The sequence below is a fragment of the Falco punctatus genome (genome assembly GCF_963210335.1).
Source record: "Falco punctatus genome assembly, chromosome: 3".
Classification (NCBI taxonomy): domain Eukaryota; kingdom Metazoa; phylum Chordata; class Aves; order Falconiformes; family Falconidae; genus Falco; species Falco punctatus.
In genome coordinates this window covers 604,789-675,320 of record NC_137582.1, presented here as the reverse complement: position 1 = coordinate 675,320, position 70,532 = coordinate 604,789, and the positions used below count along the sequence as shown (strand labels likewise).

The 70,532-nt window shown below is 53.0% G+C and overlaps 1 protein-coding gene across 1 annotated transcript; it reads left to right on the top strand.

Moving 5' to 3' along the window:
- Positions 1 to 45,543: 45,543 nt before the first annotated feature.
- Positions 45,544 to 67,773, top strand: LOC308060222 (uncharacterized protein; the record flags this gene model as incomplete). Its single annotated transcript, XM_080378689.1, has 3 exons — positions 45,544 to 47,518; positions 64,748 to 67,038; positions 67,767 to 67,773. The coding sequence occupies exons 2-3, from the start codon at positions 65,147 to 65,149 to the stop codon at positions 67,771 to 67,773; spliced, it is 1,899 nt and encodes a 632-aa protein (XP_080234815.1). The 5' UTR covers positions 45,544 to 47,518; positions 64,748 to 65,146.
- Between the last annotated feature and the right edge of the window lie 2,759 nt (positions 67,774 to 70,532).

Genomic DNA, 70,532 nt, shown 5'->3' with positions numbered 1-70,532 from the left:
AATTAAATACACCACCAGGCAACATCACTAATTGGCAAATGAAACAAAAGATTACTCTAAGGAAGAACGCCTGTTTGAGAATGGAGAATGAAAACACTGCAGCAGAAAAAAACAAAAAGAGTTTTTCATCTGGGGAGAGCTCAAAATTGATTAAAATGCCAATGAAAGGGTAAGCTAAGGAAATAATCTCTAATTCTTATTTGTAGTGCTATGTAAGTGTCTTAGGGTTTCTAATACTGTAGTAGTTGAAGTAGTTTCCCCAGGGGTGAAAGCCCTAGTGAGTAGTCCACTGCTTCTCAAAAAGCGAAGAAAATTTCTTTTTAGAAAACACGAAGCTCACGATGGAGGTTCAATTTTATTGCCTGCTCTAAAAAAAGAAAAGGGGACAAAAAAAGAAAACACCCCCCCCCCAAATTCCTGTGATTTACATGTTAATACTGAGGCAAAATGCATCTTCAAAACCAGAAAGAGAAGCAGACTGGAAAAAGCAGTTACTTTTGTAGGAAATGGCCACCTAGAAAAGACAAGTAGGAACTTGGGGTTTGCTACTACTCCCTTTTCTAGGTGGTTTTAGTGATCTCCGTGCAGTTGGTGTTTTCATTAAGTTAATATGCCCTTTGTCAGGAGAAGATGGTATTACCAAACCAGTCTCAAAAGTCTAAAGAAGGCACACGTATTTTGATGTAAACCTAAGCAGGAGTTTTTTCCTGTCTGTCCTTCAAGGAATCTCTGCTCTAGATGCTTTCTGTACCGTGGCTATTTGGATATAGTCCAGCTTAACCTGGATCTAGCTCAGATTCCCTGTGTCCCCCTCACTCCTAGGGGCAGGTTTTTTAAGCACTTGGGTATCTTCCATGATCTTTGCAGTCAAGTCTGTGGTTTTATCATAGATATTTGTCGTCTCAGTTGTTTCTGGACATCATCTTAAGTATGTCTGTTTCACAGAAATACTTTTTGCAAACCTACTCGCTCGGTGATTTTTTTCTTTCTTTCCGTGTAATGCACTAAAGTTGCCCTGAATGCCAAAGGTGCAAAGGAAAGTAAAAGACAGCCTTCAAAGCAGAAGGCTCATCAGCAGATGAGCTCTTCCAGTGGCACTCATGGTCAAGTACCGGATGATAGCACTTCCAGTGAAACGTCTCAGGATGAAGGAAGGTATGCATATAAGGAATGTTGAAAATAAAACTTACTGATAAAAACTGACCTGAGAGCTGGAGGCAAGTTTGGGGTTTTTGTTGTATTTGGGGTTTTTTGGCAAATCTGATGCAGATGAAGATTCTTATTCTTTCGTGTGACCACACTACCTGATGCGCTTTGTGTTGACAAACACTTCTTTTTTGTTTAGAGTGCCTTGAGCATGCTGGCCAAGTCAACAACGAGGTCACGTGCACAAATTCTGATTAATTACATGAGTGTGTGCACAGGCATAGAAGTATTACATGTGTTTAAAAAGGGCGAGGAGAGACTTACAGAAAAGCAAAATCCCTCTTTCACTGCAGGTATCTCAGGATTTTTTGCCCTGCTCCCCGCTCCACCTTTTCTCTTGCAGCTGTGTACCCTCCTGACTTCTTGCCCACCCTGAACTTACCTGTGTGGGTTGTGGCAAAGTGAGAAAGAGAAGTTGTTGACACTGTTCAGCACTAGCTAAAAACCTGGTGTGTTGTCACCGCTGTTTTGGTCAGAAATCTAACACACAGCGCTGTGTGGGCTGCTGTGAAGAAAATAAACTGCATCCCAGCCAGACGCAGGACACCAGAGAATCCAAAATTACAGTTCTTTGACCTAGTGTTATCGATTTGTTAATAAGTTAAGATTGATTGACTCTATTTGATTGATTAATTGATTTTATAAAATCATTTAATAAAATTAAAATATAGAAGGATAAGAAAAAAAAAAAATATAAGAAACTTATAGCTACACAGTAAAAGTTGTTATGAGATCTTCTGTACGTCCTGTACCAAGGCTAGAAGAAGGGCCTGGAACTATTGTTGAAACATAGGTAATAACTCTAGGGTTGAAAGGTTCCTTTGTATTTAACCAGTCTTCTGTATGCAGAGGTGTATTGAAATGTCAGAATATGAGATTAATGGGAACTGGGGAGAATCGACTGGAAAAGCTTGTAGGTGCCTGCCAAGAAACCGTGAACTTTAGTAAAAGGTAATTCCGGCAGGGGGAGATCGCGACCACCGACTCCTATACCACCTACCCAAATCGTACCCCAGACCCATTTCTGGACCTTTCTAAGCTTTACTGCGCAGAATCGGATATAGGAGGAGAGTATGTAAATGATTTACGGGAAATGTTATGATTATGCATGAATAATTAATGGATATGTATGAATAAGTTCTATATCTGGAATCTGATTTTGGGACCTGGTGTGCGTTGATCGTGAGAGGACTCGCTCACGCACCCGGCCGTCAATAAAGAAGTGTCTGCTTATCTACATCACATTGGTGTCGGTAAGTTCTTCATTCTGAGATTTCGGTAACAGTTTTGGCGACCCAGATGGGACCGCACTGAAGGAGGCCAAAGGAGTCGGGGACCTGATCGGTTCCTGCTGGCACCGAGGATTTCTCGGCATACCCATCAATCCCCAATCCGTAAGGCTCTTCGTGACGTTCCCTGGATTTTTGGTAAGACACTTCTTTTTTTAATTGTAGTAAGTTGGTTGGAGTCCCACTAAAGTAAGTGAGTAAGTGCATTAGAGGAAGTGGGTAGGAGTCCCACTATAATAAGGGTATGGTAAGGAGTGGGATGGAGTCCCACCAATGGGTTGGAGTCCCACTGAGTAAGTCTGCCTGTCAGACGCGGTGAAAGAGCTGCGCAGGGTAGGACTAGGCGTCTGCCCGTAAGACATAAGCGAAAGCTATTGCAGGGTTGGACAAAAGTGTAGACAAGAGAAACTATATGCTGTAGTGTTCTCTAAGGTAGTGCCTCTAACAAGAAGTTAGAAGGGGTTTTTGGTTCTTTGTTGGTTTTGTGAGTTTGTGTATTAAGAAGAAAATTAAGAGGTACAATATTGTGTTATATGTTTGTTTAAAGTAACTGTGGGAAAGTGTGAGTGGCTGTAAGGGTGAGACGTATAATTGAGAACGAAAGCGAGTGTGGAGTGTGGATCCGCGGATCGGAGTGACAGAGTTGAATAATTGTGTATCGTACTGTGAGTAATTACACCATGGCAACTAAGTTAACTCGGTTGTTTAAAAGTAAAAGCATGGGTAATCTTGCTGTAAATGACAAAATCCCGAAAAATTCTTTGTTGGGATGTTTATTGGCACATTGGGGAAATTTACAGGATGATCTGCAAAAGAGCCAGATGATTGAGTATTGTAATAATTTGAGTATCGTAATAATTGGTGGCCTTTGTATATATTGGATGATCAGGAAAAGTGGCCCACGAATGGGACACTGAATTATAACACTATTCTGCAGTTAATGCTGTATTGTAAAAGAGAAGGGAAATGGAGTGAAATGCCATATGTGGATTTGTTTTTTTCCTTAAGACAAAGGATTGGCAGGATGAATGTAAGCTAACTATTAGAGATAATTTGGTAACGGCTATAACTTCTGATAATAAGAAAGTGGAAAAAAATGTTGTTTAAATTGTGAGGTTGGGAGTGGATACAGGAGCGACATTTTTTTTATTAAATACTTGTAAAGGAAAAACTGGAACAAAACCAGCCAATATAAAAGGAGCAACAGGGAAAGAAGAAAACAGGCCATTCCTACAACCCATAGATTTGAAATTTGGAAATAAAATAATTACACATGAATTTTTGTATGTACCAGTATGTCCGGTACCCTTGTTAGGAAGAGATTTGTTATCTAAATTAAATGCACAAATTGTTTTTGATGAAGGAGAATTCTTTTTGAAGATACCAGAGTCAAACACGGGAGAAGTTTTGATAATACAAGAAAAGGTAAAGGAACAAGAAATTCCACCGGAGGTGGATTTGGCAGTGATCCCTACTGTATGGGAGACAGATATTCCTGGTAAATCAAAACTAGCAGAACCTGTTAAAATAGATTTGAAGGAAGGCGCAGGAACAGTGAGAATTAAACAATATCTAATCAAATCAGAAGTGAGACAGGAATTGAAGAAATTGATTGATAAATGTTTGGAGTATAAAATTTTGGAAGAATGTGAATCTGAGTATAATACTCCTATTTTACCAGTCAGAAAACCCTCGGGTGAATATAGACTGGCACAAGACTTGAGAGCAGTAAATCAAATAGTTAAGGATATTTATCCTGTAGTAGCAAACCCTTATACACTGTTAACAGCATTGAGGGAGAATTATCAGTGGTTTAGAGTGCTTGATTTAAAAGATGCTTTCTTTTGTATACCTTTGGAAAAGGAAACCAGAAGACTGTTTGCTTTTGAATGGGAAAATCCTCAAACCGAAAGATGCAGCTGACATGGACTAGATTACCCCAAGGATTTAAAAACAGTCCAGCTATTTTATGAAATCATTTAGCAAAGGAATTTGAAATCTGGAAACAGGACAAACCAAGACCTGGACATTTATTTTTACAATACGTGGATGATATATTGATTGCTACAAAAGAAAGATTTATTTGTATACAGGTGACTATTGACCTTTTGAATTTCCTGGGACTAAATGGGTATAAGGTATCCAGGAAGAAAGCCCAGATAGCCTGCCAGACTGTGATATATCTGGGCTTTGAGATTTCAAAAGGACAACGACAATTAGGAAAAGATCGCAAAGAAGCTATTTGTGGTATACCCGAGCCAAGAAATATTCATGAACTCAGAGCATTTTTGGGAATGACTGGGTGTTGTCGCCTTTGGATCATGAACTATGGGCTAATAGCTAAACCGCTGTACGAGGCCCAGAAGAACTCTCCCTTTGTATGGGGCCCACAACAACAAAAGGCTTTTGTAGAGTTGAAACGTGCCTTAATGTCTGCACCTGCCTTGGGACTGCCAGATCTAACCAAAGATTTCCAGCTGTTTGTACATGAAAGGCAACACCTGGCACTGGGAGTGTTAACCCAGAGGACAGGAAGCTGGAAACGACCAGTCGGATATTTCTCTAAACAACTGGACACAGTGAGTAAAGGGTGGCCAAACTGCCTTCGAGCAGTGACAGCAACAGTGATGCTCATACAAGAAGCTCGGAAATTGACTTTGGGAAGAACAATAACAGTCTATGTCCCACACATGGTGATAACTGTCCTAGAACAGAAGGGGGGGCATTGACTGTCCCCCAGCCGAATGATGAAATACCAGGTAGTATTGACTGAACAAGATGATGTGATTCTAAAGACAACTAACCTGGTAAATCCTGCAGTGTTTTTAAGCTCCGTACAGGAGGAAGGACAACTGGAACATGATTGCTTGGCTGCCATCAAGTATGTTTATTCCAGTCGTGAAGATCTGAAGGATGTGCCATTGGAGAGACCAGACTGGGAATTGTATACTGATGGAAGCAGCTTTACGGAACAAGGAGTCCGATAACGCCGGATATGCGGTAACAACAGAGACTACAGCTATAGAAGCAGGAGCACTGGCGAGTACCACATCAGCCCAAAAGGCAGAACTCATCGCTTTAATTCGAGCCTTAGAGATAAGCAAAGACAAGAGAGTAAATATCTGGACTGATTCAAAATATGCCTTTGGGGTAGTGCATGTCCATGGAGCTTTGTGGAAAGAGAGGGGGTTATTGTCCTCTCAAGGATCAAACATTAAGCATCAAACAGAAATTTTACCATTATTGCAAGCAGTTCAAAAGCCAGATCAAGTAGCAATCATGCACTGTAAGGCACACCAGATTGGGAATGCAAAAATAATAGCTGCGAATAATTTAGCTGATAGAACAGCAGAAAAAAAAAAAAAAAAAAAAAAAAAAAAGAAAGAAAAAGGTAGCAAAGAAACGAGCATTGCAAATGGCAATAATTCCTTCTAAACCAGTAACCCTTCCTAGGGAAAACCCGAGATATTCAGAGGAAGATGACAAATTGGGTCAGGTATTAAATGCTAAGAAAAACTTAGCTGGATGGTGGGTAACTCCTAACGGACAAGTAGTAATTCCACCTCTTTTGATGAGGGAGATCATTCAAATGAGACACCAAGAATGTCACTGGGGGGCAGAAGCCTTAGTAACATCTTTACGAAAGCAAGTAATATCAGTTAAGATGTTTGGAATAGCTAAATGGTAACTGCAAAGTGTGAAGTACGTTTGAAAAATAATCCAGTGATTAAGAAAAAGGTTCAAATGGGTAGACTGAAGTCTGGTACAGAACCTGGAGATTATTGGCAAGTAGATTTTTCAGAGCTACCTAGACAAAATGGGTACTGGTACATCCTGGTAAGAGTTGATACTTTTACAGGATGGCCAGAAGCCCTTCCCTGTCGCACCACACAAGCAAAAGAGGTTGTAAAGTGGTTATTACAAGAAATAATTCCGAGATTTGGAGTTCCTATTGGAATTTCCTCTGACAGAGGTCCACACTTTGTTGATGAAGCAGTCCAAAGTGTTAGTAAAGTCTTGGGTATTGATTGGGATTTACATTCCTCTTGGAGGCCACAATCTAGTGCGAAAGTGGAGAGGATGAATCAAACTTTAAAATGACAAATAAGTAAAATTTGTCAAGAAACCACTCTAAAGTGGCCTCAGGCACTTCCATTGGCGTTATTACGAATCAAGAGTACAGCCAAGGAGTGGAACCTCAGTCAGTCCTTATGAATTACTATATGGAAAACCATATGAGTCTCCAGAACCAAATCCAAACATATATGTGAAAGGAAAACAAGATGTGTATAACTATTTGCTTTCTCTAGGAAAAACTTTGACTGCAATTCGGAGTGCAGTAATTTGGAATAGACCTTTATCCCTGGAAAATTCAGTCTATGATTTCCAACCAGGAGACTATGTTTATGTGAAGACTTGGACCTCCGAACCTTTGCAGGAGTGCTGGAGAGGACCTTTCCAGATACTGCTAACCACTTTTACAGCTATCAAAATTGCAGAATCGGATGCTTGGATACATTATACTCGAGTGAAGAAAGCACCGTGAAGAAAGCATCTACTCCGTGGAAGATTGTGAAACGTGACCCAGAGACTTAAAAATTGACTTTGAAACATGTCTAATTTTGCATATCAGGTTATGATTGGTTTTTGGATTTTTTTTTGGTTGGTAGTGTTGGTGGGATCATGGGATGACTTGGTGGACAGGAACAAAAGACAAATAGAAACAGAACAAGTGATTGACATTCCCAAACAAATGGCCGAGGAAAATTTGTTGGTAGGATTGACTAAAGAATTTGCCAATTTACAAAATGTCATGCAGATCACTGCTTGTTTGCCAATACCGAAGGCAGTAGGTGAATCTATTCCATGGGGAATTTTAACTATGAATTTGACTAACCTGGAACATAAAAATGAAACCAATTATTGTGAACAGAGGCCAGTGACTCAATGGTATGAGCAAGTGAAAGTCATTAGAAAACAGTGGAAAACTCCAGGTAGTCTGGCGGATTGTGAAAAATTGTTAAATCATGTTTTTACCAAAATAGGGAGATTTAAGACTGTGGGATGGTGTTCATATGATGAACAATTTAAAACCAATGTGAGCAGAAGTGTCATGGAATGGAAGTGTAACGAAACTGGCCAAGGTACCCAACTAGTAGAACAATGGGACTCTATATGGTCTATGTCCATATTTTCCCATTTTCAGTATCTGGCAAGAACTTCTTGGTGTTTTACCTGGGATGGAAAAGTTTTTTTCAGTATTACCCTGGGTCAATGATAGGTCAACTACATCGGGAGAGAAGGAAAATAAAATAGTGCCGTGGTGGAAATGTGAAAAAGTGTATGATTGTAGTAATGCAGACTTAGTAATCCAAAGAATTCCTCCGTTGGCCGCTGCTTTGAAATATGGTTGGTTTTGTCGAGGTCTTAAGAACACTCTCAATTTAACCAGCACTTCTACAGTTAGGAAAGGAACTTTGTTTAGTTGTAGAAAATCTACTATTCGAAGTCCAGGACATTTAGTTTGGGCATTAAGTGATGGAACCTGGACAACACACCTACCATTAGATGGTAAGGTGAAACAAATCACTTTAGGCATGCCAACATTGTGTCCAATTTGGAAGAAATCACCATTTAAAGGATCTCTAGAGAATTTAGAACTGAAACGAATAAAGAGATTTGGGATAAATGATGATATTTGGAATGAACCATTTACAGGAGTGAAAACTGGTTGGGCACTTGAATCACTTTTAAATCCTATAGCTTCATATAGAAACAGAGCATGGCTCTATCATTTAACTGGTCAAGTGGAAAAATTAGCAAACGTTACCAAAAAGGGGTTTAAGGAATTGAATATATAATTACAGGCGACCTCCAGAATGACTTTACAAATAGAATGGCATTAGATATGCTCCTACTTAAAGAACATCGAGTATGTGGATATCTCAAGGATAAACTGGACCACTGTTGTATCCACATTTCAAATGTCATTCAGGATGTGGAACATGATCTAGACCTATTAGGAAAAACTGAAAAAGAAACTGAAGCAATTCAAAAGGATATGTCAGAAGATTGGCTTGGGAAAATTTTTAACAAACTGGGATGGAATTTGAGCTCTTGGATACAATCTATAATTAAAACTTTGTTTCTGTTATTAATGTCTTTTTGATGAGCATGCTAGTATATGCATGTTTGAAGAAACAGTTTACCAATAGAATTGCAGTGAATCGTATGATTATGAGAGAAGTACCAACTATTTTATCAAGACATGATCCATCACCAAAATATGTTGAAACAAAAGATATATGAATAATGTGAAAGTATTGAAATAATGATTTTCAACACTTTCAAAGGGGGGAACTGTTATCGATTTGTTAATAAGTTAAGATTGATTGACTTTATTTGATTGATTAATTGATTTTATAAAATCATTTAATAAAATCAAAATATAGAACGATAAGAAAAAAAAAAATTATAAGAAACTTATAGCTACACAGTAAAAGCTGCTATGAGATCTTCTGTACGTCCTGTACCAAGGCTAGAAGAAGGGCCTGGAACTATTGTTGAAACATAGGTAATAACTCTAGGGTTGAAAGGTGCCTTTGTATTTAACCAGTCTTCTGTATGCAGAGGTGTATTGAAATGTCAGAATATGAGATTAATGAAAACCGGGGAGAGTTGACTGGAACAGCTTGTAGGTGCCTGCCAAGAAACTGTGAACTTTAGTAAAAGGTAATTCCGGCAGGGGGAGATCGCGACCACCGACTCCTATACCACCTACCCAAATCGTACCCCAGACCCATTTCTAGACCTTTCTAAGCTTTACTGCGCAGAATCGGATATAGGAGGAGAGTATGTAAATGATTTACGGGAAATGTTATGATTATGCATGAATAATTAATGAATATGTATGTATAAGTTCTATATCTGGAATCTGATTTTGGGACCTGGTGTGCGTTGATCGTGAGAGGACTCGCTCACGCACCCGGCCGTCAATAAAGAAGTGTCTGCTTATCTACATCACATTGGTGTCGATAAGTTCTTCATTCCGAGATTTCGGTAACACTAGGACACCATAGAATCCAAAATTACAGTTCTTTGAGCTGTAGGAGAAGGATTCTCAGTACTGAAGAGAGCTAAACCCCTGGTATTAAACAGGGAATGCACGTAACCGTATAGCTACATGTCTGTAGCTGTAAGATTTCTGTCACTTTGTGTGAAGCTGAGAGAATAGTTATTTCAACTACTTGCTTAATATCTTGCAGAAAAAATAGCCTTCCAATAGACATAATGGTAGACAGTAACTGTTTCAGTCTTCAACTGCATCTAACAAAGTTGTTATCCTAGATTTTAGTTTAATTCATTTCTGCAGTGAAGTTTTCAAAGCAACTGTAGTATTATTCATAATCAATGTAAGCATTTCAGTACTGAAATATATTTCTGTTTTCTAGACCTGCAGCAACAACCGGGAGTGAAAAGAACAAGGTACTGTAAAACTGGTTTCTTGATAAACGGTTTCTATCAGTTTTTAATCACTTAAATGGGAACTGTGTTTATGTCATTGTGATAAAGAACTTAGTCCCAAAATAGGATTGCAATCAAAGTTTGCAATTTATTAAGCAAATAGAGGCAAGCAAACAGTGCTGGGTGCGCCGGGAGTCTCCGCTCCACCAAGATGCGCGCTGTACAAAGTTTATTTTTGGTTTATATTTCCTAAACTAAGACATATTCCTAGCTATTTCTAAGAAAGGGTCGGTTTATGTAAATGGGTCCTTGGAACAGGCATGCACTTCGTGGCGCATGCTCTTTCTATCTCCGAGGGTCATCATAACCCCTGCCTGGCGGTCGGTGGATGAAGTCAGCAGTCTTCCTCGGCTCACCCTTAGGATGACCCTAGATTTTGCGCATGCGCCCTGTAAACTTCTCTTACTTAACACTATGCTGTTAGCAGCTCAGCCTGCATGTCAGGGTGTGTAACCAGATGTCCTTTTTAAGATAGAGAAATTAGGTATGTAGCCAGATGTTCTTTGCAAGATACAGGAACTATATCCATTGATCACTCTGTTTTTCTTAAGCGTGTGTTTATACAAGGGTATGTAAGACAGAAGGTTACATTGCATCCTGCGGTCCTAGCATTGTTCTATATCGACACGAATCAAATGAACACATTTCACCATCCCCCATCTTCTTTTTTATGGTATTGATTCGTGTTTTCGTTTCCAGTCGAGTCAACACTTGTCGAATTGGTATCAATTTTGGATCTTTTTTTGTTTTTATTATCATCAGGGAATGGGTTTTCTCTTTCCCTGGTTCTGGGTGAACAGGTACCGCAGATATTTGTATCCCTTGTATAACCGAGTGTATTAATCTGGTAAAACAAGGTGTTAAACATGGAATGATTAGCAATCCTCCACATATCCCCAATACAATGATCCCAATTTTAGTAAGCCAACCACCGCCTATAAATTCCACACACACACACACACACACACCCCCCCCAATCCTTCTAGATTGATTACATTCCAAGTTTGAACTGTGACACGTGCAATTTTCTTCATTTCTTTTATCAGCTGATTTACGGCTTTTCCTTCATCATCAATCTCTAAACAACAACTACTAAGGTTAAATTTTCTGCAGACGACTCCTTCTTGTGCTAACAAATAATCCAGAGCTAAGTGATTTTGATACAAAGCGGTTCTCATCTTGGTATTTTGTTTTGCAATTAATCCAAGTGCATCTCCGGTTTTATTTACAACTATTTCTACTACAGCTTGTAGCCTAATTACTCTATTAAGCATATATATTGGGGTCCTATAACCCCAGGATCCATCTTCTGCCCACGTAGCTGGATCATAATAGGCAATGATTCTTTCGGGAGGCCATTCATTATATTTCCAATTTCCATTTGTAAGCTTCGTTTATGGCGCCTTTTCCTTAGCTCATCAGCTTCAGCATATACTGGGACCCCTAATTGCTCTCCCCGAACTCTGGGTAACAGGAAAAAACTGGGTCTTATAGTTCCTAATACACAGGATCCTGTCCAATTCTTTGGTAAATATGCATAGGCTAGTTTGCCACAAATCCAGGAACGTCCTTCAGGCATTGGCCAACCGTTTGGTGTGTTTGTTCCATTGGTCCAGTTCTTAAATTGATGATTCATTTCCCGTGGGTTTCCCCATTTATCCCAGCTATTCTGAGTTTCATTCCATAGGTAACCTCCTTCACCCTCCAGGTTACCTACTTGTCTTCATTTGGTTTTTTAGATTTTGCCAACAACTTCTTCCAATTATACTCGTTTGGAGTACCCATTGTTGTTTTCTATTACCCTTTTTCATTGTTTCCCATACTTGGGGATTGCTTATGTTGCTCTCCATAGCCTCCCATGGCCATCGTTCACCTTGATTTGTTCCACCACAAACATAACAATTAGTTCTATTCAATGACTTAGCAATGTTTTCAGCAAGATTTATAAACAGATTTTTAGCAACTGTGGGAATTTCATATTTTACTCCTGTTTCTGTTTCATGATAAAATGAGTTGAATAACAGTCTGTGTTGCACTGACTCTTTTATCCTTTCTTTGATTTTAATATTAATAACTACACCCGGGTCTTCTCCAGGTCCATATATCTTAAGTCCAATTTTGGTTACTTTCTTCTGTTTCCAAATCTCTAAATTTGTAAGAGTTAAATTTACTAGATTGCAGGTACGGGTTGTACAATTACTGTCTGTTTGTACCCTTGTGATTGAAGCTTGTAAATTTCCACGTGGATTATCATATCGCCAGCCTGCAGTATCCCAACATACACAGGACCATCCCCTTCTTCGGCATAGGTGTGCCGCTTGATACCTCGCGGTTTGACTAGGTACATAATCAGGGTTTATTTGACATTGATGTCCGCCGGGGCAGATGTATTTTGGTTGATTACTATAGTACCGTCTCCACTCCAAACTCCCACAATTAGTGTCTAGATCATCATCTATAATATCACATGCATCAAAGATTACTGATACTGATGTGTTCAAATTGGTTATAACCCGACTTGTTCCAATTAATCTACCTACTTCCGAATTTGTCTTAATTTCCACCCAATATTGATAAGGGAGTTCTTTTGGATCATAGCATACGGTCCTGTTACCTTTTCTGCATAGAGCATACTGGGTTTGGTTATGAATGCAGATTCCTATTTTCTGGTCTTTACAGTCATAGACCGTATGATACACCAAGGTTTGGGAACTTACCCGTCCCCTTCTAGTAGTTACTATACATTGATTGCAGTTGTTCGTCGTAGCCTGGGTTAAGGAACTCACCCCAAGCAGGACTAGAAGAGGTCCGGTAAGGGCTATAGCGATCGATGGTCACAGCCCGAAGGGGTTGCAGCCCTTGGCAGACCTTCCAAGCCGCAGCACCAGTTCCCTATCCGGTCTTGCCCTCTTCGTTAATCTTAAGGGATCGTCTCTTTTAAACAGCCAGATGAGATAATTTGTATGCTGCGTCCCAAAAATTTTGCTATATATTGTGGATAGCTTATTACTGTCTCTTATTTCCTAAAAACACTTCTTGATTAAATCAACGACAATAAAACCTTTACCCAGGGTAGGTTATGGAAGGGGGTGGTGGCTTTGTATCGAATACACCGAAACTCTAAGCTGTTATTTAGATAGTGTTCCTGTCCTCCTCCTGGGGAAGTAATATACTTAAAACATTTGGAACACTTAGCCCTTAAAAATAAACAGCACTGTTTACACGATGGACAGGCACTAGTACCGGCTCCTCTCCAGGGGCTTGAGAGGGTACGACTTTTTGTCAATCCTCCTATACATTAATACATTACTGGCTCTTAACTGTTCCCGGTTACTGCTTAATTCTACAGGAGTAATTACAATGAACTTCCCACAGCAACTTAGCTTATGCTCTTTGATGAAGGCTTCGTCAAGTTCTTCTGATGGTTAGTTTAGTTCTTCCTGGTTCAGATGTTATTTTCCACTCCTTCACCAGACCTCTTACTCGCGAAACATGTGGCCATCCTTTCTCAGCAGTTCTTACAGCTGTTTCTGTAGTTAATAAAACAGGAAAAGGTCCTTCCCAGTGAACAGTGAATGCTGTACCACTTATCTAAAGGATGACACACCTATGTTTAGTTAAAAGTCGGGAAATGTCCAAGGACCCTTATTGCCACATGACGGATGCACAGACTGCTAAGTCCTTGGGTGGCTACCTTTAGAAGGGACATTTTGTCTTAGATTCCTGTGGTACATGCGATGTGGCGAAGATGGAGACTTTAAACGTGACCGCTAAGGAATAGAGTCTGCATAGAGACAACTCCTCAAGGACATTGCGCAGGCATGAGATATGTAAATGGAGTCTCAGAATTGTGATGAATATATAAACAATTTCTTGGAAAACTAATGAATAGGTCTGAGTAGCATGTATAAAGGGGGGACTGAAAAGCCCCCTCGGTGTGCATGACTTTGGTGGAGCGATCCCCCATGCACCCAGCGCTGCCGAATAAAGATAACCTCCACCCGCCTGCATCTTGCTGACTGATTCTTCAAATCACCAGAGGGGAGATAGGTTTTCTTCTTCCCATGTTTTTATCAAAACCTCATCTCCCGCTTTCAACTGATGTATTGCAAAACCTAAAGGTGGTGTTTGAGCCATCATCCCAATCTCTCTCAGCTCTTTTAATCTCTTTCCGATGGTAGTGATATATTTTTGGATGCTATGATCCTCAACTACACTGTTCCCTAGAGGCATCCCTTGAGAATAAGGCATGCCATATAACATTTCATATGGCGATAATCCAGTCTCACTGTGTGGTTTAGTTCTTATGTTTAAAAGTGCCAGTGGTAAACATTTCGTCCAGGGCATTTGTGTCTCTATCATTAACTTAGCTAATTGTTGTTTTATTGTTTGATTCATTCTTTCTACTTTCCCCGAGCTTTGTGGGTGCCACGGAATGTGGTATTCCCACTGAATACCTAATGATTGACAAAATAATTTTATTATCTTGGGAGTAAAGTGTGTGCCCTGATCAGAATCAACGTACTGGATTATCCCATATCTAGGTATCAAATGCTCTAATAAAATATTTACCGCTGTTTGTGCCGTAGCTCGTGCTACAGGATAAGCCTCTACGCATTGTGTTAAATGATCTACTATTACCAACAAATATTTTATCCTCCCTACCTTTGGTAATTCAGTGAAATCAACTTGTACTTTCTCAAAAGGTCTGTAAGCTGGTTTTCTTCCCCCCCATGGCTACTTGTCGAAACACTTTCTTATTTATCTTCCGACAAGTTAAGCAACCCTGTGTGATTTGCTTTGCTATTTCAAAAATCCCAATGCAGCCAAATTGTTTAAGGAAATGATCACTTAACGCCTTTGTACCCCAATGTGTTGTGCATGCAAATGTTCCAATATTTGCCTAGCATAGGCTTTTGGCAACATCTCTCGCCCATCGGGCAGTGTCCATTTTCCTTGTTCTAACTTAGCTCCTATTCTCTCCAATTTTGTTTGTTCCTCAGGGGTAAACTTCTTTTCTTCTTCCTCTTGTCTTTCTTCCTCCTGTGCTACGTCCTGAGTCCTCAAGGCTGCTTCCTGGGCTTCTTTATCTGCTAAATTATTTCCTGTGGTTTGGTAATCTAATCCCTTTTGGTGTCCTCTCACAGGTACCACTGCTATCTCCCTTGGTTCTCTTAATGCCCTTAAAATTCTTACTATTAATTCCTGATGTATAAAATTCCTCCCTTGAGTATTAATTAAACCTCTTTCTTCCCAAATTTTTCCAAAAGCGTGGACCACCCTACATGCATATTTAGAATCTGTAAATATAGTCCCACTTTTCCCCTTTTTTAACAATTCCAGGGCCCTACACAGGGCATACAGCTCACAAGCCTGAGCTGACCATGATGGACTCAAAGGTCCTGATTCCACAGGTTCTAGGTCCTTATTAATTCTTGCATATCCTGATTTTATTTTCCCTTCCATACCCGGGAGGAGCCATCTGTAAACAATGCTTCTCCTTTCTCCAATTCAGTATCCCTTAAATCTGGCCTTACCTTCGTCTGGGTTTCAATTACCTCTAAACAGTTGTGTTGTAATTTCTCCGATGGTTCTCCAAACAAAACCTGTGCTGGACTCTGAGCAGAGGTTACCCTCAGTTCTGAGTCAGGGGAGTCAATTAGTATTGCTTCATACTTTAGGATCCGGCTATCTGTTAACCATTTTTCCGCTTTCTGTTGTAAAACACTTCTGACATTGTGTGGAGTATACACCTTTTAAAGGAGCACTACAGGTAATCTTCCTAACTTCCTCTATTAGTAATGCTGTAGCGACCAAAGCTTGGAGACAAGCAGGCCGTCCTCTACTTACCGGATCAAGTAACTTAGAACAATACCCTGCGGGTTTCTTAATTCCTGCCCAGTCTTGAGTAAGGACTCCATATGCTGCCTGGTTTGATGTATTCACAAAAAAAAATAAAAAGGTTTTCCCAGATCTAGGAGGCTCAATACAGGCACTTGCATTAATGCCCTTTTTATTTCCTCAAATTTCTGATCATCTTCTGTGAATCACTGAAGTTGGTTATTCATTTCTCATATAAGAATTTAACCTTTTCGCTGTAGCTTTCAAGCCATGGTCTACAATATCCTAATAATCCCAATATCTGCCAAATTCCCTTTTTAGTTTGTGGGGGTCTTAAGGCTAGGATCCCAGATACCCTGTCAGGATCCAACTTCTTTCTTCCCTTACTCAGCCAATGCCCTAAATATTTCACTTCCTCTTTTACAACCTGTAATTTTGATTGAGACACCTTTGGTCCCTTTTCTCCTAGAAAATCTAACAATTTAATAGTAGTTTCTCGGGTTCCTTCTTCAGTTTCTCCTGCTACTAATAGATCGTCCACATATTGCAATAATTTTACCTCCCTGGGTAATGTAAAATCTGGTAAGATTTTCTCTAAAGTTTGTCCAAATAAATTCGGTGATTCTGTAAACCCCTTTGGTAGTACAGTCCATCTTAATTGTTGTTTTCATCCCGTTTCAGGGTCCTCCCACTCAAAGGCAAAATAATCTCTGGATCTCTCACCCAGGGGGCAGGCCCAAAAGGCATCTTTCAAATCTATTACGCTATACCAAGTATGTCTGGGAGATAGATGGCTCAGTAAAGTATAAGGATTTGCCACTACAGGGAATTTAGTGATTGTTTGCTGATTTACAGCTCTCAGGTCCTGTACCATCCTGTATGACCCATCAGATTTCTTTACAGGGAGGATGGGTGGATTATGAGGTGACGTACATGGTTCTAAAGTTCCTTTTTCCAGAAGTCTGTCAACTACAAGTTTTAATCCCTTTCGACCCTCCATTGGTATAGGGTATTGTTTGACTCTAATGGGACAATGCGGATCTATTATTTGAACTTTTATGGGGCCCATTTCTATCTTTCCAGTTTCCCCCTCCTTATACCATACTGAAGGGTTAATGGCTTCTTCATCCTCTTGTCTTAAAGTGTGAAATTTCATCTGCAATTTGTCCCCTTGACTCTGAATCCTCAAGTTTAGTTTCAAAATCAGATCCCTTCCTAATAAGTTGTACTCCGCCTCAGGGAGCAAAAGTAAACCATTAAGACAGGTTTTTTTTCTCTGTTTCTACTTCTACATCTTTCAAGACAGGTACTTGAAAAGGTTCTCCTTTTGCCCCTACTACTGACATATAACTCTTCCCTTTTGCTATTCCTTTTGGAAGTTTTCTAATAGTGGATTTTTCAGCCCCTGTGTCCACTAAGAATAAAACTTCCTCCTTATGGGGACCGATTAATAATTTTGTCAAGGGCTCTGTTGATGTTGAAGTCCCCAGAAGATATAGCCCCTGACACCTCTATTCTTCTTTGAATACTTTCTCATCCTGTTCCCGCTTCCGACAGTTCTTCCGAACATGTCCCTTCTTATTGCAATAGTAACAGACAGGAATTGTGGATCTTTCTCGGTAAGACTGTCCCCTGGGTGTTTTCTCTATTCCTTTTTCCCTTCTCTCTCCAGACGGGGTCTTATTTCTCTGGCTTTCTCTTACTGCTGCTACAAAGATTTTGGCTTTTGCTTTTTGTTTTTCCTCATCTCTCCTAACATATACTTTCTGTGCTTCCCTAAGTAACTTTTCTAATCCTCTCTCTTGCCAGTCTTCCAACTTTTCTAATTTCCTTCTTATGTCCCCCCAGGATCTAGCCACAAATTGTGTTCTAAGGAGTGTGGTTCCGGCCACTGTACTCGGATCAATTCCAGAATACATTTGTAGGCTTTTCCTTAATCTCTCCAACCATTCTGTTGGAGATTCATCTTTCCCTTGTTGTTCATTAAATGCTTTATTAATGTTTTGCCCTCGGGGAACCGCTTCCCTTATTCCCTGTATGATTAATGCTCTCAAGCCCCTCCTATTCTGTCTTCCTTGGGGTTGTTGATGATCCCAGTGGGGATCCACATTTGGCCATTTGTGGTCTCCCAGGGGTCCTGCCTGATTCTGTCTTTCCCAAATTCTCATTCCCGCTTGCCTAATCATTCCCTTCTCCTCAGCAGTAAATAAGGTCCCTAAAACGGACTGTATTTCTTCCCAAGTATAAGTATTGGGGCCTAGGAACTGGTCCAGTTTTTCAGCTACTCCGAAGGGATCACCTAACAGGGTCCCCATTTCTTTCATCTGTAGTATTTAATGGGACTGCCACAAACCCGATGCCTCCCTGATTGCCTCCGAGGGGTACCTCTCGTAAGGGATGTAGAGAAGCTCCCTCAGATACGGCAGTCCTACTTCTCGTACGTGCAGCCGGGGGTCGATCTAATTCCGGTGCTGTTGGTGGTGGAGGCAGGGGCAACAGTGGTACTGGTGGAGATACCACGGCCACCGGAGGGGGAGCTGCCGCCGGGGGTGGATTGTTAAGATATGGAGGTGGTAGGTTATCTAATGGCTCCCATTTATCATCTTTTTCTCTTTCCTGTTTTTCTTCTTCTGCTTTTAGTGTAAGTATTGAGGCTGGAAAAGGACGTGAAGTCCTGATCCATAATCCTGCATAATCACTTTCCTCCTGACTAAAAGGTTCCTTTGAATTAACATGTATACTTAAGGCCTGGCAAATCCAGTCTTCAAAAGAACCGAAAACAGGCCAAAAGACATGTGGTCTTATAGGCTCCTTTGGCCATTCTACCATACAATACTGGATCATTTTTAATTTACTTTTTCCTTTTATGGGGCCCTTGTTGTTCCAATTTCTAATCATTATTGCTAATGGACTTTCTGGTGGTATGTCTGGCAATTTGCTCCCTTTCTCGTGGTCCCTGGTCTTCGATTTTGTCTGGCCCATCTAGGAATTTTACTGCGGCAATTCCTACAGCCCTTGGTTACCTTAGTAGGAGTGTCTTGCAGGGGGTTTAGGACCCATCACCCACCCACGAATCCTATAGGCATCGCTTTGGTCCTTCACCGGCCAAGTCCCTCGCGGGAGATTGGAACCGCGGTTAGAAGACCTCCACAATGGCTTTGGAACAAAGTTCCGTCTCAGTCACACTCTTACACACACAGGCAACCGAATCCCACCCAAGGGAACGGTATGCACCTTAAATACTTACGACTCTGTCTTTGTTCAGATCTTTGCACGCAGAATTACGGGCAAAATACAGTGCTGCAGCCAGCAAGGGAGCTCATTAAAAAAATCAAATTCTTTGCTTGCCTTTCTTCAGGTTCAGGATGGCGTTAGTCCAGACCTGACTCGAACAGGAGCCACCAAATGGTGGGGCACCCCTCCTTGATCAAGTCAGAATTCAGGAACCAAAGCCATCCCGGATGAGCCCCCAGTTGTAATAAAGAACTTAGTCCCAAAATAGGATTACAATCAAAGTTTGCAATTTATTAAGCAAATAGAGGCAAGCAAACAGTGCTGGGTGCGCCGGGAGCCTCCGCTCCACCAAGATGCGCGCTGTACAAAGTTTATTTTTGGTTTATATTTCCTAAACTAAGACATATTCCTAGCTATTTCTAAGAAAGGGTCGGTTTATGTAAATGGATCCTTGGAACAGGCATGCACTTCGTGGCGCATGCTCTTTCTATCTCCGAGGGTCATCTTAACCCCTGCCTGGCGGTCGGTGGATGAAGTCAGCAGTCTTCCTCGGCTCACCCTTAGGATGACCCTAGATTTTACGCATGCGCCCTGTAAACTTCTCTTACTTAACACTATGCTGTTAGCAGCTCAGCCTGCATGTCAGGGTGTGTAACCAGATGTCCTTTTTAAGATAGAGAAATTAGGTATGTAGCCAGATGTTCTTTGCAAGATCCAGGAACTATATCCATTGATCACTCTGTTTTTCTTAAGCGTGTGGTTATACAAGGGTATGTAAGACAGAAGGTTACATTGCATCCTGCGGTCCTAGCATTGTTCTATATCGACACAAATCAAATGAACACATTTCACACAGGGAAAGTGGCTGTGAAGAGGGAGAGCGATTTAGTGGGGCAGAAGGTTTTAGCCCAGCCGCAGGGTGGGAGCGGGCCAAACCAGGGGAAGTGACACAGGCTCCCCTGCGCCAGGCTGTGGGAAATGAAGGACCCATTACGGTGACGGTCCCGTTTTCAATAACAGAGTTGAAGAATTGCAAAGCAACCGCAGGAAATTACCGAGACGACCCTGAGAAGGCGGCTGGTGTTTTTGAAATAATGATGGTTAAAACACAGGATGATCCAGAGTGTAAGGATATAGGGGCAATACTGCAGGTTTTGTTTGATAGTAGGGAGAAGGAGATGATTTGTCAAGCCGCTAGAATACATGTGGAAGCCGAGGTTAAAACAGGAACTGTGGAGCATCATTTCCCCTCCGTTGGTCCAAACTGGGACCTGCCTGTTAACAGACCCAGGCAGCTTTGGACTCGGTATCAGAAAGGGATTATATTTGGCATTCAAAATGCTGTGGCTAAGGCAATAACCATGTCCGAATGGTACGAGGCTAGGCACGATAGCCAAGAGCCCCCCACAGGACTGCAGAACAGAATGAAGGAGGTAGCCCGCAACTCTACAAGTGCTGACCCTGCATCTTAAGAGGGATGAGATCAATTGGCCCCTCTATTGGTGGGCCAATCCTGGGATGGTATTAGAAGAAAGTTACAGAAGTTACAAGGAAGTGATTGCTCGAGATAGGGGAAAGCTGTTGGATGTTGCTTGGATTGCAGATCGTCATAGAGAGAGTCGAAAGGGAAGAGTAAATTGTTGCTTGTTGGCGGTATCAGAGTAAAATGGTAGGGTGAGGGCAAGGGCCTGAGGATGGGGCAGAGCCCGAGAGGGGGACCCCGGCCCAGCCCTCGGTTGGCTGATAATCAGTGTGCACAGTGCAAAAGGGATGGGCGTTCAGAAGAAGACCGTCTGCTTAAGGATTGGAGCCCCTCTGCCCCCTTGCTCCCAGTAAGCGAGGAATGAGGGGGAGCGGAGGAGTCTCTCCCCAGAGGAGCCTCTCGTTAAAGCGGAGCTGGGAAGCGAAGAAGTTGAGCTTTGGGCAGATCCTGGGGCTACTTCCTCTGTTCAGAAGACTTTAGAGGGGAACTAAGCAGTAAGGATATAAGCATTGCTGGTATGGCAGGGACCCATGAAACTTGGCCATTTTTGAAACCCTTAGCAGTGAAGCTGGGAAAACAGTGGGTTCCTCATCAGTTTTTATATTAGCCAAATTTTCCCAAAGCATTGTTTGGGGAGAGATCTACTCCAAAAAATTGGAAGCAGAAATCTGATTTTAAAACGAGGAAATAGAAATCTTAATTCCAGAAACTGTTTGTGTCGAGAGGCAGCAGCTTTGTTGTTACAGGCTATGCTGCCTTGAAAGGGGAAAGATACGCCCAGAGGTCAGAGATGCTGTGATTCCTATTGTACGAGCCGGAGAGGTTCCTGGAAAACCCCACAGGTCAAAACCTGTGAGGATTGACTTAAAGCCTGGATCATCCCCGCTGAGAAGGAAACAGTATCGCCTGAAGCTGGAAGCTAGGAATGGGTCGGTAGCGATAATTCAGAAATTCTTGAAGTACAACCTGTTGGTGGGGTGTGCGTTGAAATCCAGCACCCCTGTTTTGCCAGTGAAAAAGGCCAAGGGTCAAGATTGCCGATTGGTGCAGGATTTAAGAGCAACAAATCACATACCTCAAGGTATTTATCCTGTAGTAGCACATCCATACAGATATGAAACCACCCTTACAGGGGAACAGGGATGGTGTACAGGTTTTGATGTGAAGGATGCCTTTTTCTGTGTTCCCCGGGGCACTGACAGTCAGAAGCCTTTTGCTTGTGAATGCGCAAACCCAGAAACGGGAAGGAAAATGCAATACACTTAGGCGGTTGTACCACAAGGCTTTCAAAATATCCCGACAATCTTTGGGAATCAGTTGGCAAAGCAGTTTGACATTTGGAGAACAGAAAATGATCAGGGAAGAGTTCTGCGATCATAGGATGATATTGTGGTTGCGGCAGGGACTTGGGAGCTGTGTCTTTCCCTGACGATAAGCCTTCTAAATGTCTTGGGAACTAGTGGATATGGAATTATCGAGGAGTCACTTCCACGTTTGGGGTTTGAAGTGCTGGAAGGCCAGAGACAGTTGGGATCCCAACAGAAGGAGGCTATTCGCTGCCTCGCGGAGCCTCAGGCTCTCAAGGAACTACGAGGATTTCTCGGGGTGGTCGGATGGTGTGGGCTTTGGGGAGGCAATTGTGTTTTATTTGTGAAAGCTCAGTACGAGCTACCGGAAACCTCCTGCCATGGGTCTATTGGCGGGACAGAGGAGGGTAAAGCCACTTTCAAGCGTCTGAAGAAAAGTGAGCTCTGGTGGAGGCCCCCGCGTGGGGATTACCTGATGTGACAAAGACCTGTGCACTTTTTAAGCGTGAGGGAAAAGGTATTGCCTTTGGAGTTCTGGCACATTGTTTAGGGCCTCAGGGGCGGGCTGTAGCTTACTCCTGCAAAGAGCTGGATGAGGTGAGCTCAGGATGGCCTGGATGCCTTAAAGCAGGAGCAGCACCTGTGCTACTGATGCAGGAGGCCCCTAAGTTCACCATGGGGCAGAAGGTGACCGTCCATGTACCACCCATGGTCGTCACGGCACTAGAAGAAAAAGGAGGACATTGGTTGGCCCCTAGCATAATGTTAAGCTATCACGTGTCATGTGGGGAGGGGGTCCTCCCATTTTGGGATGGGGGGTCTGTTTCTGGGCCTCCGTTTCCTTGACAGTGCAGATCTGAGGGCTGCCCTGCTGCTAAGGACTTCCATCGAGGGGGAGCTTCTGCGTGATAACTGAGAATGACCTGCTGGAGGGTCCCCTTGGGGGGATCCTGATGTCCCAGGAGTGCTCTGCGGAGGGTCCTTCTGCTTCCAAGATGTCCCTAATGTCACTAGGGTGTCCCTGGGAGGGTCCTAATGTCCCCGGGAGTGTCCCTGGTGTCCCAGGGATGTCTCCAGGGATGTCCTAGTGTTCTCAGGTGTCCCTATAGGTATTCGGGTGCCCCAGTGTGTCCTGTGGGGGTCCTGGTGTCCCAGGGGGAGTTCCTAATGCCCCTGCAGTTTCCCTGGTTGCAGGTCATGTGTTTCCAGGGGGGTCCTGTATGTCCCAGTGTTGTCGCTGGGGTGGTCCTGGTATCCCCAGGCCGTTCTACATGTCCCAGTGGTGTGTCAGTGGGTCCTTGTGTATCACAATGTGTCCCTGGTGGGGGTCATTAATGTCGCAGCGGTGTCCCTGGAGGCGTCCTGATGTCCCCAGTCCATTCTAGCTGTCCCAGTGGTGTCTGTCAGGGGGTGCATGTGACCTAATATGTCCTTCTGGGAGTCCTTAACGTTCTAGTGGTTAAGGTTCTAGGGATGTCCCTGATGTCCTAATGGTGTCCCGGGGGTGGTGGTGGTGTCCTGGTGTCCCAGCGCGTCCCTGGGGCGTTGTGGGGTGTCCCTGGGGGTGGTCCTGGTGTCCCCAGGGAGGTGAGTGGGTAGTCTGTTATGTCCCGGGGCGGGGTTCCTGGGGAATTCCTAGTGTCACAGGGGTGTCCCTGGAGGGGTCCTGATGTCCTAAAGGCTATTCTAATGATGTCCCAGTGGTGTCTCCCAGTATGTCCTTGTGTTGCAAGGTGTCCCTGTGGGGGTCCTTGATGTCCTTGTGGTGTCACTGGGGCAGTCGTGGTGTCCCTGATGTCCCAGGGATGTCCCCAGGAGTGTCCTTGTGTCCCCAGTATGTCCCTTGTGCGTTTCTGGTCCTGTGAGGGTCCTGGTGTCCTGGGAGGAGTCCTTAATGCCCCTACATTGTCCCTGGGGTAGGGCTGTGTTAAAGGGGGGTCCTTAATGTCCCAGTGCTGTCCCTGGAGGGGTCCTGGTGTCCCCGGGGAAGGTGAGGGGGTGGTCCCTGATGTCCCAGGGGGCGTCCCTGGGAAATTCCTAATGTCACAGTGGTGTCCCTGGAGGGGTCCAGATATTACCAGGCCATTCTATATATCGCCGTGGTGTCTCCCCGTGTGTACTTGTGTCCCAGTGTGTCCCGGTGGGTGTCTTTAATGTCCCAGTGACATCCCTTTGGGAGTCCTGGTGTCCCCCCAGAAGTCCCTAACGTCATAATATTGTCCCTGCCTGTGTCCTGGTGTCTCTAGTGTGTCCCTGGAGAGTTCTTGTTTCCCTGGGGATGTCCTCAGTGACCACAACCTCTCCTGCCTGATCTCTGCCTGCCCTCACCCTCGCTGCACTCTGTGACCGAGACCCGCAGCCGCTGAAAAGCTCACCCTCACCCAGCCCGATGGCCACGGCTGAGAAGAGTGAAGCGCTGCTGCTCCTCCCGCGGGGGATTCACAGCGGGCCTCTCTCAGGGAGTCCCGCAGCAGCTCTCCTGCTCTTGCTTCGTGGTCAACCAGGAGCGAAAGCATGCCCAGATCTAGTCTGAGAAAGCATTTGGCACGTGATAGAGTTTTGCTCTTCCCTGTGGTCAGCCTTTGTGCCGTTTTCCTGGGCAGGGGTCCTGGTCACAGGACTCGGGACCTTTGCTACGGTCCAAGAGCGATTCCAAGGTGAGGAAGAGGTGTACGCGGTTTGAAGACCTGTCTCCCAGCTGGACATTGGTGAGTTATCTCTGCGGGAGCTCGCGTTCCTCACAGAGGTTATTCCTGGTGAGAAGGCAACGGCCGCCCTCCGCTTTCCCGCGCCCTGTTTGGGACTGGGGTGCATGCTCTCTGCCCTTCAGAAAGGGCGCAGAGAAATGAGGACTTCGGAATTTCTCTGGAGAGAATTCCCTCCAAAGTTAGGCGGACAGCTTGAGCTCCTCCCAAGGTAACCACTCCCCAAGAGCCGTTTCCTTAAACGACCTTTTCTCTGGCATTTTGTTTCTAATTTTACATAGAAATTCAGCCCGCTCTGCCAGTGACGATGTTCCTCCTCCTTGCCGAGGATGTCAAGATCGAGCCGCTGAACTACAGGTGGCTGTCACGAGCCACTTCCTTCCCATGGCACGTGGTGCAGAGCTGTGTGCAAGAGACCATACTCTTGCACTCTTTCCAACTGAGGAACAGGCAGCGCCTCGCCTTCGCCTTCAAGGACATTGGCGTTCTGTCCTTCACCGACAACGTCCTGTGCATGCGATTCTATTGCGACTGCGTCACAGGGCTGGAGAGCAAGGCCAGCTGGATGGCGCCGCTCAACGCTGCGAGTTGCTCAGGCTTTGAGGGTGATGCAGTGACTTTGGGAAGCCTCTTGAAGGGTGAGCAACCCGATGGTCGTTGGGCAGCCTGCACGTGGCAGGCCAGTCCGACACCTTTCCACGTGCTCGCCCACGCTGAGTTCTCCATTGGAAAAGAAGTTTTATTCTGAGCTTCTGAGTTCTTGCCCTACAGAAAGACTGGCAGCGTTACTGCACAGTCTCAGTGTTTGCCGTGCAGCTTCTCCAGAGCAGAGCAAGGGCTCATGCTCACGGCGGAAGATTTGGAGGAGGGGTTTGGAGAAGTGGCTTCCTTTTGGAGCAGGAGACAGGTCTGCTTCCTTTGGGAGCCAAGAGCAAAGTGCCTTGGAAACCTTCTAGCAGCTCTGTGTCACTTTACAGAGGCTGTGGATGCCCGGTGCAGCTGTCAGGTGGAGCAACCAGCACTCGGGGGATGCAGGCTGCTCCTGCGCACGCCTTCCCCAGGTGAGTGCGTTTCCTCTGCAGCCCTCGACTGACCGAGCGGGCGGATTCCCAGCTCCTGATCAGGAGTGCGCCTTGCCGGGGCTTGGCATTGCACGTTGAGTCTGGGAGGGGGCCTGACCTGAAGGGGCTGTTTTCTGGTTAACTTACGATGAGCTGGGGTTACGCGTGTGTTCTCCTGGAGTGGCCGGGCAGCGTCACTGCGTTTCTCATGCCCAGCCGGCCCGTCACTCCCATCAGAGAGAGCCAGCTGCACACAGGGAGGGCTTTAAGCTACGCCGTCTGGTGTCGGGGGGAGATTGCTAATAAAACCCATGCGTGGCTGCATGGCCACAAGGAAAAGAGGTGCCATGCCTCACACGAGAGTCGTGAGGATTAGTGCTGGGAAGCTGCAAGAGGGTAGGGGTCACCCTTCTTCAAGCCTGTGTCATCATTTACTGCCCAGGTTTCGCTTTACGGTGGTCAGCAGAGCAGTGGCCAAGGCTTTGTCCGCCTGGGCCAAGAAGGCTGCAGCAAAGTCCAGGCTCAGACAAGGTATGGGGACAGGTCTCTGCTGCCCAGCTGAGGCCCTGCCCCGCGCTGGGTGACCACAGCTCCGTCAAAAGGCACTCCCCGGGGGGCTGCTCTGCTGAGTTTCCTCCTTTGCCAGGTGCAGAGGCGCATCCTGGCAAGCTGCTGCAGAGACGGAGGAAGCTTTCCCTTCCTGCACTGCCAAGTCAGGGGCCAGGCACAAGACAGAAAGACTTGGGCAAGAAGACTTCTGAGAGGTGAGACCCTGGTGGGCAGGGATGCAAGGGATCCTGCACCCGTGGAGGAGAGACATCCCCTCCGGACACTCCAGCTGCAGGGACGCGGCAAGGTCCCTGACACGTGCCGCATGGCTCTTATGTGCTTGTTTCCCCTGTTGTGGGCCCCTCACTGGGGAAGGTGGTGGATGCTGAGTGCACCCCACGTCCCTGTGGTTCCCTTAGGCAAGAGCTGAGGTGCAGTCCTCCCCCGTCCATCTGAGGGGGCTCAGGGAAGGCTCCCCGCTGCCAGCAGAAATGGCCCCACTTCGCGTGCTGCTTCTGCCAGCCTGGGGAGCTTTGGTACCAGGCGAAAGTGGGAGAGCAAACTGCCCCGTGCTCATGCCGACTGCTCCTGGTGCCTCTTGGCAGTGCGCTCCCCCCACGTCCAGGCAGCTCCCCCAGGATGAAGGAGGCAGGCAGGCAGGAGCCGGCTTCTCCAGCCAAACCCACCTCTACACTCCCATCCTCAGACGACTGCCAGAAAGCGCTGCAGGTGCGTGCCTTGCTGTAGCTACCGTGCTGCTGGGGACTCGGCAAAAGCCTCTTTGTGCAGAGCCAGCCTGAAAGGACCCCTGGACGTGCGCTCCTTGTCAGCTGTCTGTCACCTCCTTCAGATCTTCCTTGCCCCCTGCATTGTCACAAAACACTTTCTCCTGGCCCAGGGGCTATGGGAGATGCCCAAGTCCTTTCTCGGCTGTTCACAGTGGAGGGCTTTGGTCGCAGCTGTGTTTGCCAGGAGCCTAGAATGACCCCAGAGCCCCCGATCTGTTAGGGGCAAAGCCCTGCCAACCGACCAGCTGAGGCAAGGGGTGGCAACACGGGTCAGACCCGAAGGACACCCGTTCCAGGCGCTGAGACTAATCCTGCCTTCTGCTGCCTTGCCATCCCCTCCAGGAGGTCTGGCAGCTGCCTGCAGAGTGGGAGCAAGTGAGGCCCAAGTGGCAAGAGCAGCTCGAGCAAGCAAAGGCAGAGTGGGCGGCGTGGGGAGCCTGGTCTGTGGGGAAGGACCGACAGCAACCCCAGGTACGGGCAGCGACTGACACCGCTGAGAGCAGCAGCGACCCTCTCCTTCGGGGCACCCAGGGCGGCAGGTCTCCAGAGCGGGGGAGCAGGACAGACATCCGGCTGCAGGGCAGGGGTTTGCCTGCTCATGCTCGTGAGGGAGAGAGTGGCAGCAGGATGCAAGCGACAAAATCGGCCGTGATAAGAGGCACGCAGTGCTGGGTCTCCCAGCTGCCAGGTCCTGCTGCAGGCTCCTTTCAAGAGGTCCTCTGGGAAACAGCACCTGTGGTTGCCGTCTGCTTTGCTGAGAGCGTCTGCTCCTTGGCAGGCACTCGGCACTGGAGGCACTTGGACTCCCCACCCTCCAGCCCAGCCCAGGAGAAAGGCAGTCAAGGAGAGGTGGAGAAAGGCTCCAACCCCTCTCCCAGCCGAGCAGAAGAGAGCAGCAACCTCTAGGCCTGGGGGAAACCTGCATTAGGGAGGAAATAGGCATTTCCTCCTCCCCTTAAGCTTTGAGTGGTGTTCTGTAGAAGGAAGAGAGTTGCCTTATTGCCCCAGGATGGGGTAGGGGAGCCCGGAGGCAGCGGTGCCTGAGCCTGGGACAGGGTTCTCCAGCCTGGAGGCCAAAGCTGTTGGTGGGACTCTTCCCTCCAGCCTCCCGCCTGGTCTCTGCAGGGGGCAGGGGACCCGTGCTGGGGCAGCAAACACTGCTGTGAAGCCTAAAGATGTCCCCAGGAGCTGCTCCCAGCTCTGCCTGGGAGCTGCTGCTGTCAGATTCACCCACTAGCAAGCAATTCCTGGTCCGGGAGTGACAACTGCAGGGAGGAGAACAAGTCTGGGTGCCTAATATCAAGGTCTCCAACATCAGCTGAGCAGCGTTTATTTTAGTGGGTTTTTTTGTTCTCCCCAGCAGTTTCCATTGTGCCCCAAAGCCACTTTCTGTCAGAAAAGGTGCAGGCATGTGCATGAGACACAGGTGTTTCTCTGTGTTGTAACTGGGAACAAAGGCAGCTTTTCTTTTCGTTCCAGCTCGAAAGGGAGCACAGACCGTCAGCCCCAGGGAGGCAGCCCTGCTCCCTCGTCCTGGCTGTGGGTGTGAGCCCTTGCCCGCTCCACCTCTGGAGGAAAGGCACTGAAGAAGAGCAGCCTGGGAGGGACCTCCCAGAGCCGGCTGGGGAGAGGGCTGGTCACCCCGCGGCCCATGGCGACTGCGGGGAGCAGCTCAGCGTGGCCAGTGGCCTCTGGGCACAGGCCTGCGGGCCTCCCCTGCGTTGCTGTAGGCGGGCACCGGAGCGTCCCCAGGCCTGGGCGCCCTGTGTGGGAGCCATGCCTGGGGACAAGGCCCCGGGCGGTGGCACCCAGAGCTGCTGCACGCACACAGGACTGAGCTCTGCAGAGGCTGCTGGCACCGGGGGGATGGGGCAGGTTCGGCCTCGGGCCTGCTGGGGCCTCTGTGAGGGGCAAGCAGGGCTGCCCCACACCGGGCACAGCCGGTTCCAGCCAGCCCCAGCCAGTCCCCGCCAGGCTCCACAGCATTGCCAGGGCTTTGTGATGCAGGCGGCGCACTGTGCCCAGAGGTCATTGTGATGCGGGTCCCCACAGTGACCCCGTGGGTATTTAAGGAGCCAGAGCCCTGGGGTGCCCACTCCCAGGAGAGCCACTCCCTCAGGAGGCAGCATCTCCCCTGGGTGACCATGGCCGGTCGTCGGCAGGCGCTGCCGAAGATTCCCACGGATGAGGAGGCAAACGCCCACCCCCGGCCCATCAGCAGGCTGCCGGGCCTGCAGACCCGGCACCAGCTGAGGGACGGGGCAGGACGGGGTGCCAGGGCCAGCCTTGCCGCCACTGTGGGGGCCGCTGTGCCAAGGCAGCCGCCTCCCTTCCTTGACGACTCCTCCCGCCCGCCGATGGGCCACAGGCGGCCGCTGGCAGTGCCGCAGGACAGCCAGGGACAGGCTTTGTCCCCCCATGGGAACAGGCTGCCACCGCTCCCCTGCCCACAGAGCTCGCAGGCCGCTGGGAGCCAACGCGCACAGGTAGGGAGCCCGAGGGAGCCCGGGACAAACGTCTTCCCGAGTCCAGGAGCTGCCGACAGGCAGGCGGGAGCTGCAGGAGGGGACGGGAGGGCCCGGTCACATAGCAAGCTGAGCCCCCCAAGCCGTGCCTGCAGGCAGCCCGGGCATGCTGGGGATGCTCCCAGGAGTCACTGTGGGCCATGGCCGGAGCAGTGCGCTCCCCAGCCAGCTCTGGGAGCCCAGCGGCAACTCCCTGTGGGGCCGAGTGCTGCCCTGGGGGCTGGCAGGGGAGCCGGCACAGGGGCTTTTCCAGCTGGGACACGGGGGCACGGGCGAAGGGCCACAGTCACGCAGCCTCTCTCCTCGCCTTCTCTTGCAGACGGACAGCCCAGCATGCAGGGTGGCAGTGCCCTCCGTCAGGGTGAGGCGCGAGGAGACAGCCCGTCTGCCAGCAAGGCAGGCAGCAGCACCACAGAAGGTGCACGCAGCTCGGGCACCAGGAGCTGCCAGCACTGGCTGCAAGCTCCCGCCTCTGCCAGCAGCAGCCTCTGCAGCTTCTGCCCAGGGCAGGGGAAAGGCCAGCAGCACTGCAACCAGCAGACACCGACAGCTTGTCCCATCTACTCGGGGCATCCCTGGTGAGCAGGGGAAAGCCACCAGTGTGCAGAGCAGGAGGCATGCCCCACACAGCCCTGCAGCCAATGCCACAGCTGGGAAGGAGACAAAGAGGTACCTTTTGAGTAAGGACCCGGACAAGGTTTTCACTGGGAGCCACCGACCCAGCCAGCAGGCAGCGGCACAGTGGCACTGGGAACACAGGCTGGGTGCGGCGAAGATGGCAAGATCAGAGGAGGCCCGGGTGGCCCACAGTGGCAAGGCCCCTGCAGGTCAGCACGTGCCTGATGCTCATGCACGTAAAAGCACTGGTGCTGCTGGCAGGGTTTCTGTGCCAGCTTCCCTGGGCAGGAGAGATGTGGCTTCAGGGCAGCAGGGACAAGTGGAAGAGCGCGATCTGAAAACACAGGTGACGCTCACCAAAACCAAGTGCAAAGGCAAATCGCTGCGGGAGCACCACAAGGCTCTTCAGGAGCATGTGGCCATCCCATCAGTGAAGACGGAGGATCAGAAAGCCCAGCACAGCAGGACAGGCAGTCATGCAAGCGCAGCGGCTCGTGTCCCCAAGAAGAACTGGGCAAGGGCAGCAAGGCCACGGAACAGCCCAGGGTCCCTGCCAAAGGAAAAATACTGGAGTGAAGACAATGAGCTGCCCCAAGAAGAGGGCATCATCATTCACAGCATCTGGGTCAACCCCTCATTCCTGGAGCTCTTCCAGGACCCCCACGCTGTTCCCCAGGATGGGCCCTGCTGGCTGAGCAGTGTAGGCAGAGGGGCAGCAGCAGACACAGCTAGAGACCTGCAGAGCATGTCCCCTATCCCAGAGGAACCCATGGATGCTGAGCCAGCAGCTGTTTCCCTGGCAACCGCTCCTGAGGAAGAGGGGCACTGTGCACCTCTAACTCTCATAGGAAAAGAGGTGGCAAAGGCACAGGAATCTCCTCTCCTCAGTGAGCAGCCCACAGCAGCCCAGGCAGAGAGCCAGGCAGCTGCCCCACACAGCCCCGCAGCCTGCGCCGCACCTCTGCAGGACACAGACCAGTGTAAAATGAGTGGGGTCCTGAACGAGGCTGTGGCTGCGATCCAGGGACTCGGTCAGCAACTGGCAGAACACTGGGACCCAGCACAAACCATGCATGTGGTGATGGCACCAAGACCACCTTCAGCAACTCAGGACAGCGAGTCTTCCTTGCCTGGAAAGCCTCCAGGAGAGCCCAGCACAGCCTCTCTCGTGCAAGAGGAATGTGAGGATGGAGAACACATGGCCTCTGCCATGTCTGGAGACCATCAAGGAGAGCCCAGCACAGCCTCTCTCGTGCAAGAGGAATGTGAGGATGGAGAACACATGGCCTCTGCCATGTCTGGAGACCATCAAGGAGAGCCCAGCACAGCCTCTCTCGTGCAAGAGGAATGTGAGGATGGAGAACACATGGCCTCTGCCGTGTCTGGAGACCATCAAGGAGAGCCCAGCACAGCCTCTCTCGTGCAAGAGGAATGTGAGGATGGAGAGCACATGGCCTCTGCCATGTCTGGAGACCATCAAGGAGAGCCCAGCACAGCCATTTTCTCCCCAGCAGCGCACGAGGAAGATCTGGCTTCATTGCTGCCTCAGATCTCTCTGGATGATGCTGCCGCACCCCACCTTGACCGAGCAGGGGAAGATGAAACAGATTCCACGTGGTCTCCCTTGTCCTGGGACTCTTGGCACCAGGTGAGCCAGGGGCGCGTGACCAGCACTGAGCACCACGAGCTACTGCAGGCAGGTGCAGTGTCCAGGCCATGTGCAGCAGGGAGATGGCTGGTGCTGTCCGTGTCAGCCCGCTGACATCCCCTCCATCCCCTGCCTGTGCTCTTGCTCTCCACGTGCAAGTGGCCTCCCAGCACAGAGGTGATACACAGCCCTCCTCTGGCTGCAGGGACCATAAACCTAACCAACCCGACACACGGCACTGCGTAGTCTACCACTAAAGCATGTTCCTAAGCCCCTGTGTTTCCCCCGGTAGCCAATAACGGATGCTTAGATCTCCTTTGGCTGTTCATGTTTTTATAGGATGCGCCAGGGTTCATGTCTGAGGAGGACAATTGGGAAGATGACGATGATAAAGAGCTGTCCCAACATAAGAACATCATCAACCACAGCATCTGGGTCAACCCCTCATTCCTGGAGTTCTTCCAGGACCCCCACGCTGTTCCCCAGGATGGACCCTGCTGGCTGAGCAGTGTAGGCAGAGGGGCAGCAGAAGACACAGCTAGAGACCTGCAGAGCATGTCCCCTGTCCCAGAGGAACCCATGGATGCTGAGCCAGCAGCTGTTTCACTGGCAACCGCTCCTGAGGAAGAGGGGCACTGTGCACCTCTAACTCTCATAGGAAAAGAGGTGGCAAAGGCACAGGAATCTCCTCTCCTCAGTGAGCAGCCCACAGCAGCCCAGGCAGAGAGCCAGGCGGCTGCTCCACACAGCCCCGCAGCCTGCGCCGCACCTCTGCAGGACACAGACCAGTGGGACGTGAGTGAGATCCTGCACAAGGCTGTGACTGCGACTCAGGGACCCAACAGGCAGCTGGTAGAACAGCGGGACCCACCACAAACCATGCATGTGGTGACTGCAGCAACAACACCTGCAGCGTCTCAGGACAGTGAGTCTTCCTTGCCTGGAGAGCATCAGAGAGAGCCCAACTCAGCCACTCTAGTGCCAGAAGAATGTGAGGATGGGGAACACACGGCTTCTGCCATGTCTGGAGACCATCAAGGAGAGCCCAGCACAGCCATTTTCTCCCCAGCAGCGCACGAGGAAGATCTGGCTTCATTGCTGCCTCAGATCTCTCTGGATGATGCTGCCGCACCCCACCTTGACCGAGCAGGGGAAGATGAAACAGATTCCACGTGGTCTCCCTTGTCCTGGGACTCTTGGCACCAGGTGAGCCAGGGGCGCGTGACCAGCACTGAGCACCACGAGCTACTGCAGGCAGGTGCAGTGTCCAGGCCATGTGCAGCAGGGAGATGGCTGGTGCTGTCCGTGTCAGCCCGCTGACATCCCCTCCATCCCCTGCCTGTGCTCTTGCTCTCCACGTGCAAGTGGCCTCCCAGCACAGAGGTGATACACAGCCCTCCTCTGGCTGCAGGGACCATAAACCTAACCAACCCGACACACGGCACTGCGTAGTCTACCACTAAAGCGTGTCCCTAAGCCCCTGTGTTTCCCCCGGTAGCCAATAACGGATGCTTACATCTCCTTTGGCTGTTAATGTTTTTATAGGATGTGCCAGGGCACTCAGCCCTAGAGGAGGACAAGCGGGAAGACGACAGTGGCAAAGAGCTGTGCCAAGGGGAAGACATCGCCACCCACAGCATTATGGCCAGCCCCTCATTCCTGGAGCTGTTCCAGGACCCCCGTGGTGGTTTCCAGGAGGGGCAGCCAGCCCCTGAGCAGAGCGATAACACGTGGCCCTGCTCCAAGGCCAGGGATGAGCCCGAGGATGAGCCAGGTACATCCCCGAGTGTAGCGCTGGCCCGGCAAGGGAAGGCTTAGCCCAGCCGTCCCGGCAATGTGCACCCAGGCCAAAGCAGAAGGACTGCGTGCATGGGGGCTGGCCGTTCCCTGGCCACCACTCCCTGGGGAAAGCTCTCGGTGGCGGGGAGCAGGCAGGATCTTGCCCGGTACCTGCCCAGCCCCCTGCCTACACTTGTCTTCCTTCCACAGGCGTGGCTGCCCTCCCGCATGCCCCAGCTCGACGGCGACGGCCCTCCCTCTTCCGCAGGGCACTCAGGGCTCTGCGCAAGGCGTTCTGCCCTTCTTGCATCAGGCCACAGCAAGAGCAGCAGCGCCGTGCTGGCAAAGGGGTCCCCAGAGATGGCAGCTGGCCCTGATCCTGTGCGGTACCCAGAGGCTGTGGCACAGGGAGGCACGCGAGGCATGGGTGCATGGACGGCGCCCAACACGTTCAGCTGCCATGAGGACATTGTGGGGCCAGACTCTGCTCCACCCTGGACACGTTCTGAGAGCAATAAAAGCTGAGCACGTTCCCCCAGTGGCTGTCTGTGCCTGGTCCATCCTGGGAGAAAGACGTGTGCAGGCAAGGCCCATGCCGGCAGGCAGAGCTGGAGAGCCCCTGTGCTCCTTCTTCTCCATGCCAAGCAGAGCCCACGCCTTGGGCCTCTGCCCGTGCCTCTGGCGCTCCAGCTGCTGACCAGCTGGGGCCTCTGCTGCCCTTGCTCCCAGGGCCTGTTATTGGAGTCAACCTCTGTCCTCAGGGTGTCCTGGCACTTGCTCGGGAGAGCCCTGGGCTGGTGCTGGCAGCAAGCCGGCACTCTGGCCTGAACTTGCCTCTAGCTGACTTCCAGGTGCCTCTCTGCCATTCAGACCGAGGACTTTGACCATTTCCTTTGCATCGTAAACCTGGTCTGGTTTAACTAATGCTTGCGCTGCACCACCCCGCAGCACCCTGGTCTCACGAGGAACCTGCCCATGGCAGGGGGGCGTAGGAGCACCTACATGAGCCACTTGTTTTTAAAGCCCTCCGTTTTTAAGACCTGGTCCTGAGAGTAGCTGTTTTGGTGAGAAAAGCCAGACCTTAGGTGGTTTAGCTGTTGGCCAGACGTCTGGGGGCTCCGTCTGAGTTGGTTCTTGACATTTTGACATATTAGCAGGGCAGCAGGACCATGCTACGAACGAAATGAGGTGCACAACAAACCTCTCAGAATAAACTGAAATAGGTTTCTACAGACGTTTGAAACAGAAATAGGGAAGATTGGATAAAGATGGGGAGGAAGACTGATGAGGATACTTGAACATTGCTTCCTGAGGAAGCAAAGCTCATAGTAAACTGTTACGTGTATGTGCATTTATGTCTTTGTCTCAGGCGTCTTTCCACTTGTGCATTTCCCTGACCTTTGGTTGTTCTTAGAAGAGAATCAGTTCTGGAGGAGAGTGCTTCAAACTTCTTTCTGTAACACTGGGACCCAGGAAGTGCCTCGGTGGCACCCCTAGCTGTGACGAGAAAAGGATTTTCCTTCCGTGGAGCCTTTCCTTCACTGTGGCTGTTTAGAACATGAGGAGGCATGGGAGACCTTCCAGGGTGCCTGCTAGCTGAAATGATTCTAGCGTTCTGTGGGCGATGTAGCCACACCTTTCTCTGTCCTCCTTTATGGAGAACATCTGGCGTGAACCTTGGGTGGTAATGGGTGTCATTTTGATTCTCTTTTGAAATGTAATTTTTCACAGTTGAAACTCCAAAACGCTCTAGTGATTACACGCATGCATGCAGTTGGGCATCCTTTTCCTTCCCTGAGAGAAGCCTAGAAAAACCTCAAGCGTGTGGTGTAGCTGAGAGTTGCAACGTGTAAGAAACCAGGCAAGGAAGCTCTTTCTGACATCAAGGACCAAGCGGGCTGACAGTTTCCCCCCTTCTCGCTTGGCCCTGGAGTTTCCAACCGTGGCACCGCATGCCTTGCGGCACCATTTTCTGTGTTGGCTGCCTGAGGCAATGGAACAGCTGAATTCAGAGGGATCCTGTGCCCAGGGCTATGAGGCCTCCTGCCGGGCCTCGCCCCCCCCTCACAGTGCAGCCAGGAGCTGCTCTCAGGTGAGCGTCCCCTGTGCCTGACGGTAGGCATGAGGAACAGAGTTGGCTGCTTTGGGAAGAGCCCTGTCAGAGCGGCCATGGCCCAGAGGAGGTGACTTTTCGACGGAGGGGACCTGCAGGCTGTGCTGGGCCGTGGCGGGAGGCCCACCCGATGCCACACAAGCTGGGGCTCCCAGCAGCTGAGCCCTGGTGGCACTGGCTGTCCTGTCCTCCGCTCCCTCTGAGGGTGACCTCAAACAGCAGCAGCTGCAGAGATGCTTGGCAGAACCTGAGCGCCTTTCCCACCGCGGTGGTAAAGAGCCAGCCCTGCTGGGGCCGGGGGGGCTGTTGGGGACAGACCGTGGGGCCGGGGGAGAGATTTCAGGGACGGACCGGGGGGTGGGGGGAAGGAGTCTCTAGCAGGCCTGGGGGGGCGGGGGGGGGGGGGGGGATGGATTTAGTGACGGACCGAGGGGGTCGGGGGAGGCCTGTAGGTAGTGAGAGGGGGGTTCCAGGGAGGGTTTTAGGGGCTGACGGGGGGCAGGGGAACGATTTTAGGGACAGAGTGGAGGGGGGGGCTGTGGGAAGGAGTGTAGGGCATGACCGGCAGGGGCTGGGGAGAAATAGTGACGGGAGAAAGTGTGGGGTCGGGGGAAAGGAGTCTAGGAATGGCCATGAGGGTCTGGGGGGAAGGGCTTTAGGGACAGGACGGGAGTGAGGGGAAGGATGTTAGGGCCAGACTGGGGGCAAGTGGAATCACTGCAGGGCCCGACGGAGGGGGGTGGTTGGGGTGTTGAGGAAGGTTCTCAGGGTGGGATGGGGGTACAGGGGGAAGGTTGTGGGGGCAAAGGAGGGGGGTGGGGGAAGGATTGTATAGATGGACTGCTGGGGTTGGGGGCACAGGGGAAATAGTTTGGGGACAGTCCGAGAGGCACGGGGGAGGATTTTAGAAATGAGCTGGGGTGCGGGGTGGGGGGTGGCTTGAGGGAAGAAATTGGGAATGGGATGGGGGCAATGGGGAGGCTTTTAGGCCTGACTGGGGTGCTGGATGGAAGGGTTTGAGGGACAGCCATGGTATGTAGGGGAAGGTTTTGATGGCACTGTATAGATAGCACTGTATATACCTTTCTGTCCAAGGAATCTGTTCAGGGAAGGTTGCTGGCTCAGCAACGGGACCAGATGTCTAAACTCCCCAGTTTCCAAGCTCTAATACCGTGTTTGGCTCTATGTGAAAGAAATCTAGGCACAAAGTTTAGCTAAGCTACCTCTCTAAAGTTGTTGGAAGTGATGAACAAAGGGATGACTGATCTGGGGAGTCAGCCTTGGGAAGGGCACGGAACAAAGAGCGGATGGGGAAAAGAACTTCATTCTCTTGAGTGATGCACAAAAAAGCCTCTGAGCGGGGAAGTTCTGGCCACAAGAGGAGACAAGTCGGTAGAGTGTGCGTGTGTGATGCACTATGAGCGTGCAAGTACTCTGCTGTATGTAATGCGGACCCTCGAGTAACTTGGTGAGCGTGCTCAGAGGTGACACTCCCCCGTGCTCCCAGCGCTGCCATAAAGAATGCCTGCCTTCTGAAACTTCACATCAGGTCTGAGAGGGTTTTTCACCGTGACCGCCTTTACGGTATCATTTTCTGGTGACCCAGGTGAGACTCTGCTCTTGAGCGTCGGTGGAGCTGTGAATCGCAGCAATTCCAGCCGGCACTGAGGGACTCTTGGGGAAGACCTCTGATTCCCGGACCAACGACTCCAAAGCAACGTTCCCCTGGTAAGATGTCAGGCATTCCTTGTGGTCTGGGATACCTGCCCCTAAGCAGAGGCAAAAGCCCTGCTGGGCTGGGTTATTGAGGGCTCTCCTGGAATCAATGTCTCTGGTAAAATTTCTGCCTGACATACTCGAGTATATTAATGGGGGGTGTGTGTGTGTCTAGTAGAGTGCACTCTGAACATCTGAAAATACTTCTATACATGTATATGATAAAGTGTTCAGGATGCTAAAAGAAAGTGGGCCCCGGTCAGTGTACACGGCCGTGGTATTTTACAGCAGTCTCCACTGGGATGTGTTTTGGGACACTGGGAAGAATTAAGGGGTAGTTCTGAGGGAAATGTAACTAAAAGCACCCTAGTGCAATACTGTACTCAGGGGTGGTCTCTGTAGAAACTGGGCGATGGGGGAAAATGGCAGTTTGCATTATTGTACGATGTTACAGCTGATGTTGTTTTGAAGGCAAGAAAGGAAAAGGGACAGAGTTTGGTATGCTGATCTTTTTCCACTGTAAAGACCCATTCTGAATGGCAAAACCAGCGTGGTATAAATTTACCTCCCTGAGATCCTTTTCTTTTGGCTTTGGAAAAGGATAAGAAGAGGTTGTTGAAAAGGGTCTGCTCTGCTTGTAGTATCAGACAGAGGCGTTTAAAATTGTAATGACTACAAGAAAGAAGGAGGTTTAGAGACGACGGTTTGGAGTTAATGGTTGGAGCCCAGCAGAGACTGGGAGAGAGTTCTGATGCTGATACTAGTGATATGAGCAGGGTAAGAGAAAGTGGTGGCAGGCGAGCTGACGAGGCTGGTGGCAGGGAAAGTGGCTGTGAAGAGGGAGAGCGATTTAGTGGGGCAGAAGGTTTTAGCCCAGCCGCAGGGTGGGAGCGGGCCAAACCAGGGGAAGTGACACAGGCTCCCCTGCGCCAGGCTGTGGGAAATGAAGGACCCATTACGGTGACGGTCCCGTTTTCTGTAACAGAGTTGAAGAATTGCAAAGCAACCGCAGGAAATTACCGAGACGACCCTGAGAAGGCGGCTGGTGTTTTTGAAATAATGATGGCTAAAACACAGGATGATCCAGAGTGTAAGGATATAGGGGCAATACTGCAGGTTTTGTTTGATAGTAGGGAGAAGGAGATGATTTGTCAAGCCGCTAGAATACATGTGGAAGCCGAGGTTAAAACAGGAACTGTGGAGCATCATTTCCCCTCCGTTGGTCCAAACTGGGACCTGCCTGTTAACAGACCCAGGCAGCTTTGGACTCGGTATCAGAAAGGGATTATATTTGGCATTCAAAATGCTGTGGCTAAGGCAATAACCATGTCCGAATGGTACGAGGCTAGGCACGATAGCCAAGAGCCCCCCACAGGACTGCAGAACAGAATGAAGGAGGTAGCCCGCAACTCTACAAGTGCTGACCCTGCATCTTAAGAGGGATGAGATCAATTGGCCCCTCTATTGGTGGGCCAATCCTGGGATGGTATTAGAAGAAAGTTACAGAAGTTACAAGGAAGTGATTGCTCGAGATAGGGGAAAGCTGTTGGATGTTGCTTGGATTGCAGATCGTCATAGAGAGAGTCGAAAGGGAAGAGTAAATTGTTGCTTGTTGGCGGTATCAGAGTAAAATGGTAGGGTGAGGGCAAGGGCCTGAGGATGGGGCAGAGCCCGAGAGGGGGACTCCGGCCCAGCCCTCGGTTGGCTGATAATCAGTGTGCACAGTGCAAAAGGGATGGGCGTTCAGAAGAAGACCGTCTGCTTAAGGATTGGAGCCCCTCTGCCCCCTTGCTCCCAGTAAGCGAGGAATGAGGGGGAGCGGAGGAGTCTCTCCCCAGAGGAGCCTCTCGTTAAAGCGGAGCTGGGAAGTGAAGAAGTTGAGCTTTGGGCAGATCCTGGGGCTACTTCCTCTGTTCAGAAGACTTTAGAGGGGAACTAAGCAGTAAGGATATAAGCATTGCTGGTATGGCAGGGACCCATGAAACTTGGCCATTTTTGAAACCCTTAGCAGTGAAGCTGGGAAAACAGTGGGTTCCTCATCAGTTTTTATATTAGCCAAATTTTCCCAAAGCATTGTTTGGGGAGAGATCTACTCCAAAAAATTGGAAGCAGAAATCTGATTTTAAAACGAGGAAATAGAAATCTTAATTCCAGAAACTGTTTGTGTCGAGAGGCAGCAGCTTTGTTGTTACAGGCTATGCTGCCTTGAAAGGGGAAAGATACGCCCGGAGGTCAGAGATGCTGTGATTCCTATTGTACGAGCCGGAGAGGTTCCTGGAAAACCCCACAGGTCAAAACCTGTGAGGATTGACTTAAAGCCTGGATCATCCCCGCTGAGAAGGAAACAGTATCGCCTGAAGCTGGAAGCTAGGAATGGGTCGGTAGCGATAATTCAGAAATTCTTGAAGTACAACCTGTTGGTGGGGTGTGCGTTGAAATCCAGCACCCCTGTTTTGCCAGTGAAAAAGGCCAAGGGTCAAGATTGCCGATTGGTGCAGGATTTAAGAGCAACAAATCACATACCTCAAGGTATTTATCCTGTAGTAGCACATCCATACAGATATGAAACCACCCTTACAGGGGAACAGGGATGGTGTACAGGTTTTGATGTGAAGGATGCCTTTTTCTGTGTTCCCCGGGGCACTGACAGTCAGAAGCCTTTTGCTTGTGAATGCGCAAACCCAGAAACGGGAAGGAAAATGCAATACACTTAGGCGGTTGTACCACAAGGCTTTCAAAATATCCCGACAATCTTTGGGAATCAGTTGGCAAAGCAGTTTGACATTTGGAGAACAGAAAATGATCAGGGAAGAGTTCTGCGATCATAGGATGATATTGTGGTTGCGGCAGGGACTTGGGAGCTGTGTCTTTCCCTGACGATAAGCCTTCTAAATGTCTTGGGAACCAGTGGATATGGAATTATCGAGGAGTCACTTCCACGTTTGGGGTTTGAAGTGCTGGAAGGCCAGAGACAGTTGGGATCCCAACAGAAGGAGGCTATTCGCTGCCTCGCGGAGCCTCAGGCTCTCAAGGAACTACGAGGATTTCTCGGGGTGGTCGGATGGTGTGGGCTTTGGGGAGGCAATTGTGTTTTATTTGTGAAAGCTCAGTACGAGCTACCGGAAACCTCCTGCCATGGGTCTATTGGCGGGACAGAGGAGGGTAAAGCCACTTTCAAGCGTCTGAAGAAAAGTGAGCTCTGGTGGAGGCCCCCGCGTGGGGATTACCTGATGTGACAAAGACCTGTGCACTTTTTAAGCGTGAGGGAAAAGGTATTGCCTTTGGAGTTCTGGCACATTGTTTAGGGCCTCAGGGGCGGGCTGTAGCTTACTCCTGCAAAGAGCTGGATGAGGTGAGCTCAGGATGGCCTGGATGCCTTAAAGCAGGAGCAGCACCTGTGCTACTGATGCAGGAGGCCCCTAAGTTCACCATGGGGCAGAAGGTGACCGTCCATGTACCACCCATGGTCGTCACGGCACTAGAAGAAAAAGGAGGACATTGGTTGGCCCCTAGCATAATGTTAAGCTATCACGTGTCATGTGGGGAGGGGGTCCTCCCATTTTGGGATGGGGGGTCTGTTTCTGGGCCTCCGTTTCCTTGACAGTGCAGATCTGAGGGCTGCCCTGCTGCTAAGGACTTCCATCGAGGGGGAGCTTCTGCGTGATAACTGAGAATGACCTGCTGGAGGGTCCCCTTGGGGGGATCCTGATGTCCCAGGAGTGCTCTGCGGAGGGTCCTTCTGCTTCCAAGATGTCCCTAATGTCACTAGGGTGTCCCTGGGAGGGTCCTAATGTCCCCGGGAGTGTCCCTGGTGTCCCAGGGATGTCTCCAGGGATGTCCTAGTGTTCTCAGGTGTCCCTATAGGCATTCGGGTGCCCCAGTGTGTCCTGTGGGGGTCCTGGTGTCCCAGGGGGAGTTCCTAATGCCCCTGCAGTTTCCCTGGTTGCAGGTCATGTGTTTCCAGGGGGGTCCTGTATGTCCCAGTGTTGTCGCTGGGGTGGTCCTGGTATCCCCAGGCCGTTCTACATGTCCCAGTGGTGTGTCAGTGGGTCCTTGTGTATCACAATGTGTCCCTGGTGGGGGTCATTAATGTCGCAGCGGTGTCCCTGGAGGCGTCCTGATGTCCCCAGTCCATTCTAGCTGTCCCAGTGGTGTCTGTCAGGGGGTGCATGTGACCTAATATGTCCTTCTGGGAGTCCTTAACGTTCTAGTGGTTAAGGTTCTAGGGATGTCCCTGATGTCCTAATGGTGTCCCGGGGGTGGTGGTGGTGTCCTGGTGTCCCAGCGCGTCCCTGGGGCATTGTGGGGTGTCCGTGGGGGTGGTCCTGGTGTCCCCAGGGAGGTGAGTGGGTAGTCTGTTATGTCCCGGGGCGGGGTTCCTGGGGAATTCCTAGTGTCACAGGGGTGTCCCTGGAGGGGTCCTGATGTCCTAAAGGCTATTCTAATGATGTCCCAGTGGTGTCTCCCAGTATGTCCTTGTGTTGCAAGGTGTCCCTGTGGGGGTCCTTGATGTCCTTGTGGTGTCACTGGGGCAGTCGTGGTGTCCCTGATGTCCCAGGGATGTCCCCAGGAGTGTCCTTGTGTCCCCAGTATGTCCCTTGTGCGTTTCTGGTCCTGTGAGGGTCCTGGTGTCCTGGAGGAGTCCTTAATGCCCCTACATTGTCCCTGGGGTAGGGCTTGTGTTAAAGGGGGGTCCTTAATGTCCCAGTGCTGTCCCTGGAGGGGTCCTGGTGTCCCCGGGGAAGGTGAGGGGGTGGTCCCTGATGTCCCAGGGGGCGTCCCTGGGAAATTCCTAATGTCACAGTGGTGTCCCTGGAGGGGTCCAGATATTACCAGGCCATTCTATATATCGCCGTGGTGTCTCCCCGTGTGTACTTGTGTCCCAGTGTGTCCCGGTGGGTGTCTTTAATGTCCCAGTGACATCCCTTTGGGAGTCCTGGTGTCCCCCCAGAAGTCCCTAACGTCATAATATTGTCCCTGCCTGTGTCCTGGTGTCCCCAGTGTGTCCCTGGAGAGTTCCTGTTTCCCTGGGGATGTCCTCAGTGACCACAACCTCTCCTGCCTGATCTCTGCCTGCCCTCACCCTCGCTGCACTCTGTGACCGAGACCCGCAGCCGCTGAAAAGCTCACCCTCACCCAGCCCGATGGCCAAGGCCGAGAAAGGTGAAGCGCTGCTGCTCCTCCCGCGGGGGATTCACAGCGGGCCTCTCTCAGGGAGTCCCGCAGCAGCTCTCCTGCTCTTGCTTCGTGGTCAACCAGGAGCGAAAGCATGCCCAGATCTAGTCTGAGAAAGCATTTGGCACGTGATAGAGTTTTGCTCTTCCCTGTGGTCAGCCTTTGTGCCGTTTTCCTGGGCAGGGGTCCTGGTCACAGGACTCGGGACCTTTGCTACGGTCCAAGAGCGATTCCAAGGTGAGGAAGAGGTGTACGCGGTTTGAAGACCTGTCTCCCAGCTGGACATTGGTGAGTTATCTCTGCGGGAGCTCGCGTTCCTCACAGAGGTTATTCCTGGTGAGAAGGCAACGGCCGCCCTCCGCTTTCCCGCGCCCTGTTTGGGACTGGGGTGCATGCTCTCTGCTCTTCAGAAAGGGCGCAGAGAAATGAGGACTTCGGAATTTCTCTGGAGAGAATTCCCTCCAAAGTTAGGCGGACAGCTTGAGCTCCTCCCAAGGTAACCACTCCCCAAGAGCCGTTTCCTTAAACGACCTTTTCTCTGGCATTTTGTTTCTAATTTTACATAGAAATTCAGCCCGCTCTGCCAGTGACGATGTTCCTCCTCCTTGCCGAGGATGTCAAGATCGAGCCGCTGAACTACAGGTGGCTGTCACGAGCCACTTCCTTCCCATGGCACGTGGTGCAGAGCTGTGTGCAAGAGACCATACTCTTGCACTCTTTCCAACTGAGGAACAGGCAGCGCCTCGCCTTCGCCTTCAAGGACATTGGCGTTCTGTCCTTCACCGACAACGTCCTGTGCATGCGATTCTATTGCGACTGCGTCACAGGGCTGGAGAGCAAGGCCAGCTGGATTGCGCCGCTCAACGCTGCGAGTTGCTCAGGCTTTGAGGGTGATGCAGTGACTTTGGGAAGCCTCTTGAAGGGTGAGCAACCCGATGGTCGTTGGGCAGCCTGCACGTGGCAGGCCAGTCCGACACCTTTCCACGTGCTCGCCCACGCTGAGTTCTCCATTGGAAAAGAAGTTTTATTCTGAGCTTCTGAGTTCTTGCCCTACAGAAAGACTGGCAGCGTTACTGCGCAGTCTCAGTGTTTGCCGTGCAGCTTCTCCAGAGCAGAGCAAGGGCTCATGTTCACGGCGGAAGATTTGGAGGAGGGGTTTGAGAAGTGGCTTCCTTTTGGAGCAGGAGACAGGTCTGCTTCCTTTGGGAGCCAAGAGCAAAGTGCCTTGGAAACCTTCTAGCAGCTCTGTGTCACTTTACAGAGGCTGTGGATGCCCGGTGCAGCTGTCTCCGGTGGAGCAACCAACACTTGGGGGATGCAGGCTGCTCCTGCGCACGCCTTCCCCAGGTGAGTGCGTTTCCTCTGCAGCCCTCGACTGACCGAGCGGGCGGATTCCCAGCTCCTGATCAGGAGTGCGCCTTGCCGGGGCTTGGCATTGCGCGTTGAGTCTGGGAGGGAGCCTGACCTGAAGGGGCTGGTTTCTGGTTAACTTACGATGAGCTGGGGTTACGCGTGTGTTCTCCTGGAGTGGCCGGGCAGCGTCACTGCGTTTCTCATGCCCAGCCGGCCCGTCACTCCCATCAGAGAGAGCCAGCTGCACACAGGGAGGGCTTTAAGCTACGCCGTCTGGTGTCGGGGGGAGATTGCTAATAAACCCCATGCGTGGCTGCATGGCCACAAGGAAAAGAGGTGCCATGCCTCACACGAGAGTCGTGAGGATTAGTGCTGGGAAGCTGCAAGAGGGTAGGGGTCACCCTTCTTCAAGCCTGTGTCATCATTTCCTGCCCAGGTTTCGCTTTACGGTGGTCAGCAGAGCAGTGGCCAAGGCTTTGTCCGCCTGGGCCAAGAAGGCTGCAGCAAAGTCCAGGCTCAGACAAGGTATGGGGACAGGTCTCTGCTGCCCAGCTGAGGCCCTGCCCCGCGCTGGGTGACCACAGCTCCGTCAAAAGGCACTCCCCGGGGGGCTGCTCTGCTGAGTTTCCTCCTTTGCCAGGTGCAGAGGCGCATCCTGGCAAGCTGCTGCAGAGACGGAGGAAGCTTTCCCTTCCTGCACTGCCAAGTCAGGGGCCAGGCACAAGACAGAAAGACTTGGGCAAGAAGACTTCTGAGAGGTGAGACCCTGGTGGGCAGGAATGCAAGGGATCCTGCACCCGTGGAGGAGAGACATCCCCTCCGGACACTCCAGCTGCAGGGACGTTCCCTGACACGTGCCGCATGGCTCTTATGTGCTTGTTTCCCCTGTTGTGGGCCCCTCACTGGGGAAGGTGGTGGATGCTGAGTGCACCCCACGTCCCTGTGGTTCCCTTAGGCAAGAGCTGAGGTGCAGTCCTCCCCCGTCCATCTGAGGGGGCTCAGGGAAGGCTCCCCGCTGCCAGCAGAAATGGCCCCACCTCGCGTGCTGCTTCTGCCAGCCTGGGGAGCTTTGGTACCAGGCGAAAGTGGGAGAGCAAACTGCCCCGTGCTCATGCCGACTGCTCCTGGTGCCTCTTGGCAGTGCACTCCCCCCACGTCCAGGCAGCTCCCCCAGGATGAAGGAGGCAGGCAAGGCAGGCAGGCAGGAGCCGGCTTCTCCAGCCAAACCCACCTCTACACTCCCATCCTCAGACGACTGCCAGAAAGCGCTGCAGGTGCGTGCCTTGCTGTAGCTACCGTGCTGCTGGGGACTCGGCAAAAGCCTCTTTGTGCAGAGCCAGCCTGAAAGGACCCCTGGACGTGCGCTCCTTGTCAGCTGTCTGTCACCTCCTTCAGATCTTCCTTGCCCCCTGCATTGTCACAAAACACTTTCTCCTGGCCCAGGGGCTATGGGAGATGCCCAAGTCCTTTCTCGGCTGTTCACAGTGGAGGGCTTTGGTCGCAGCTGTGTTTGCCAGGAGCCTAGAATGACCCCAGAGCCCCCGATCTGTTAGGGGCAAAGCCCTGCCAACCGACCAGCTGAGGCAAGGGGTGGCAACACGGGTCAGACCCGAAGGACACCCATTCCAGGCGCTGAGACTAATCCTGCCTTCTGCTGCCTTGCCATCCCCTCCAGGAGGTCTGGCAGCTGCCTGCAGAGTGGGAGCAAGTGAGGCCCAAGTGGCAAGAGCAGCTCGAGCAAGCAAAGGCAGAGTGGGCGGCGTGGGGAGCCTGGTCTGCGGGGAAGGACCGACAGCAACCCCAGGTACGGGCAGCGACTGACACCGCTGAGAGCAGCAGCGACCCTCTCCTTCGGGGCACCCAGGGCGGCAGGTCTCCAGAGCGGGGGAGCAGGACAGACATCCGGCTGCAGGGCAGGGGTTTGCCTGCTCATGCTCGTGAGGGAGAGAGTGGCAGCAGGATGCAAGCGACAAAATCGGCCGTGATAAGAGGCACGCAGTGCTGGGTCTCCCGGCTGCCAGGTCCTGCTGCAGGCTCCTTTCAAGAGGTCCTCTGGGAAACAGCACCTGTGGTTGCCGTCTGCTTTGCTGAGAGCGTCTGCTCCTTGGCAGGCACTCGGCACTGGAGGCACTTGGACTCCCCACCCTCCAGCCCAGCCCAGGAGAAAGGCAGTCAAGGAGAGGTGGAGAAAGGCTCCAACCCCTCTCCCAGCCGAGCAGAAGAGAGCAGCAACCTCTAGGCCTGGGGGAAACCTGCATTAGGGAGGAAATAGGCATTTCCTCCTCCCCTTAAGCTTTGAGTGGTGTTCTGTAGAAGGAAGAGAGTTGCCTTATTGCCCCAGGATGGGGTAGGGGAGCCCGGAGGCAGCGGTGCCTGAGCCTGGGACAGGGTTCTCCAGCCTGGAGGCCAAAGCTGTTGGTGGGACTCTTCCCTCCAGCCTCCCGCCTGGTCTCTGCAGGGGGCAGGGGACCCGTGCTGGGGCAGCAAACACTGCTGTGAAGCCTAAAGATGTCCCCAGGAGCTGCTCCCAGCTCTGCCTGGGAGCTGCTGCTGTCAGATTCACCCACTAGCAAGCAATTCCTGGTCCGGGAGTGACAACTGCAGGGAGGAGAACAAGTCTGGGTGCCTAATATCAAGGTCTCCAACATCAGCTGAGCAGCGTTTATTTTAGTGGGTTTTTTTGTTCTCCCCAGCAGTTTCCATTGTGCCCCAAAGCCACTTTCTGTCAGAAAAGGTGCAGGCATGTGCATGAGACACAGGTGTTTCTCTGTGTTGTAACTGGGAACAAAGGCAGCTTTTCTTTTCGTTCCAGCTCGAAAGGGAGCACAGACCGTCAGCCCCAGGGAGGCAGCCCTGCTCCCTCGTCCTGGCTGTGGGTGTGAGCCCTTGCCCGCTCCACCTCTGGAGGAAAGGCACTGAAGAAGAGCAGCCTGGGAGGGACCTCCCAGAGCCGGCTGGGGAGAGGGCTGGTCACCCCGCGGCCCATGGCGACTGCGGGGAGCAGCTCAGCGTGGCCAGTGGCCTCTGGGCACAGGCCTGCGGGCCTCCCCTGCGTTGCTGTAGGCGGGCACCGGAGCGTCCCCAGGCCTGGGCGCCCTGTGTGGGAGCCATGCCTGGGGACAAGGCCCCGGGCGGTGGCACCCAGAGCTGCTGCACGCACACAGGACTGAGCTCTGCAGAGGCTGCTGGCACCGGGGGGATGGGGCAGGTTCGGCCTCGGGCCTGCTGGGGCCTCTGTGAGGGGCAAGCAGGGCTGCCCCACACCGGGCACAGCCGGTTCCAGCCAGCCCCAGCCAGTCCCCGCCAGGCTCCACAGCATTGCCAGGGCTTTGTGATGCAGGCGGCGCACTGTGCCCAGAGGTCATTGTGATGCGGGTCCCCACAGTGACCCCGTGGGTATTTAAGGAGCCAGAGCCCTGGGGTGCCCACTCCCAGGAGAGCCACTCCCTCAGGAGGCAGCATCTCCCCTGGGTGACCATGGCCGGTCGTCGGCAGGCGCTGCCGAAGATTCCCACGGATGAGGAGGCAAACGCCCACCCCCGGCCCATCAGCAGGCTGCCGGGCCTGCAGACCCGGCACCAGCTGAGGGACGGGGCAGGACGGGGTGCCAGGGCCAGCCTTGCCGCCACTGTGGGGGCCGCTGTGCCAAGGCAGCCGCCTCCCTTCCTTGACGACTCCTCCCGCCCGCAGATGGGCCACAGGCGGCCGCTGGCAGTGCCGCAGGACAGCCAGGGACAGGCTTTGTCCCCCCATGGGAACAGGCTGCCACCGCTCCCCTGCCCACAGAGCTCGCAGGCCGCTGGGAGCCAACGCGCACAGGTAGGGAGCCCGAGGGAGCCCGGGACAAACGTCTTCCCGAGTCCAGGAGCTGCCGACAGGCAGGCGGGAGCTGCAGGAGGGGACGGGAGGGCCCGGTCACATAGCAAGCTGAGCCCCCCAAGCCGTGCCTGCAGGCAGCCCGGGCATGCTGGGGATGCTCCCAGGAGTCACTGTGGGCCATGGCCGGAGCAGTGCGCTCCCCAGCCAGCTCTGGGAGCCCAGCGGCAACTCCCTGTGGGGCCGAGTGCTGCCCTGGGGGCTGGCAGGGGAGCCGGCACAGGGGCTTTTCCAGCTGGGACACGGGGGCACGGGCGAAGGGCCACAGTCACGCAGCCTCTCTCCTCGCCTTCTCTTGCAGACGGACAGCCCAGCATGCAGGGTGGCAGTGCCCTCCGTCAGGGTGAGGCGCGAGGAGACAGCCCGTCTGCCAGCAAGGCAGGCAGCAGCACCACAGAAGGTGCACGCAGCTCGGGCACCAGGAGCTGCCAGCACTGGCTGCAAGCTCCCGCCTCTGCCAGCAGCAGCCTCTGCAGCTTCTGCCCAGGGCAGGGGAAAGGCCAGCAGCACTGCAACCAGCAGACACCGACAGCTTGTCCCATCTACTCGGGGCATCCCTGGTGAGCAGGGGAAAGCCACCAGTGTGCAGAGCAGGAGGCATGCCCCACACAGCCCTGCAGCCAATGCCACAGCTGGGAAGGAGACAAAGAGGTACCTTTTGAGTAAGGACCCGGACAAGGTTTTCACTGGGAGCCACCGACCCAGCCAGCAGGCAGCGGCACAGTGGCACTGGGAACACAGGCTGGGTGCGGCGAAGATGGCAAGATCAGAGGAGGCCCGGGTGGCCCACAGTGGCAAGGCCCCTGCAGGTCAGCACGTGCCTGATGCTCATGCACGTAAAAGCACTGGTGCTGCTGGCAGGGTTTCTGTGCCAGCTTCCCTGGGCAGGAGGGATGTGGCTTCAGGGCAGCAGGGACAAGTGGAAGAGCGCGATCTGAAAACACAGGTGACGCTCACCAAAACCAAGTGCAAAGGCAAATCGCTGCGGGAGCACCACAAGGCTCTTCAGGAGCATGTGGCCATCCCATCAGTGAAGACGGAGGATCAGAAAGCCCAGCACAGCAGGACAGGCAGTCATGCAAGCGCAGCGGCTCGTGTCCCCAAGAAGAACTGGGCAAGGGCAGCAAGGCCACGGAACAGCCCAGGGTCCCTGCCAAAGGAAAAAGACTGGAGAGAAGACAATGAGCTGCCCCAAGAAGAGGGCATCACCATTCACAGCATCTGGGTCAACCCCTCATTCCTGGAGCTCTTCCAGGACCCCCACGCTGTTCCCCAGGATGGGCCCTGCTGGCTGAGCAGTGTAGGCAGAGGGGCAGCAGCAGACACAGCTAGAGACCTGCAGAGCATGTCCCCTATCCCAGAGGAACCCATGGATGCTGAGCCAGCAGCTGTTTCTCTGGCAACCGCTCCTGAGGAAGAGGGGCACTGTGCACCTCTAACTCTCATAGGAAAAGAGGTGGCAAAGGCACAGGAATCTCCTCTCCTCAGTGAGCAGCCCACAGCAGCCCAGGCAGAGAGCCAGGCGGCTGCTCCACACAGCCCCGCAGCCTACAACATGGCTCTGCAGGACACAGACCAGTGTAAAATGAGTGGGGTCCTGAACGAGGCTGTGGCTGCGATCCAGGGACTCGGTCAGCAACTGGCAGAACACTGGGACCCAGCACAAACCATGCATGTGGTGATGGCACCGAGACCACCTTCAGCAACTCAGGACAGCGAGTCTTCCTTGCCTGGAAAGCCTCCAGGAGAGCCCAGCACAGCCTCTCTCGTGCAAGAGGAATGTGAGGATGGAGAACACATGGCCTCTGCCATGTCTGGAGACCATCAAGGAGAGCCCAGCACAGCCTCTCTCGTGCAAGAGGAATGTGAGGATGGAGAACACATGGCCTCTGCCATGTCTGGAGACCATCAAGGAGAGCCCAGCACAGCCTCTCTCGTGCAAGAGGAATGTGAGGATGGAGAACACATGGCCTCTGCCGTGTCTGGAGACCATCAAGGAGAGCCCAGCACAGCCTCTCTTGTGCAAGAGGAATGTGAGGATGGAGAACACATGGCCTCTGCCGTGTCTGGAGACCATCAAGGAGAGCCCAGCACAGCCTCTCTTGTGCAAGAGGAATGTGAGGATGGGGAACACATGGCTTCTGCCATGTCTGGAGACCATCAAGGAGAGCCCAGCACAGCCTCTCTTGTGCAAGAGGAATGTGAGGATGGAGAACACACGGCTTCTGCCATGTCTGGAGACCATCAAGGAGAGCCCAGCACAGCCATTTTCTCCCCAGCAGCGCACGAGGAAGATCTGGCTTCATTGCTGCCTCAGATCTCTCTGGATGATGCTGCCGCACCCCACCTTGACCGAGCAGGGGAAGATGAAACAGATTCCACGTGGTCTCCCTTGTCCTGGGACTCTTGGCACCAGGTGAGCCAGGGGCGCGTGACCAGCACTGAGCACCACGAGCTACTGCAGGCAGGTGCAGTGTCCAGGCCATGTGCAGCAGGGAGATGGCTGGTGCTGTCCGTGTCAGCCCGCTGACATCCCCTCCATCCCCTGCCTGTGCTCTTGCTCTCCACGTGCAAGTGGCCTCCCAGCACAGAGGTGATACACAGCCCTCCTCTGGCTGCAGGGACCATAAACCTAACCAACCTGACACACGGCACTGCGTAGTCTACCACTAAAGCGTGTCCCTAAGCGCCTGTCTTTCCCCGGTAGCCAATAACGGATGCTTAGATCTCCTTTGGCTGTTAATGTTTTTATAGGATGCGCCAGGGCACTCAGCCCTAGAGGAGGACAAGCGGGAAGACGACAGTGGCAAAGAGCTGTGCCAAGGGGAAGACATCGCCACCCACAGCATTATGGCCAGCCCCTCATTCCTGGAGCTGTTCCAGGACCCCCGTGGTGGTTTCCAGGTGGGGCAGCCAGCCCCTGAGCAGAGCGATAACACGTGGCCCTGCTCCAAGGCCAGGGATGAGCCCGAGGATGAGCCAGGTACATCCCCGAGTGTAGCGCTGGCCCGGCAAGGGAAGGCTTAGCCCAGCCGTCCCGGCAATGTGCACCCAGGCCAAAGCAGAAGGACTGCGTGCATGGGGGCTGGCCGTTCCCTGGCCACCACTCCCTGGGGAAAGCTCTCGGTGGCGGGGAGCAGGCAGGATCTTGCCCGGTACCTGCCCAGCCCCCTGCCTACACTTGTCTTCCTTCCACAGGCGTGGCTGCCCTCCCGCATGCCCCAGCTCGACGGCGACGGCCCTCCCTCTTCCGCAGGGCACTCAGGGCTCTGCGCAAGGCGTTCTGCCCTTCTTGCATCAGGCCACAGCAAGAGCAGCAGCGCCGTGCTGGCAAAGGGGTCCCCAGAGATGGCAGCTGGCCCTGATCCTGTGCGGTACCCAGAGGCTGTGGCACAGGGAGGCACGCGAGGCATGGGTGCATGGACGGCGCCCAACACGTTCAGCTGCCATGAGGACATTGTGGGGCCAGACTCTGCTCCACCCTGGACACGTTCTGAGAGCAATAAAAGCTGAGCACGTTCCCCCAGTGGCTGTCTGTGCCTGGTCCATCCTGGGAGAAAGACGTGTGCAGGCAAGGCCCATGCCGGCAGGCAGAGCTGGAGAGCCCCTGTGCTCCTTCTTCTCCATGCCAAGCAGAGCCCACGCCTTGGGCCTCTGCCCGTGCCTCTGGCGCTCCAGCTGCTGACCAGCTGGGGCCTCTGCTGCCCTTGCTCCCAGGGCCTGTTATTGGAGTCAACCTCTGTCCTCAGGGTGTCCTGGCACTTGCTCGGGAGAGCCCTGGGCTGGTGCTGGCAGCAAGCCGGCACTCTGGCCTGAACTTGCCTCTAGCTGACTTCCAGGTGCCTCTCTGCCATTCAGACCGAGGACTTTGACCATTTCCTTTGCATCGTAAACCTGGTCTGGTTTAACTAATGCTTGCGCTGCACCACCCCGCAGCACCCTGGTCTCACGAGGAACCTGCCCATGGCAGGGGGGCGTAGGAGCACCTACATGAGCCACTTGTTTTTAAAGCCCTCCGTTTTTAAGACCTGGTCCTGAGAGTAGCTGTTTTGGTGAGAAAAGCCAGACCTTAGGTGGTTTAGCTGTTGGCCAGACGTCTGGGGGCTCCGTCTGAGTTGGTTCTTGACATTTTGACATATTAGCAGGGCAGCAGGACCATGCTACGAACGAAATGAGGTGCACAACAAACCTCTCAGAATAAACTGAAATAGGTTTCTACAGACGTTTGAAACAGAAATAGGGAAGATTGGATAAAGATGGGGAGGAAGACTGATGAGGATACTTGAACATTGCTTCCTGAGGAAGCAAAGCTCATAGTAAACTGTTACGTGTATGTGCATTTATGTCTTTGTCTCAGGCGTCTTTCCACTTGTGCATTTCCCTGACCTTTGGTTGTTCTTAGAAGAGAATCAGTTCTGGAGGAGAGTGCTTCAAACTTCTTTCTGTAACACTGGGACCCAGGAAGTGCCTCGGTGGCACCCCTAGCTGTGACGAGAAAAGGATTTTCCTTCCGTGGAGCCTTTCCTTCACTGTGGCTGTTTAGAACATGAGGAGGCATGGGAGACCTTCCAGGGTGCCTGCTAGCTGAAATGATTCTAGCGTTCTGTGGGCGATGTAGCCACACCTTTCTCTGTCCTCCTTTATGGAGAACATCTGGCGTGAACCTTGGGTGGTAATGGGTGTCATTTTGATTCTCTTTTGAAATGTAATTTTTCACAGTTGAAACTCCAAAACGCTCTAGTGATTACACGCATGCATGCAGTTGGGCATCCTTTTCCTTCCCTGAGAGAAGCCTAGAAAAACCTCAAGCGTGTGGTGTAGCTGAGAGTTGCAACGTGTAAGAAACCAGGCAAGGAAGCTCTTTCTGACATCAAGGACCAAGCGGGCTGACAGTTTCCCCCCTTCTCGCTTGGCCCTGGAGTTTCCAACCGTGGCACCGCATGCCTTGCGGCACCATTTTCTGTGTTGGCTGCCTGAGGCAATGGAACAGCTGAATTCAGAGGGATCCTGTGCCCAGGGCTATGAGGCCTCCTGCCGGGCCTCGCCCCCCCCTCACAGTGCAGCCAGGAGCTGCTCTCAGGTGAGCGTCCCCTGTGCCTGACGGTAGGCATGAGGAACAGAGTTGGCTGCTTTGGGAAGAGCCCTGTCAGAGCGGCCATGGCCCAGAGGAGGTGACTTTTCGACGGAGGGGACCTGCAGGCTGTGCTGGGCCGTGGCGGGAGGCCCACCCGATGCCACACAAGCTGGGGCTCCCAGCAGCTGAGCCCTGGTGGCACTGGCTGTCCTGTCCTCCGCTCCCTCTGAGGGTGACCTCAAACAGCAGCAGCTGCAGAGATGCTTGGCAGAACCTGAGCGCCTTTCCCACCGCGGTGGTAAAGAGCCAGCCCTGCTGGGGCCGGGGGGGCTGTTGGGGACAGACCGTGGGGCCGGGGGAGAGATTTCAGGGACGGACCGGGGGGTGGGGGGAAGGAGTCTCTAGCAGGCCTGGGGGGGCGGGGGGGGGGGGGGGGATGGATTTAGTGACGGACCGAGGGGGTCGGGGGAGGCCTGTAGGTAGTGAGAGGGGGGTTCCAGGGAGGGTTTTAGGGGCTGACGGGGGGCAGGGGAACGATTTTAGGGACAGAGTGGAGGGGGGGGCTGTGGGAAGGAGTGTAGGGCATGACCGGCAGGGGCTGGGGAGAAATAGTGACGGGAGAAAGTGTGGGGTCGGGGGAAAGGAGTCTAGGAATGGCCATGAGGGTCTGGGGGGAAGGGCTTTAGGGACAGGACGGGAGTGAGGGGAAGGATGTTAGGGCCAGACTGGGGGCAAGTGGAATCACTGCAGGGCCCGACGGAGGGGGGTGGTTGGGGTGTTGAGGAAGGTTCTCAGGGTGGGATGGGGGTACAGGGGGAAGGTTGTGGGGGCAAAGGAGGGGGGTGGGGGAAGGATTGTATAGATGGACTGCTGGGGTTGGGGGCACAGGGGAAATAGTTTGGGGACAGTCCGAGAGGCACGGGGGAGGATTTTAGAAATGAGCTGGGGTGCGGGGTGGGGGGTGGCTTGAGGGAAGAAATTGGGAATGGGATGGGGGCAATGGGGAGGCTTTTAGGCCTGACTGGGGTGCTGGATGGAAGGGTTTGAGGGACAGCCATGGTATGTAGGGGAAGGTTTTGATGGCACTGTATAGATAGCACTGTATATACCTTTCTGTCCAAGGAATCTGTTCAGGGAAGGTTGCTGGCTCAGCAACGGGACCAGATGTCTAAACTCCCCAGTTTCCAAGCTCTAATACCGTGTTTGGCTCTATGTGAAAGAAATCTAGGCACAAAGTTTAGCTAAGCTACCTCTCTAAAGTTGTTGGAAGTGATGAACAAAGGGATGACTGATCTGGGGAGTCAGCCTTGGGAAGGGCACGGAACAAAGAGCGGATGGGGAAAAGAACTTCATTCTCTTGAGTGATGCACAAAAAAGCCTCTGAGCGGGGAAGTTCTGGCCACAAGAGGAGACAAGTCGGTAGAGTGTGCGTGTGTGATGCACTATGAGCGTGCAAGTACTCTGCTGTATGTAATGCGGACCCTCGAGTAACTTGGTGAGCGTGCTCAGAGGTGACACTCCCCCGTGCTCCCAGCGCTGCCATAAAGAATGCCTGCCTTCTGAAACTTCACATCAGGTCTGAGAGGGTTTTTCACCGTGACCGCCTTTACGGTATCATTTTCTGGTGACCCAGGTGAGACTCTGCTCTTGAGCGTCGGTGGAGCTGTGAATCGCAGCAATTCCAGCCGGCACTGAGGGACTCTTGGGGAAGACCTCTGATTCCCGGACCAACGACTCCAAAGCAACGTTCCCCTGGTAAGATGTCAGGCATTCCTTGTGGTCTGGGATACCTGCCCCTAAGCAGAGGCAAAAGCCCTGCTGGGCTGGGTTATTGAGGGCTCTCCTGGAATCAATGTCTCTGGTAAAATTTCTGCCTGACATACTCGAGTATATTAATGGGGGGTGTGTGTGTGTCTAGTAGAGTGCACTCTGAACATCTGAAAATACTTCTATACATGTATATGATAAAGTGTTCAGGATGCTAAAAGAAAGTGGGCCCCGGTCAGTGTACACGGCCGTGGTATTTTACAGCAGTCTCCACTGGGATGTGTTTTGGGACACTGGGAAGAATTAAGGGGTAGTTCTGAGGGAAATGTAACTAAAAGCACCCTAGTGCAATACTGTACTCAGGGGTGGTCTCTGTAGAAACTGGGCGATGGGGGAAAATGGCAGTTTGCATTATTGTACGATGTTACAGCTGATGTTGTTTTGAAGGCAAGAAAGGAAAAGGGACAGAGTTTGGTATGCTGATCTTTTTCCACTGTAAAGACCCATTCTGAATGGCAAAACCAGCGTGGTATAAATTTACCTCCCTGAGATCCTTTTCTTTTGGCTTTGGAAAAGGATAAGAAGAGGTTGTTGAAAAGGGTCTGCTCTGCTTGTAGTATCAGACAGAGGCGTTTAAAATTGTAATGACTACAAGAAAGAAGGAGGTTTAGAGACGACGGTTTGGAGTTAATGGTTGGAGCCCAGCAGAGACTGGGAGAGAGTTCTGATGCTGATACTAGTGATATGAGCAGGGTAAGAGAAAGTGGTGGCAGGCGAGCTGACGAGGCTGGTGGCAGGGAAAGTGGCTGTGAAGAGGGAGAGCGATTTAGTGGGGCAGAAGGTTTTAGCCCAGCCGCAGGGTGGGAGCGGGCCAAACCAGGGGAAGTGACACAGGCTCCCCTGCGCCAGGCTGTGGGAAATGAAGGACCCATTACGGTGACGGTCCCGTTTTCTGTAACAGAGTTGAAGAATTGCAAAGCAACCGCAGGAAATTACCGAGACGACCCTGAGAAGGCGGCTGGTGTTTTTGAAATAATGATGGCTAAAACACAGGATGATCCAGAGTGTAAGGATATAGGGGCAATACTGCAGGTTTTGTTTGATAGTAGGGAGAAGGAGATGATTTGTCAAGCCGCTAGAATACATGTGGAAGCCGAGGTTAAAACAGGAACTGTGGAGCATCATTTCCCCTCCGTTGGTCCAAACTGGGACCTGCCTGTTAACAGACCCAGGCAGCTTTGGACTCGGTATCAGAAAGGGATTATATTTGGCATTCAAAATGCTGTGGCTAAGGCAATAACCATGTCCGAATGGTACGAGGCTAGGCACGATAGCCAAGAGCCCCCCACAGGACTGCAGAACAGAATGAAGGAGGTAGCCCGCAACTCTACAAGTGCTGACCCTGCATCTTAAGAGGGATGAGATCAATTGGCCCCTCTATTGGTGGGCCAATCCTGGGATGGTATTAGAAGAAAGTTACAGAAGTTACAAGGAAGTGATTGCTCGAGATAGGGGAAAGCTGTTGGATGTTGCTTGGATTGCAGATCGTCATAGAGAGAGTCGAAAGGGAAGAGTAAATTGTTGCTTGTTGGCGGTATCAGAGTAAAATGGTAGGGTGAGGGCAAGGGCCTGAGGATGGGGCAGAGCCCGAGAGGGGGACTCCGGCCCAGCCCTCGGTTGGCTGATAATCAGTGTGCACAGTGCAAAAGGGATGGGCGTTCAGAAGAAGACCGTCTGCTTAAGGATTGGAGCCCCTCTGCCCCCTTGCTCCCAGTAAGCGAGGAATGAGGGGGAGCGGAGGAGTCTCTCCCCAGAGGAGCCTCTCGTTAAAGCGGAGCTGGGAAGTGAAGAAGTTGAGCTTTGGGCAGATCCTGGGGCTACTTCCTCTGTTCAGAAGACTTTAGAGGGGAACTAAGCAGTAAGGATATAAGCATTGCTGGTATGGCAGGGACCCATGAAACTTGGCCATTTTTGAAACCCTTAGCAGTGAAGCTGGGAAAACAGTGGGTTCCTCATCAGTTTTTATATTAGCCAAATTTTCCCAAAGCATTGTTTGGGGAGAGATCTACTCCAAAAAATTGGAAGCAGAAATCTGATTTTAAAACGAGGAAATAGAAATCTTAATTCCAGAAACTGTTTGTGTCGAGAGGCAGCAGCTTTGTTGTTACAGGCTATGCTGCCTTGAAAGGGGAAAGATACGCCCGGAGGTCAGAGATGCTGTGATTCCTATTGTACGAGCCGGAGAGGTTCCTGGAAAACCCCACAGGTCAAAACCTGTGAGGATTGACTTAAAGCCTGGATCATCCCCGCTGAGAAGGAAACAGTATCGCCTGAAGCTGGAAGCTAGGAATGGGTCGGTAGCGATAATTCAGAAATTCTTGAAGTACAACCTGTTGGTGGGGTGTGCGTTGAAATCCAGCACCCCTGTTTTGCCAGTGAAAAAGGCCAAGGGTCAAGATTGCCGATTGGTGCAGGATTTAAGAGCAACAAATCACATACCTCAAGGTATTTATCCTGTAGTAGCACATCCATACAGATATGAAACCACCCTTACAGGGGAACAGGGATGGTGTACAGGTTTTGATGTGAAGGATGCCTTTTTCTGTGTTCCCCGGGGCACTGACAGTCAGAAGCCTTTTGCTTGTGAATGCGCAAACCCAGAAACGGGAAGGAAAATGCAATACACTTAGGCGGTTGTACCACAAGGCTTTCAAAATATCCCGACAATCTTTGGGAATCAGTTGGCAAAGCAGTTTGACATTTGGAGAACAGAAAATGATCAGGGAAGAGTTCTGCGATCATAGGATGATATTGTGGTTGCGGCAGGGACTTGGGAGCTGTGTCTTTCCCTGACGATAAGCCTTCTAAATGTCTTGGGAACTAGTGGATATGGAATTATCGAGGAGTCACTTCCACGTTTGGGGTTTGAAGTGCTGGAAGGCCAGAGACAGTTGGGATCCCAACAGAAGGAGGCTATTCGCTGCCTCGCGGAGCCTCAGGCTCTCAAGGAACTACGAGGATTTCTCGGGGTGGTCGGATGGTGTGGGCTTTGGGGAGGCAATTGTGTTTTATTTGTGAAAGCTCAGTACGAGCTACCGAAAACCTCCTGCCATGGGTCTATTGGCGGGACAGAGGAGGGTAAAGCCACTTTCAAGCGTCTGAAGAAAAGTGAGCTCTGGTGGAGGCCCCCGCGTGGGGATTACCTGATGTGACAAAGACCTGTGCACTTTTTAAGCGTGAGGGAAAAGGTATTGCCTTTGGAGTTCTGGCGCATTGTTTAGGGCCTCAGGGGCGGGCTGTAGCTTACTCCTGCAAAGAGCTGGATGAGGTGAGCTCAGGATGGCCTGGATGCCTTAAAGCAGGAGCAGCACCTGTGCTACTGATGCAGGAGGCCCCTAAGTTCACCATGGGGCAGAAGGTGACCGTCCATGTACCACCCATGGTCGTCACGGCACTAGAAGAAAAAGGAGGACATTGGTTGGCCCCTAGCATAATGTTAAGCTATCACGTGTCATGTGGGGAGGGGGTCCTCCCATTTTGGGATGGGGGGTCTGTTTCTGGGCCTCCGTTTCCTTGACAGTGCAGATCTGAGGGCTGCCCTGCTGCTAAGGACTTCCATCGAGGGGGAGCTTCTGCGTGATAACTGAGAATGACCTGCTGGAGGGTCCCCTTGGGGGGATCCTGATGTCCCAGGAGTGCTCTGCGGAGGGTCCTTCTGCTTCCAAGATGTCCCTAATGTCACTAGGGTGTCCCTGGGAGGGTCCTAATGTCCCCGGGAGTGTCCCTGGTGTCCCAGGGATGTCTCCAGGGATGTCCTAGTGTTCTCAGGTGTCCCTATAGGCATTCGGGTGCCCCAGTGTGTCCTGTGGGGGTCCTGGTGTCCCAGGGGGAGTTCCTAATGCCCCTGCAGTTTCCCTGGTTGCAGGTCATGTGTTTCCAGGGGGGTCCTGTATGTCCCAGTGTTGTCGCTGGGGTGGTCCTGGTATCCCCAGGCCGTTCTACATGTCCCAGTGGTGTGTCAGTGGGTCCTTGTGTATCACAATGTGTCCCTGGTGGGGGTCATTAATGTCGCAGCGGTGTCCCTGGAGGCGTCCTGATGTCCCCAGTCCATTCTAGCTGTCCCAGTGGTGTCTGTCAGGGGGTGCATGTGACCTAATATGTCCTTCTGGGAGTCCTTAACGTTCTAGTGGTTAAGGTTCTAGGGATGTCCCTGATGTCCTAATGGTGTCCCGGGGGTGGTGGTGGTGTCCTGGTGTCCCAGCGCGTCCCTGGGGCGTTGTGGGGTGTCCCTGGGGGTGGTCCTGGTGTCCCCAGGGAGGTGAGTGGGTAGTCTGTTATGTCCCGGGGCGGGGTTCCTGGGGAATTCCTAGTGTCACAGGGGTGTCCCTGGAGGGGTCCTGATGTCCTAAAGGCTATTCTAATGATGTCCCAGTGGTGTCTCCCAGTATGTCCTTGTGTTGCAAGGTGTCCCTGTGGGGGTCCTTGATGTCCTTGTGGTGTCACTGGGGCAGTCGTGCTGTCCCTGATGTCCCAGGGATGTCCCCAGGAGTGTCCTTGTGTCCCCAGTATGTCCCTTGTGCGTTTCTGGTCCTGTGAGGGTCCTGGTGTCCTGGGAGGAGTCCTTAATGCCCCTGCATTGTCCCTGGGGTAGGGCTTGTGTTAAAGGGGGGTCCTTAATGTCCCAGTGCTGTCCCTGGAGGGGTCCTGGTGTCCCCGGGGAAGGTGAGGGGGTGGTCCCTGATGTCCCAGGGGGCGTCCCTGGGAAATTCCTAATGTCACAGTGGTGTCCCTGGAGGGGTCCAGATATTACCAGGCCATTCTATATATCGCCGTGGTGTCTCCCCGTGTGTTCTTGTGTCCCAGTGTGTCCCGGTGGGTGTCTTTAATGTCCCAGTGACATCCCTTTGGGAGTCCTGGTGTCCCCCCAGAAGTCCCTAACGTCATAATATTGTCCCTGCCTGTGTCCTGGTGTCCCCAGTGTGTCCCTGGAGAGTTCCTGTTTCCCTGGGGATGTCCTCAGTGACCACAACCTCTCCTGCCTGATCTCTGCCTGCCCTCACCCTCGCTGCACTCTGTGACCGAGACCCGCAGCCGCTGAAAAGCTCACCCTCACCCAGCCCGATGGCCAAGGCCGAGAAAGGTGAAGCGCTGCTGCTCCTCCCGCGGGGGATTCACAGCGGGCCTCTCTCAGGGAGTCCCACAGCTGCTCTCCTGCTCTTGCTTCGTGGTCAACCAGGAGCGAAAGCATGCCCAGATCTAGTCTGAGAAAGCATTTGGCACGTGATAGAGTTTCGCTCTTCCCTGTGGTCAGCCTTTGTGCCGTTTTCCTGGGCAGGGGTCCTGGTCACAGGACTCGGGACCTTTGCTACGGTCCAAGAGCGATTCCAAGGTGAGGAAGAGGTGTACGCGGTTTGAAGACCTGTCTCCCAGCTGGACATTGGTGAGTTATCTCTGCGGGAGCTCGCGTTCCTCACAGAGGTTATTCCTGGTGAGAAGGCAACGGCCGCCCTCCGCTTTCCCGCGCCCTGTTTGGGACTGGGGTGCATGCTCTCTGCCCTTCAGAAAGGGCGCAGAGAAATGAGGACTTCGGAATTTCTCTGGAGAGAATTCCCTCCAAAGTTAGGCGGACAGCTTGAGCTCCTCCCAAGGTAACCACTCCCCAAGAGCCGTTTCCTTAAACGACCTTTTCTCTGGCATTTTGTTTCTAATTTTACATAGAAATTCAGCCCGCTCTGCCAGTGACGATGTTCCTCCTCCTTGCCGAGGATGTCAAGATCGAGCCGCTGAACTACAGGTGGCTGTCACGAGCCACTTCCTTCCCATGGCACGTGGTGCAGAGCTGTGTGCAAGAGACCATACTCTTGCACTCTTTCCAACTGAGGAACAGGCAGCGCCTCGCCTTCGCCTTCAAGGACATTGGCGTTCTGTCCTTCACCGACAACGTCCTGTGCATGCGATTCTATTGCGACTGCGTCACAGGGCTGGAGAGCAAGGCCAGCTGGATGGCGCCGCTCAACGCTGCGAGTTGCTCAGGCTTTGAGGGTGATGCAGTGACTTTGGGAAGCCTCTTGAAGGGTGAGCAACCCGATGGTCGTTGGGCAGCCTGCACGTGGCAGGCCAGTCCGACACCTTTCCACGTGCTCGCCCACGCTGAGTTCTCCATTGGAAAAGAAGTTTTATTCTGAGCTTCTGAGTTCTTGCCCTACAGAAAGACTGGCAGCGTTACTGCACAGTCTCAGTGTTTGCCGTGCAGCTTCTCCAGAGCAGAGCAAGGGCTCATGTTCACGGCGGAAGATTTGGAGGAGGGGTTTGAGAAGTGGCTTCCTTTTGGAGCAGGAGACAGGTCTGCTTCCTTTGGGAGCCAAGAGCAAAGTGCCTTGGAAACCTTCTAGCAGCTCTGTGTCACTTTACAGAGGCTGTGGATGCCCGGTGCAGCTGTCTCCGGTGGAGCAACCAGCACTTGGGGGATGCAGGCTGCTCCTGCGCACGCCTTCCCCAGGTGAGTGCGTTTCCTCTGCAGCCCTCGACTGACCGAGCGGGCGGATTCCCAGCTCCTGATCAGGAGTGCGCCTTGCTGGGGCTTGGCATTGCGCGTTGAGTCTGGGAGGGGGCCTGACCTGAAGGGGCTGGTTTCTGGTTAACTTACGATGAGCTGGGGTTACGCGTGTGTTCTCCTGGAGTGGCCGGGCAGCATCACTGCGTTTCTCATGCCCAGCCGGCCCGTCACTCCCATCAGAGAGAGCCAGCTGCACACAGGGAGGGCTTTAAGCTACGCCGTCTGGTGTCGGGGGGAGATTGCTAATAAAACCCATGCGTGGCTGCATGGCCACAAGGAAAAGAGGTGCCATGCCTCACACGAGAGTCGTGAGGATTAGTGCTGGGAAGCTGCAAGAGGGTAGGGGTCACCCTTCTTCAAGCCTGTGTCATCATTTCCTGCCCAGGTTTCGCTTTACGGTGGTCAGCAGAGCAGTGGCCAAGGCTTTGTCCGCCTGGGCCAAGAAGGCTGCAGCAAAGTCCAGGCTCAGACAAGGTATGGGAACAGGTCTCTGCTGCCCAGCTGAGGCCCTGCCCCGTGCTGGGTGACCACAGCTCCGTCAAAAGGCACTCCCCAGGGGGCTGTTCTGCTGAGTTTCCTCCTTTGCCAGGTGCAGAGGCGCATCCTGGCAAGCTGCTGCAGAGACGGAGGAAGCTTTCCCTTCCTGCACTGCCAAGTCAGGGGCCAGGCACAAGACAGAAAGACTTGGGCAAGAAGACTTCTGAGAGGTGAGACCCTGGTGGGCAGGGATGCAAGGGATCCTGCACCCGTGGAGGAGAGACATCCCCTCCGGACACTCCAGCTGCAGGGACGCGGCAAGGTCCCTGACACGTGCCGCATGGCTCTTATGTGCTTGTTTCCCCTGTTGTGGGCCCCTCACTGGGGAAGGTGGTGGATGCTGAGTGCACCCCACGTCCCTGTGGTTCCCTTAGGCAAGAGCTGAGGTGCAGTCCTCCCCCGTCCATCTGAGGGGGTTCAGGGAAGGCTCCCCGCTGCCAGCAGAAATGGCCCCACCTCGCGTGCTGCTTCTGCCAGCCTGGGGAGCTTTGGTACCAGGCGAAAGTGGGAGAGCAAACTGCCCCGTGCTCATGCTGACTGCTCCTGGTGCCTCTTTGCAGTGCACTCCCCCCACGTCCAGGCAGCTCCCCCAGGATGAAGGAGGCAGGCAAGGCAGGCAGGCAGGAGCCGGCTTCTCCAGCCAAACCCACCTCTACACTCCCATCCTCAGACGACTGCCAGAAAGCGCTGCAGGTGCGTGCCTTGCTGTAGCTACCGTGCTGCTGGGGACTCGGCAAAAGCCTCTTTGTGCAGAGCCAGCCTGAAAGGACCCCTGGACGTGCGCTCCTTGTCAGCTGTCTGTCACCTCCTTCAGATCTTCCTTGCCCCCTGCATTGTCACAAAACACTTTCTCCTGGCCCAGGGGCTATGGGAGATGCCCAAGTCCTTTCTCGGCTGTTCACAGTGGAGGGCTTTGGTCGCAGCTGTGTTTGCCAGGAGCCTAGAATGACCCTAGAGCCCCCGATCTGTTAGGGGCAAAGCCCTGCCAACCGACCAGCTGAGGCAAGGGGCGGCAACACGGGTCAGACCCGAAGGACACCCATTCCAGGCGCTGAGACTAATCCTGCCTTCTGCTGCCTTGCCATCCCCTCCAGGAGGTCTGGCAGCTGCCTGCAGAGTGGGAGCAAGTGAGGCCCAAGTGGCAAGAGCAGCTCGAGCAAGCAAAGGCAGAGTGGGCGGCGTGGGGAGCCTGGTCTGTGGGGAAGGACCGACAGCAACCCCAGGTACGGGCAGCGATTGACACCGCTGAGAGCAGCAGCGACCCTCTCCTTCGGGGCACCCAGGGCGGCAGGTCTCCAGAGCGGGGGAGCAGGACAGACATCCGGCTGCAGGGCAGGGGTTTGCCTGCTCATGCTCGTGAGGGAGAGAGTGGCAGCAGGATGCAAGCGACAAAATCGGCCGTGATAAGAGGCACGCAGTGCTGGGTCTCCCGGCTGCCAGGTCCTGCTGCAGGCTCCTTTCAAGAGGTCCTCTGGGAAACAGCACCTGTGGTTGCCGTCTGCTTTGCTGAGAGCGTCTGCTCCTTGGCAGGCACTCGGCACTGGAGGCACTTGGACTCCCCACCCTCCAGCCCAGCCCAGGAGAAAGGCAGTCAAGGAGAGGTGGAGAAAGGCTCCAACCCCTCTCCCAGCCGAGCAGAAGAGAGCAGCAACCTCTAGGCCTGGGGGAAACCTGCATTAGGGAGGAAATAGGCATTTCCTCCTCCCCTTAAGCTTTGAGTGGTGTTCTGTAGAAGGAAGAGAGTTGCCTTATTGCCCCAGGATGGGGTAGGGGAGCCCGGAGGCAGCGGTGCCTGAGCCTGGGACAGGGTTCTCCAGCCTGGAGGCCAAAGCTGTTGGTGGGACTCTTCCCTCCAGCCTCCCGCCTGGTCTCTGCAGGGGGCAGGGGACCCGTGCTGGGGCAGCAAACACTGCTGTGAAGCCTAAAGATGTCCCCAGGAGCTGCTCCCAGCTCTGCCTGGGAGCTGCTGCTGTCAGATTCACCCACTAGCAAGCAATTCCTGGTCCGGGAGTGACAACTGCAGGGAGGAGAACAAGTCTGGGTGCCTAATATCAAGGTCTCCAACATCAGCTGAGCAGCGTTTATTTTAGTGGGTTTTTTTGTTCTCCCCAGCAGTTTCCATTGTGCCCCAAAGCCACTTTCTGTCAGAAAAGGTGCAGGCATGTGCATGAGACACAGGTGTTTCTCTGTGTTGTAACTGGGAACAAAGGCAGCTTTTCTTTTCGTTCCAGCTCGAAAGGGAGCACAGACCGTCAGCCCCAGGGAGGCAGCCCTGCTCCCTCGTCCTGGCTGTGGGTGTGAGCCCTTGCCCGCTCCACCTCTGGAGGAAAGGCACTGAAGAAGAGCAGCCTGGGAGGGACCTCCCAGAGCCGGCTGGGGAGAGGGCTGGTCACCCCGCGGCCCATGGCGACTGCGGGGAGCAGCTCAGCGTGGCCAGTGGCCTCTGGGCACAGGCCTGCGGGCCTCCCCTGCGTTGCTGTAGGCGGGCACCGGAGCGTCCCCAGGCCTGGGCGCCCTGTGTGGGAGCCATGCCTGGGGACAAGGCCCCGGGCGGTGGCACCCAGAGCTGCTGCACGCACACAGGACTGAGCTCTGCAGAGGCTGCTGGCACCGGGGGGATGGGGCAGGTTCGGCCTCGGGCCTGCTGGGGCCTCTGTGAGGGGCAAGCAGGGCTGCCCCACACCGGGCACAGCCGGTTCCAGCCAGCCCCAGCCAGTCCCCGCCAGGCTCCACAGCATTGCCAGGGCTTTGTGATGCAGGCGGCGCACTGTGCCCAGAGGTCATTGTGATGCGGGTCCCCACAGTGACCCCGTGGGTATTTAAGGAGCCAGAGCCCTGGGGTGCCCACTCCCAGGAGAGCCACTCCCTCAGGAGGCAGCATCTCCCCTGGGTGACCATGGCCGGTCGTCGGCAGGCGCTGCCGAAGATTCCCACGGATGAGGAGGCAAACGCCCACCTCCGGCCCATCAGCAGGCTGCCGGGCCTGCAGACCCGGCACCAGCTGAGGGACGGGGCAGGACGAGGAGGCCGGTGGTGGGACGGGGCCACGCGGAGCTGCCTTGGTGCCAGGGCCAGCCTTGCCGCCACTGTGGGGGCTGCTGTGCCAAGGCAGCTGCCTCCCTTCCTTGACGACTCCTCCTGCCCGCAGATGGGCCACAGGCGGCCGCTGGCAGTGCCGCAGGACAGCCAGGGACAGGCTTTGTCCCCCCATGGGAACAGGCTGCCACCGCTCCCCTGCCCACAGAGCTCTCAGGCCGCTGGGAGCCAACGCGCACAGGTAGGGAGCCCGAGGGAGCCTGGGACAAACGTCTTCCCAAGTCCAGGAGCTGCCGACAGGCAGGCGGGAGCTGCAGGAGGGGACGGGAGGGCCCGGTCACATAGCAAGCTGAGCCCCCCAAGCCGTGCCTGCAGGCAGCCCGGGCATGCTGGGGATGCTCCCAGGAGTCACTGTGGGCCATGGCCGGAGCAGTGCGCTCCCCAGCCAGCTCTGGGAGCCCAGCGGCAACTCCCTGTGGGGCCGAGTGCTGCCCTGGGGGCTGGCAGGGGAGCCGGCACAGGGGCTTTTCCAGCTGGGACACGGGGGCACGGGCGAAGGGCCACAGTCACGCAGCCTCTCTCCTCGCCTTCTCTTGCAGACGGACAGCCCAGCATGCAGGGTGGCAGTGCCCTCCGTCAGGGTGAGGCGCGAGGAGACAGCCCGTCTGCCAGCAAGGCAGGCAGCAGCACCACAGAAGGTGCACGCAGCTCGGGCACCAGGAGCTGCCAGCACTGGCTGCAAGCTCCCGCCTCTGCCAGCAGCAGCCTCTGCAGCTTCTGCCCAGGGCAGGGGAAAGGCCAGCAGCACTGCAACCAGCAGACACCGACAGCTTGTCCCATCTACTCGGGGCATCCCTGGTGAGCAGGGGAAAGCCACCAGTGTGCAGAGCAGGAGGCATGCCCCACACAGCCCTGCAGCCAATGCCACAGCTGGGAAGGAGACAAAGAGGTACCTTTTGAGTAAGGACCCGGACAAGGTTTTCACTGGGAGCCACCGACCCAGCCAGCAGACAGCGGCACAGTGGCACTGGGAACACAGGCTGGGTGCAGCGACGATGGCAAGATCAGAGGAGGCCCGGGTGGCCCACAGTGGCAAGGCCTCTGCAGGTCAGCACGTGCCTGATGCTCATGCACGTAAAAGCACTGGTGCTGCTGGCAGGGTTTCTGTGCCAGCTTCCCTGGGCAGGAGGGATGTGGCTTCAGGGCAGCAGGGACAAGTGGAAGAGCGCGATCTGAAAACACAGGTGACGCTCACCAAAACCAAGTGCAAAGGCAAATCGCTGCGGGAGCACCACAAGGCTCTTCAGGAGCATGTGGCCATCCCATCAGTGAAGACGGAGGATCAGAAAGCCCAGCACAGCAGGACAGGCAGTCATGCAAGCGCAGCGGCTCGTGTCCCCAAGAAGAACTGGGCAAGGGCAGCAAGGCCACGGAACAGCCCAGGGTCCCTGCCAAAGGAAAAAGACTGGAGAGAAGACAATGAGCTGCCCCAAGAAGAGGGCATCACCATTCACAGCATCTGGGTCAACCCCTCATTCCTGGAGCTCTTCCAGGACCCCCACGCTGTTCCCCAGGATGGGCCCTGCTGGCTGAGCAGTGTAGGCAGAGGGGCAGCAGCAGACACAGCTAGAGACCTGCAGAGCATGTCCCCTATCCCAGAGGAACCCATGGATGCTGAGCCAGCAGCTGTTTCCCTGGCAACTGCTCCTGAGGAAGAGGGGCACTGTGCACCTCTAACTCTCATAGGAAAAGAGGTGGCAAAGGCACAGGAATCTCCTCTCCTCAGTGAGCAGCCCACAGCAGCCCAGGCAGAGAGCCAGGCAGCTGCCCCACACAGCCCCGCAGCCTGCGCTGCACCTCTGCAGGACACAGACCAGTGTAAAATGAGTGGGGTCCTGAACGAGGCTGTGGCTGCGATCCAGGGACTCGGTCAGCAACTGGCAGAACACTGGGACCCAGCACAAACCATGCATGTGGTGATGGCACCAAGACCACCTTCAGCAACTCAGGACAGCGAGTCTTCCTTGCCTGGAAAGCCTCCAGGAGAGCCCAGCACAGCCTCTCTCGTGCAAGAGGAATGTGAGGATGGAGAACACATGGCCTCTGCCATGTCTGGAGACCATCAAGGAGAGCCCAGCACAGCCTCTCTCGTGCAAGAGGAATGTGAGGATGGAGAACACATGGCCTCTGCCATGTCTGGAGACCATCAAGGAGAGCCCAGCACAGCCTCTCTCGTGCAAGAGGAATGTGAGGATGGAGAACACATGGCCTCTGCCATGTCTGGAGACCATCAAGGAGAGCCCAGCACAGCCTCTCTTGTGCAAGAGGAATGTGAGGATGGAGAACACATGGCCTCTGCCGTGTCTGGAGACCATCAAGGAGAGCCCAGCACAGCCTCTCTTGTGCAAGAGGAATGTGAGGATGGGGAACACATGGCTTCTGCCATGTCTGGAGACCATCAAGGAGAGCCCAGCACAGCCTCTCTTGTGCAAGAGGAATGTGAGGATGGAGAACACACGGCTTCTGCCATGTCTGGAGACCATCAAGGAGAGCCCAGCACAGCCATTTTCTCCCCAGCAGCGCACGAGGAAGATCTGGCTTCATTGCTGCCTCAGATCTCTCTGGATGATGCTGCCGCACCCCACCTTGACCGAGCAGGGGAAGATGAAACAGATTCCACGTGGTCTCCCTTGTCCTGGGACTCTTGGCACCAGGTGAGCCAGGGGCGCGTGACCAGCACTGAGCACCACGAGCTACTGCAGGCAGGTGCAGTGTCCAGGCCATGTGCAGCAGGGAGATGGCTGGTGCTGTCCGTGTCAGCCCGCTGACATCCCCTCCATCCCCTGCCTGTGCTCTTGCTCTCCACGTGCAAGTGGCCTCCCAGCACAGAGGTGATACACAGCCCTCCTCTGGCTGCAGGGACCATAAACCTAACCAACCTGACACACGGCACTGCGTAGTCTACCCCTAAAGCATGTCCCTAAGCCCCTGCGTTTCCCCCGGTAGCCAATAACGGATGCTTACATCTCCTTTGGCTGTTAATGTTTTTATAGGATGCGCCAGGGTTCATGTCTGAGGAGGACAATTGGGAAGATGACGATGATAAAGAGCTGTCCCAAGATAAGAACATCATCAACCACAGCATCTGGGTCAACCCCTCATTCCTGGAGTTCTTCCAGGACCCCCACGCTGTTCCCCAGGATGGACCCTGCTGGCTGAGCAGTGTAGGCAGAGGGGCAGCAGAAGACACAGCTAGAGACCTGCAGAGCATGTCCCCTGTCCCAGAGGAACCCATGGATGCTGAGCCAGCAGCTGTTTCCCTGGCAACCGCTCCTGAGGAAGAGGGGCACTGTGCACCTCTAACTCTCATAGGAAAAGAGGTGGCAAAGGCACAGGAATCTCCTCTCCTCAGTGAGCAGCCCACAGCAGCCCAGGCAGAGAGCCAGGCGGCTGCTCCACACAGCCCCGCAGCCTGCGCCGCACCTCTGCAGGACACAGACCAGTGGGACGTGAGTGAGATCCTGCACAAGGCTGTGACTGCGACTCAGGGACCCAACAGGCAGCTGGTAGAACAGCGGGACCCACCACAAACCATGCATGTGGTGACTGCAGCAACAACACCTGCAGCGTCTCAGGACAGTGAGTCTTCCTTGCCTGGAGAGCATCAGAGAGAGCCCAACTCAGCCACTCTAGTGCCAGAAGAATGTGAGGATGGGGAACACACGGCTTCTGCCATGTCTGGAGACCATCAAGGAGAGCCCAGCACAGCCATTTTCTCCCCAGCAGCGCACGAGGAAGATCTGGCTTCATTGCTGCCTCAGATCTCTCTGGATGATGCTGCCGCACCCCACCTTGACCGAGCAGGGGAAGATGAAACAGATTCCACGTGGTCTCCCTTGTCCTGGGACTCTTGGCACCAGGTGAGCCAGGGGCGCGTGACCAGCACTGAGCACCACGAGCTACTGCAGGCAGGTGCAGTGTCCAGGCCATGTGCAGCAGGGAGATGGCTGGTGCTGTCCATGTCAGCCCGCTGACATCCCCTCCATCCCCTGCCTGTGCTCTTGCTCTCCACGTGCAAGTGGCCTCCCAGCACAGAGGTGATACACAGCCCTCCTCTGGCTGCAGGGACCATAAACCTAACCAACCCGACACACGGCACTGCGTAGTCTACCACTAAAGCGTGTCCCTAAGCCCCTGTGTTTCCCCCGGTAGCCAATAACGGATGCTTACATCTCCTTTGGCTGTTAATGTTTTTATAGGATGCGCCAGGGCACTCAGCCCTAGAGGAGGACAAGCGGGAAGACGACAGTGGCAAAGAGCTGTGCCAAGGGGAAGACATCGCCACCCACAGCATTATGGCCAGCCCCTCATTCCTGGAGCTGTTCCAGGACCCCCGTGGTGGTTTCCAGGAGGGGCAGCCAGCCCCTGAGCAGAGCGATAACACGTGGCCCTGCTCCAAGGCCAGGGATGAGCCCGAGGATGAGCCAGGTACATCCCCGAGTGTAGCGCTGGCCCGGCAAGGGAAGGCTTAGCCCAGCCGTCCCGGCAATGTGCACCCAGGCCAAAGCAGAAGGACTGCGTGCATGGGGGCTGGCCGTTCCCTGGCCACCACTCCCTGGGGAAAGCTCTCGGTGGCGGGGAGCAGGCAGGATCTTGCCCGGTACCTGCCCAGCCCCCTGCCTACACTTGTCTTCCTTCCACAGGCGTGGCTGCCCTCCCGCATGCCCCAGCTCGACGGCGACGGCCCTCCCTCTTCCGCAGGGCACTCAGGGCTCTGCGCAAGGCGTTCTGCCCTTCTTGCATCAGGCCACAGCAAGAGCAGCAGCGCCGTGCTGGCAAAGGGGTCCCCAGAGATGGCAGCTGGCCCTGATCCTGTGCGGTACCCAGAGGCTGTGGCACAGGGAGGCACGCGAGGCATGGGTGCATGGACGGCGCCCAACACGTTCAGCTGCCATGAGGACATTGTGGGGCCAGACTCTGCTCCACCCTGGACACGTTCTGAGAGCAATAAAAGCTGAGCACGTTCCCCCAGTGGCTGTCTGTGCCTGGTCCATCCTGGGAGAAAGACGTGTGCAGGCAAGGCCCATGCCGGCAGGCAGAGCTGGAGAGCCCCTGTGCTCCTTCTTCTCCATGCCAAGCAGAGCCCACGCCTTGGGCCTCTGCCCGTGCCTCTGGCGCTCCAGCTGCTGACCAGCTGGGGCCTCTGCTGCCCTTGCTCCCAGGGCCTGTTATTGGAGTCAACCTCTGTCCTCAGGGTGTCCTGGCACTTGCTCGGGAGAGCCCTGGGCTGGTGCTGGCAGCAAGCCGGCACTCTGGCCTGAACTTGCCTCTAGCTGACTTCCAGGTGCCTCTCTGCCATTCAGACCGAGGACTTTGACCATTTCCTTTGCATCGTAAACCTGGTCTGGTTTAACTAATGCTTGCGCTGCACCACCCCGCAGCACCCTGGTCTCACGAGGAACCTGCCCATGGCAGGGGGGCGTAGGAGCACCTACATGAGCCACTTGTTTTTAAAGCCCTCCGTTTTTAAGACCTGGTCCTGAGAGTAGCTGTTTTGGTGAGAAAAGCCAGACCTTAGGTGGTTTAGCTGTTGGCCAGACGTCTGGGGGCTCCGTCTGAGTTGGTTCTTGACATTTTGACATATTAGCAGGGCAGCAGGACCATGCTACGAACGAAATGAGGTGCACAACAAACCTCTCAGAATAAACTGAAATAGGTTTCTACAGACGTTTGAAACAGAAATAGGGAAGATTGGATAAAGATGGGGAGGAA